This window comes from Trematomus bernacchii, unplaced genomic scaffold (genome assembly GCF_902827165.1).
Source record: "Trematomus bernacchii unplaced genomic scaffold, fTreBer1.1, whole genome shotgun sequence".
Taxonomy (NCBI): Eukaryota; Metazoa; Chordata; class Actinopteri; order Perciformes; family Nototheniidae; genus Trematomus; species Trematomus bernacchii.
The window spans coordinates 28,706-100,794 of record NW_022987586.1 but is presented as its reverse complement, the minus strand read 5'-3'; the positions used below and the strand labels follow the sequence as shown (position 1 = coordinate 100,794).

Below are 72,089 nucleotides of genomic sequence, written 5' to 3'. Positions count from 1 at the left end.
CTTACACAGCTCCTCCCCAGGGGTTCTCTAATTCGCTTGGGAGGAAAATGGGAAGCAGGAGTCGACAAATCTCCGCCCCAAAGACAGATATGAATACTGATGTTTTTGAGTGTAAAAATGCTTTTTTGGTTTGGTGAGTGGCAGGTCCTGATAACTGTGTCCGCATCGCATCACAAACCTGAAGTCCAACTTCTTTTTGGTTTGATGAGTGGTTTGATCCCGACGCATTTATCCGCATCGCATCACAAACCTGAAAGTCCGGAGTGCTCGAGTACTCTGTATAACTTGTATATGTGTTTGGTTTCCTACTAGAAGTAAACTCAGATAATTTGTTATAACTTTGATTCCGGTGTTTTCAATTCCTTTCTTAATTTAATAGAGATCCAGCCTCATCCAACGAACGGCGCGTAGCAGAGGTGTTCTGCTCCAACAGTGTGTAAAGTTTGTGAAGGCAGGAGGAAAAAAGCTTCCGCGATCACCGTCTCCTCTCCGTTCCTCCAAACCCCGCCCCCTCCCTGAAAATAATGAGTGACAGGCTGATATACCCCTTTCACACCAACGCAACTCCGGTTCAAGCTCCGTGCTAGAGCTTTTCAGGTTCGGAACCGGTACTTCGGTTTAGCTCCGGCTCTTTTCACACCGCTCAGAGACCGACTGGTGCTGCCGCTGCTGCGTCATGACGTCACAGTTTACGTCGCTGATTTTCTCCCCAACGGAGCTCACCTCACAACAACAACGGGCCGGGGACTGCGTTGCTTTTAATCATACGAAGCCAGATTAAATTAAATAACGACTTCTCCAACCTTATACTTTTCTCCAGAGTGCCGTGGTTCATTGTTTATTAATGTGTTTCAGCGGCATTTACCGACCGCTGCAGTGCTGGCCGGCTGCTCTTCAACGGGAGTGTATTCTCCCGTTAGCTCCGGGTTAGCTCACACGGCTCTAAAGTATTCACTGTCTGACTGTCACACAAGCAGCTGTTACATATCCCCAGTTCCCCTTAAGTGAATGTGTGTCAGTCTGAATTGACGCTGTTTGGCATCACAACGCTGTTATGAAAGTTTCTCTGGTATAACATGGGTGATGTTAGCATAGCAACCGAAGCTAAACTGACTACTTGCTAAGCCGTTTTATACAGGCACTTTTTACCGGCGTATTTTTCATTATGATTCTACTTGTGATAGTCGGACATGACAACCTGTGCAGCCCATGTATTGATTCCATCCGATAGCTGCTATAATAACAAACAAAACGTCTGCCTGCTCTCCACAATGATCAATAACAGCGAACGGATGGTCAAAGTAAGGTACAAATAAACAGAATCACACGAAGCCTGGTTAGTGTTGCCTGACTTTATAAAGCGTGTTTTTTTTTTACAAGTGTGTGGTTGCGTTCTAGTCACTTTGCTCAGCACTACTGCTGGTTACAACTTTTATTTGCTGTACTCGCCTTAACTGTTAGCTCAGGTTAATCTCGCCCCCCTCCAACGTAAGCGGTTCTTGCTTCTACACGGACAACCTTTTGGTGCTCGAAACGAACCGGATTCCGGAGCTTAGAGGCTGCTCCGCTGCGGTGTGAACAGGAAAACCCGGTGCTTTTCAAGCACCAGCACCGAACCGGCCCCGAAACACCGTTGGTGTGAATGGGGTAATAGTGACCCGATTTATTCACTTAATCACTGATTGAGATATAATGAAGCTAACTTAATCTCATACATTATGTAACAGTAAGACAGAGAATGTAAGTGTGCACCCACATGCAGTATTTTTGTTTGTATGTGCTATTGTAAATACTCCTGTTGTCTGCTGTGTTCAGACTCAAGTCCTGTGTGTGATGCCACATTCAGGACATTCATTGTCCTTTCTTTAACAGAAGACCGTTGCTAGAAGCTGCAGCTAGACTGCAGAAGCATTAGTTTTTTGTTTTTGAGGATGGAACAACTTCACACACAGATATAGGGAGGCTAGACATATACAATTAATTTATTTTGGTTTATAAATTAATGTCAAGACATTTATGTATTTATTTCTGAAGCACTTTCTAAATAATAAAAAGAGAGTTCATATGTATTTACTGCATGTATGCATTGATGAAAAATAAGCCATGTGCAGTAATATAGACAATTGAGGATGCAACGCATTGCAGAGGTGGGGACTCGAGTCACATGACTGGACTCGAGTCAGACTCGAGTCGCATATTTTTGGACTTGAGACTTGCTTGACTAACATTGATAAAAGACTTGACTTGACTTTGACTTGGTATTCATGACTTGAGACTTGACTTAAGCTTGAGACGGATGACTTGAAAGGACATGTCTGTTTAAAATTAAACGGGGGGGGGGTGCTAGTGAGTTATCCGACCGGCCCATCGGGATTCGTCCCGAACGTCCCGATGGCCAGTCTGCCCCTGCTTGACTCTCACCACAGTGACTTGGGACTTGCTTGATACTTGTGGGTCAAGACTTGAGACTTGCTCATGACTTGCACATGTAGGACTTACTCCCACCTCTGACGCATTGGTATGAATCGTGGATATCGAATTTAATCGAATCGTTGACAGGATAATCGTAATCGAATCGAATCGTGAGACCAGTGAAGATGCATAGCCCTACCGGACACTGTTCAAATCTGGATCAGTTTTTATCAGATCCATTGCAGCCCCTTTTTTAGAGATTTGGGTATGGAGGAAAATAGAGAGGGTTGTGTTTTCTGACACTTGGTGAGTTCCCTGGAACACCGGGGAAACATATTCATGTATACAAGATGTACAAAAGTGCATTTTGCATGATAGGTCCCCTTTAAGTCTTAAAGTGTTTGCATAAATTAGGGCGTGGTCACTTTGATGGACAGGTACGTGCCTCACTGTCAGCTAACAGCAACTTGTCCACTCTGATAGGCTAGAACGTTAGCTAGTTGTAGTTACTGTACTTGACCCTTTAGCCGTGTTCGTGGTGATTGTGCCTTTTAGGGAATGTTGTTACAAATACCAGACAATTAAAATGTCGTGCTGTGTGGTTGAATGTACTAACAGAACTTCCAAGAAGTCTACTCTCAGCTTTTTTGTTGAGTAAAATGATAATATTATACATGTTAGCAGGTGTTTGTGTGCTTGTTAGCTTAGCTTGTTATATAGGTTATTAGCCAGCTAAAGACGTAACCCTTTATACATGTATATATATATATATCAGCGACGTGCAGTCAGGGGACTGCAGAGCCTCACCTGTCATACTCCAATGTAACAGAAAAACAACTAAAGAAAAACTAAATAGTAATAATAATAAAATGTCTCCACTGATCTGTGTTGTAAGTGTGATTTCTGTATGATTCCAATCGCTTTTTATAGTAAAAATCAGCAAATTGGCCGAGCTCCGCTACAACTACATGGGAGCGATGAGGATTGAGGCAGGGACGAGCTCTGCCTCACGTAAGCCCACAGTAACTGGCTGGAGCGGGGGCCCCAGTGGCGGCTGGTGGAAAATATTTTAGGTGGGGCTGTGGAAATGGTGATCAAACAATACTAGGGGGGTCCGGGGGGATGTTCCCCCGGTAAACATTTTTGAGAAAAGACCCCTTAAATTATGACTTCTGGTGATGTTAGAGAGGGGGGGGGGGGGAGGCTTAAAAATATGAGAAGACTGATCAATACCTCCATAACTTCAGTGTGGTTAGCTATGAATCTTCCAAAACTTCCAAACACCCTGTCCTGGACATAGTTTCTACAGCATAAACTGTGCAACAGTACAGTAGGCCCACACAAACTGCAGAACACCGGGGCTTTGGGAACACTCAAAATTACCATAAATGATTTCATTCCCATTTAACCTGTTAAGGGGCTTTTTCCCCCATTTTTTTTCACGAAACTGTGTCTCAGGGCTTCTTAAAATGTAATAAACTATTCATGTGTCCTACTCAGAGGAAACGTATCTAACTGATGATATGAACCATGTTTACCGAAACAATACACAAGTCTCACAAGAAGCGTCTAAATGAGCCCTGAGCAAAAAAATGCTAACGCACTCTAGGTATAAATCAATCGATATACTTATCGGATATGCACAAACAAGCTTACAAGCTGAGATTCCACATATTCTAGAAATATAAGTATCATCACTGAGCGATCAGAACTCGCGACAGGGGAAGCAAATACAGACATCACACGACGTAGCTTTAGGTAGCAAAACACGGAGATATGCTCACCTTTTGCAGAATAACAATTCTGATCAAAAACGAGAAAAACGCAGCTGAAGGTCAATCCATAGGTTAATCCAATATGTCTGTCACTTTGAAAAATGATTGATGATCCATAATTCCATTTTTATGTCAAAAACTGAGTTTTCATTAGCTGCTAATGGTAGCTTCCAGAGTGTATGACAGCTTCCTGTTTTGTCTCCTTGGATACGAGTCCAAACAACTCACAGACTGCACCGGGCGCTCACGTAGGAGCCCTGTGACCATCAGATTTGACGACGCTGATTGGCTGAAATTATGTTTCGGCGGGATATTTTAAAGATAGCAACAGTTGGCTTCTGCTGCACTTGCTGCCCTCTCGTCTGGGCGCTGTGCATAGCGCCCAGACGAGAGGGAGTAATGATACACGGGCAAGGCCAGGCAGGAAACATGTGACTTATCAGTAACTTTAGACATCGTAACAAAATTTTAAACGAGATTTTATTGTAGATTATACATTTTACTGATACCAATTATATAATATTTACCTTGTTTATAAAAAATTAAAATTAAAATTAAAAATATATATATATTTTTTTTATGTGGGAAGAGGGGGGGCGGCGCCCCTAGCGCCCCTATGGGCCGGCCGCCACTGGCGGGCACTAATGTAGCGCGGGCACTTATTTTGTGAGCGCGCTCAAGCCAGGCTCATTTGCTTACTGTGGGGTGAGGTAAGGCACAGATGAGCTCTGCCTCACCTCAGAATGCGTCACCCCACAGAAACTGGCTGGAAAGCGGGCCCTAAGCGCATGCCTGTTACCATCTCACTGTATGTCACCAATGTAATGTTTGTAGATCCCTTTATTACATTTATCCTCGCCATCCATAGTCTCTAAATAACTTATTTCACGTATATATGATATTTAGGCCCGCTGGTCTCATCATACAACGGCAATGAAAAAAGCACCAGGAGAGGCAGCCATAACGTGAGCCCACAGATTCTTGTTGCTACTGTTATTCTACGCAGAGACGGTAAACGCAAACAACAAACTAGACTTTTGAAACTACAGGAAGATAAGGAGGACTTTTACAAAAAAGTAATGGAGATTGTTGTCCAGAAGGATAGCATGGACTTCATCTTCAAGTCAAGGTAAGACCACAATTGTAATGAACATGGGATCTTACTAAGAAAGAACAATCCAATATTTAGATTTTGGGTATCCTTTTGTTGAACGGTCTGTTTAAAATGAATCGAAGCATCAGACTAAAAAAGCTTTTGAAAATAACCGAATATTTCGATTAAGGTCAAAATATAATATTTGTAAATCTGACGCTGATTCAGCCTTGGGTAAGACTTTTACAGTCTATGGTTATGACGCCCATAATGTTAAACGGGAACAAATGTTAAAAGGGGACCCAATTATCCCAGTGGTGGCTGCCGGAGTCCGCCGGCCAGAGCTAACGGAGCCGCAGGGAGCTAGCTAGCCCCCGTTAGCTCCGTTAGCTCCGTTAGCTCCGGCGGCGGAGTCCGGCGTTATAACTGGAGATCAAGGAATGCAGCGAAACACGGACTTGGTTCGCCTGCAGCCCGCTGTAGTATTAGTTAAATAAATGATGTTGAACAAGGCTTATTAAGTGAGCATGAGCATGTGAGCATTTTAGCCTAGCTTGGCAGCTTCAGCTAGATCGGGAGCTTGGAGCCCCGCCTTGTGCTTCAGCAGCAGGTCCCGCCTCGGCTCCGCATCTTTGCCCTTTTTTGGATCAGGCTGGAGCAGGCGGGAGTTAGACTCTGACGTCACTGTCGAGCCGTTAGTGGCCGACTCCGCCTACTAAGGCTTCTCTGCAACTCTGCAGAATCATATGGGTGACGTCACGGAACCTACGTCCATTTATATATACAGTCCATAGAGTGGCGAAGTCACGCCCATCTACTTCCGCCCCATGGGACCTTATTTCGGAAAAATAATGTATTGAAGTCAATGGAGAGAGAAAACGTATCTTTCGATCCCGTTTGAATTGTGCCATGAATTACACATATGATGTTTGTCAATCTTAAAAAATAATTTCCATGTCAAAAAAGTCACAGTTTGTCGTAAAACTGTTGAAATATAAGACTATGAAAAATACGCAACTAGAAAGACTACAAATCCCAGAGTCGCGTAAGTGATGTCACAATTGTTTTCCTCCACTAAGAGATAGCTAAGATCAGCGCCATATAGATAGAATCTATCTATATGGCGCTGGCTAAGATAAGATAACTTTAACAAGATGCCTGTGTGCTTAGTACCAGGTTGTTATCATACCAGCAATGGGTCTTGCTCGTTCTTTCGCTTCCCGTCTGATGAAAGGACCAGGAGTGTCTGGATCAAGCTAGCTAGTAGCTAGCACGTTAGTTAGCATTACAGCCTTGTCATTTTTATTAGCCTTAACATGAAGTAACATTAAGTAACCCAAAATGTTAAACAGTAAGAGTAGTAGTCATATTTCGTGAACCCTTTGAAGAGTACTGTCACACCGGTGTGATCATTGTATAATACACAATTTAAGCCCGGGGGAGAAATGCTAACGCTAACGCTAGCGATCTTCTCTACTTCATGCTATCTGCACAAATGGTTGACATTAAACATTAAAAAGACCATTCAGTTCAGAGAGAATCAAAGGAAGGCAGGCAGGCAGCTTTGCATGATTTTCTTCAGGACGTGTTTCATTGTGGTGACAGTGAGGGTAGTCAATCGTTTTGTTGACAAGACAGTAGTGACGGCCATCTTGGTGACGTGTGTTGTTCTGTGAGACCAGAGATGTAGTTCATTGAGCGTTTCACACAAACAAATGTGTTACTTCACAGTTTTACGACACATTTTTTTTTTTTTGACTTGCAAAATTATCTTTTAAATTGACAAACATCATATGTGTAATTCGTGGCACAAATCAAACGGGATCGAAAGATAATCTTTCTCTCTCCATTGACTTCAATACATAATTTTTCCGAAATAAGGTCCCATGGAGGTCCACCGGAAGGGGAGGGACTTCGCCACTCCATGGGGCAGACCAGCCGTCCAGGCAACACTCAGGCCGTTTCTCAATCGCGAGGATATTGGCTTCCAAGCCAATATTTCAAGGATGCTACGTCATCGAGTGCCGCCGAAGGACTGTTCCAATCTCCAGCATACTTGGAATTCCACCGAGGCCGCGTCCTTGGTTTGGGGGAAATTTCGAGGCTGCACATGGGTAGACTTCGCATCCTTAAAATCCCCACAATGCTTTGCGCATGGACCAATTTCCCCAAATCTGTGGCGGAAGATGTAAGGCGGGGCCTCTCATATGACGCACACCTGCACACTTGCTAGCCTGTTCCACTCTTCGTTTTCCGAATAGCAGGAAGTATTCTTGCCTTGCTTCTGAAGCAAGATACTCGGCTCGGCTGTGCTACCAAGCCAGCATCCTCGCGATTGAGAAACGGCCTCAGTCAGGCAGTAGTGTAGCGGTGAAGCACAGTAGGGCAGGCAAGCCAGCTGTGCAAACAGACACAGCCGTGAGGGCAGACCAGCCAGGCAACACTCAGTCAGGCAGGCAAGACACTCATAGAAGTAGAGCAGTCGTGGATGCAACACAGACGTAGAGGCAAAACAGCAGTCCCTCTTTATCAAGCTTCCAGCGCAGAGCCTAGCAGACATTTAAAGGAGAGGTGTCATGCTTTTCCGGTTGTTACCCGTCCCCTTGTGTGTTATGAAGGTTTTTATGCATGTCAACGGTGTGCAGAGTCAAAACCCTCAAAGTACACCCTATAGCGAGTAAAACTCTAACACAGAAAATACCTCCCCAAAACGCCTCGTTGGAGATACGTCATTGTCGGAACTAAATGGACCAATCCGTGGAGCCGTTACATTACGTCCGCGGAGCCGTTACGTTAAGCCCCCGCTGATTGGTCCAAATTGACCAATCCACGGACTTCCTCACACACACATCTGTGTGCAGGGAGCAGGCAGCTCAGCTGATTTCTCCTCCCTGGCTGCAGGCTGATAACAGACAGTTGGGATTGCGGCGAAATTCTCTCTGCAGACCCATTCTCACAGCGTTTATCAACCTTTTTCTTACTCAATATCAAGCCACACTTATTGTTTTTACTTCGGATGTGAGTTTGTGTGTGCTCAGGATGAGTTTGGCTGTGTTTCGCTATGTATCCTAAACAAGGAAACAACACCTCCACGGAGCTCAGCGCGATTCACAACCTCCCGACCAATCAGAGCACACTGTGCTCACAGGGAGGGTGGGGGCTGGAGCTTTGGGAGCTACAACGAGCCGTTAAAGGCAGAGAGTGAAATTCAGTGAATACACGTAGTTTACAGAGATGCTGTATGAGAAACCAATGTGAGTTTGGAAAAATGCACAATATAAATCTATTTTAGTATACCTCAACAATGGAATTATGATCAGTGGAAATGGCCATGACACCTCTCCTTTAAGGTGATGTTACGATAATAATACTAGATTAAGATTATTCAGGAAGAATGAGACAAGCAGCAGGTTTACCTACCGATTAGGCCAAGTTCAGACAAACACACAGCAGAAGAGCTTCATTTACAGCGGCAGCAGACATGTGCTGCAGGATCCCTGCAAGGGTCTATATAGAGCTTTATTGGCCCCTATGGGAAATGTACAAGCTACCCTGCAGTATATAAAGGTAAACTTGCTTCCTATTTATCAGAGGCAACTTTTGAGCATTAATGGATTAAGATTTATGATTTTAAAGTATAACATACATTTTTCAGAATATTACGTTTTTCAGGTACTTTTACTTTTACAAATTTGACGACATAAGGACAACGTATTCAGCACTTTAACTTAAATAAAAATAGTAATACCACCATGTGTAGAAATGATCAACACAATACAAATAAATCCAGCATTTAAATGTGATAAACACATGAATGCATCAATGATTATAATCAAAACATATCATATATATTATTCTGAATGGGTCGATCTGCATATTGAGTACTTTTACTTTTGGAACTTTAACTATGTTTTGATGCCAATACTTTTGTACTTTTACTTCAGTGACATCTTGAATGCAAGACTTTTACTGTAACAGAGTATTCCTACACTCTGGTATTTCTACTTTTACTCAAGTAAAATATCTGAGTACTTCTACTTTTACTCAGGTACAAGATCTGAGTACTTCTACTTTTACTCAAGTACAAGATCTGAGTACTTCTACTTTTACTCAAGTACATTACATTACATGTTACTTGTTAGACGCTTTTATCCAAAGCGACTTATATACTCAATACTGTGGACAATCCCCACAGGAGCAATTTGGGGTGAAGTGTCTCAGGGACACAACGACATGCTGACTGCAGTGGGGTTTGAACCTGTGACCCCCTGATACGAACACCAACGCACAACACACAATATCTGAGTACTTCTACTTTTACTAAAGTACAAATCTGAGTACTTATTCCACCTCTGCAGCTTACAATAAGTGCAATCAACCACGAGGATGCAAACTCCGAACAGCACGAATCCTGCAAGAACATCAGCTTCAGATATGCCAAACATTTGTAATTGCTATACAGATATTTGATTTGTTTATTTATTTGACAATTGCCAGGGTTCTCACACGCACCAAGCCCTGGCAGCACATCACCCCTACTCTCTTCAACCTCCACTGGCTCCCGGTCAAGTCCCGCATCACTTACAAACTCCTGCTCCTCACCTACAAATCCCTCCATGCCCTCTCCCCTCAGTACCTCACAGATCTCCTCCACCCTTACATCCCGTCCCGCACCCTTCGATCCTCAGACTCCGGCCTGCTCTCCATTCCCCATTCACGCCTCCGCACCTTCGGGGACCGTGCCTTCAGTGTCGCTGCACCCACCCTCTGGAACTCCCTCCCTGCAGAAATCTGCAACGCCCCTTCTCTCAACCTCTTCATATCAACCCTTAAAACTCATCTGTTCAACATCGCCTTCCAACTATAACTCACTCCCCACCCCACTTACACTTCCATTTCTGCCCCCTGTTTTATGTTTATGTTTTTTTATGTTTTATGTCTTGTCCTTGTATGTTTCTTTGTAAAGCGACCTTGAGGTTGAAAGGCACTATATAAATTCAAATTATTATTATTATTATTATTACAATTACCTCAAAATGTACACAGAGGGTTCTAAGAACAAGGAAGAGTGTGTTGGAGTTGGTATATATCCCAGACTTTAAAATATCCATCTCAAAAAGAGCGTCTGATCAATTATCAGTGTACACAGCAGAAAGGCTGGCTGTAATAATAGGGTTACAGTGGGTTGAAGAGGTCAGACCAGATAGGGTGGTGATATATAGATTCATTGTCCATATTAAAAAGCATACAGTCAACAACAACTGTCAGAGAAGACATTCTCATAGAACTGAATCATAGCCTGTTAAGACTTCACAGAGGCGGTATAGATCTTCAGTTCTGCTGGGTGCCTGCACATGAGGGGGTGAAAGGGAACGAGTGTGCTGATAAATGAGCAAAAAGTGCACTTCAAAAGGAAATAACATTACCAGTTCAACTTGGAAAAGGAGAAGGAAAAGCAGTGATTAAGAAGAAAGGGATGGAGATCTGGCAGAAAAGGTGGGAGAAAGACCAGAAAGGCAAAGAGTATCATAAAGTTCAAAACACAATTACAATTAATATTTATAAAGAAAGAAACAGAAGGGAGGAAATCATGATAGCTAGACTCAGACTAAATCACACAGCATTGAATGGTACTCTGTATGTCATGGGGAAAAGTGACAGTGACAAGTGTGGGAGCTGTGGAGTTAAAGAACATGTGGAACATATCTTATTACATTGTGACATCTATAAAGCTGAAAGAGAAAAACTAAAGGGTAAAGTGATAGAGGCAGAGAGGGAATGGAGTGTGGTTGGTATTCTGGGAACAGAAGGAGAGGGAGGAAGAGCTACCAGAAAGACACTGTTTACCTTTCTTGAAGAAACACACTCCTCAATGTCAGTTTCAGTGTTTTAATGACAAAGATGACGACACCCTGAAACAGAGTAATACAGCGAGGTAAGCTGACAAAGTATTACATACACGCATGTCATCATTAACACAACACAAATATATGCTACGACACCACGTATATATACACCAACAATAGTGGGAACAGTCTTACATGTGTGAGTGGATGAACGTCTCGACACGAGGCGGAGTGAATGAACAATGTTTGAACTAAAATGGCTGCTCAGTACTACCGGGTCAGAGCACGGCATATCCTGTGCGACAGCAGTGACACGCTGCCCTGGCCGGCAATAAACTCTTCATTTCTGAGGGAAACTGGGGTAGGAAACATAATTTAACATTAGGTTAGAATAGATCATAGATGTTTGTTTTGTTTTATTCATTTATGTTTTTTGTTTATTTATTATTTTTGATTAGATCATAGATATACGTCCATGAGTTAAGAGATGGAATGATATGATGATTCACACTCATGTACAGTAGGTGGCGGTATGCACCTTAAAGTTGTTTGCAATCCGCCAAAAACTGAGAGAAGAAGAAGAAGGAGGAGGCGTCTTCACCGGAAGTGAAGTTCCCAGCTCTTTCTAACCTGGATCCATGTGGCGTCTCGTCGCTACGGTTCTCTCTCTCTCTGTGTGTTCCTGAGAAAGCGTTTGTGAGCTCCAGCACTACTGATCCATCATCTGTGTGTCTGGATAAACCTCCGAATAGACTCTGTGCTCTTTTTTCTGGAGCGTTTACCTCGGACTATAGGAGCTAGCTTAGCATGCTAGCTGGAAACACGTTAGCAACACTAGTCAGATTGAGAGTTTGGTGAAGAGAGAAACGGTGTGTTTAACGGAGTTTGCAGGAAAAGGTGATCTAGTAAACATGAGTAAAGTCCAAATGCTGCTGTCGTTGAAGAAGCAGCGACTCACTGCTGCTCCTGAAGATATATTTGCTCTGTTTGAAAAAACGATAGCAGAGCTCGAGGAGGAGCTTTCTCTTTCCAAAGAGGAGAACGAGAGACTCCAGAAACTACTGGACGCTGTTTTACAGCCTCAGCTTCGGATACACAGAGCAGGTCTGTTCCCTTTACTCTTCATTAACACTTTAAAGCAGAGGTTTCCAAACTACGGCCCGGGGGCCAAATGCGGCCCGCTGGCCATTTTGAATTGGCCCTCAGCTAATTCAAAAAGTATAATGAAATATGGCCCACAAATGAAACTTTTGCTTTTCTTATATTGTACTTCTTAAATATATATGTACAGATATATTACACAGTAGTATTCATGTGTTAATAAGCCCACTTTTAAAATAAATTCAGTCAATTCATGTTGATAACATTTTCTAACAAATCTTAGTTGATACAAAAAGCCTAATAACTTATTTTCATAACAAGCTTGAAATAGACCCTTCATATTTCATCTTATTATAATCACTCTGAGACTTCTGTTTTTAAGGGATGAGCTGCCAACAAGATAAATGAAACCCTACAGAGAGCTGTGATGTAGGCGGTTTTTTTTCTTAAAGCATATTCATGTATCGAGCCTAATTTACCTACATGTTGCTAACTTATAACTTAAAGTGGACCTATCATGCTATATTTAAATGATATATTGTTGGGCCATACCTATATAAGGTATATTTATACGTTTCTGTTTTCAAAATTCCAAACAGATCATGCATTTTAGCCATGCCTCATTTCACTCTATTTGCTGTTTGCTGTCTACGGGGCTGATTCTGTGAGCTGCAGCTGACCACGCTCCCCTGCAGGAGAGGGGAGCCGTGCTCTGAGGAAGTCAGAAGAGGGGGAGAAAAATAGATCTCCGTCCTCCATGTTATTATAGGCCTATAGAGTCGTTATTCATTTGTTTTAAAGCTCAATAAATAACAAAGAAGATTTAAACTTTAATGGACATCTTGACCGGCGAAAGAAAACCTAACTGAAACTCTGCCGCACGGTCCCCTCGTTCCTTGGAAGAGGCGGAGAGGTGGGTGTTTGTCATCTGCTGGTGGACTAACCGGAGAGAATTACAGTGCTTGCCTCGACGGGGAGGGATTGCATTGAATTAAAGCAGCGGGAGCAAACGCTTGCCTCGGGGAGGGAGAAAAAAAGCCACAGCGGAGAATAAACAGAAGGGTAACCATGGTTACCATATGCGCGGGACGTTTTCTTCGCTGCTTTTGTGGCAGACTACAGCGCCACTTACAGGCCTGGCATATGTACTACAGCGTCTCCAGCGCTTTCAAACTGCAATGGCCGGCCGTGGCCCAACCCCACATTCCCCTGATTGGTGGAGAGTTGGCCCAATAGCCGTAGCGCCACTTTACTGACGTCAGTGTAGTGTTCAAATCTGGATCAGTTTTTATCAGATCCGTTGCAGCCCCTTTTTTTAGAGATTTGGGTATGGAGGAAAATAGAGAGGGTTGTGTTTTCTGACACTTTGTGAGTTCCCTGGAACACCGGGGACACATATTCATGTATAAAAGACGTACAAAAGTGCATTTTGCATGATAGGTCCCCTTTAACTGATGAGGCAATATACCTCACCTTTATGAGTGCCCCAGCCCTTCGTATGTTTTTCTGTATGTGGCCCTCGGTGAAAAAGGTTTGGACAGCCCTGCTTTAAACTCTTTTGGTAACACGTTAAACAATTTGGTAACACTTCTGACTGTTTATTATTGCTGGGCAGCAATTAAACATTTTAATCATGATTAATCAAATTATTTTCTGCGATTAATTGCATTGTTATGCACTAGGGGTGTAACGGTTCACAAACATTTCGGTTCGGTACGTACCTCGGTTTTTAGGTCACGGTTCGGTACATTTTCGGTACAGCAGAAAAAATGATCACAAAACATAAAATATCTTTTTGGGGTTTTTAATTATTATTAAACTGTGAATAATGTATTCACTCAAATAAATACAAAATATGATAAAATAGACATTAAGGTGCAGCATTTCGATGAACTGAAATAATCTGTATTTGAACTGTACTGTACTAGTACCTAAGCAGCCAGCTTGACATTAGGACTTGCTTGCTTGTCATTGTATTTTCATGTTTTTTTAAAGAAAAATTATAACTTGTCCACATTGCTTGCCGAAAGGGCAGATCTGCTGGCACTAACAATGTCTCCTGCTGTGGAGAACACCCTCTCGCTAGGGACAGAGGTAGCAGATACAGCCAGGTAGCGCTTTGCTAACATGGCAACATAAGGATATTTGGCGTTTGTAATAGCTTTGGCTCGGTCTGAACTTTTTGCTCAACTTTATTTGCGTTCGCTATTTCGACAGTTCCTCAAATTACTGACTACATTTGAACGCATCCCTGTGACCAGCTCTCATAGTATGCCTCTCGTCCAATGATATGACTTGGTCGCTCTATGACGCGTTGAACCCATGGATGTATAATAAGAACTGGATACAGCGTGGGAGGCGGGGCCTCATTCATTCCTATGAGAGTTGCTCATTCGCGCATGATGATAAAATGGCCCAACTTTTGAGAGAGCGAAACGTCACAGATTACCCGGCATGCCTGAGAAGTACCCGTATGTGCGCTCATAGCGCATGCGCAACTTTAACCATGCCCCCCAAAATGCTCGTTCACATCAAGCACGTCAATTTGCGTACACGTAACAGCACCGCACGTTCATGACAGCATGGTAATGTTTGTTATGATAGATTTGATATTAACGAGGCGGCAGTTACCAGCTAGCGGTTAGCTAGTAATTATGCTAATTTACACATCAATCGTTATGTACTTTTATATTACGCTGTAACAGGATCTAGTGATATCCAAGCAACAGAGCTTCATTTAGCATGAAATAATTATTGCACTGTGTATATATATATATATATATATATACACACAGTGCAATAAGCTTCTTAGTGCAATAAGAAGCTACAGGGACGTTAATCTACGTCGGTAATATTAACTTTATTTAATACAACATTTACGGTACAAGATTTAATCATACAGCCCATGTAGTATAATATTTTACAAATGATGAATTACAGCAAACATGTGCAATATATCCATTATTACAGCTCCGTGGGCTGGCAGTAAGGCGATATGGGTCCGTTCTTATTGTGCATCCATGGGTAAAGATAAACGCATGTAGTGCTGAACACGTAACATGAACGTGCCGGGCGGCGCGGTCCCGTGGGTTAGATGCGCGTTCATAATGCAGAGGGAAATAACTCTCAGAATAACGTTATTAGCACATTTTACAACTTGAGGAACGAATGTTTTTAATAAGGGCTATACAAGTGTTCATACTGGGTAGTTTATTTAGTTTAAAAAAAATTATCCAACGATTTACAGACCACTCTTTCCCCATGTAAGTCAATGGGGAAAAAGTGTTTCCGGGCCTGGCAACCAAAAGGAAGTGTAGTACCGCCGTTTGGCCAGCACGAATATTTTCATCAGAGTCCGGCGCACTTCCTGGGGGCTTGGTTGAACCCAATGTGAGCAAATTACACTGAATGCTGCGTCACAGCACCTGAGATTACTTCCAAAAAGTTGTTCACGTTCTCAATTTTTTACGTTTAACGTCATATTCGCTCGGTACACTTTGGTACACACGTGTACCGAACCGAAGGGCCCATACAGAATAATTTCGGTACAAATACGTATACTGTTACACCCCTGTTATGCACACAATTCAATAATGAATTCAAAAGTAGTGTTTTGCTTACTTTTATTTTGACAAGTCTGCAGAAAAGACGGCAGGCGAAAAACACCGACACCTCCTCATCACTCCACCGCTACCATGTTTTTTTTTGTGTTGCCATAAGTTATTCTCTCTCCGTTGGTGCGCGGGGCTAATGCTAATGCACTTGTGCGTAAGTATATTTTCGCTCAGGGGTCAGTCTCAGTCTTATGAGACTTGTGTTTTTGTTTTGGTAAAAATGGTTCGTACTGTCAGTTAGCTGAGTTTATTCCCGTTAATCTGGTATGACACATTAATAGGTTTTGAAATATTAAAAACAGTTTTGTGAAAGAAAAAAAAACCTGCAGCCCCCTCTACCGGGGGCTCTCGGGCTAAACCGGTTAATGCGATTTCATTGCTGTCTTTCTAGCAAAAGTGGTATATTCTTTGATCCATCTGGCCCAAAACAAATTTGCTATGTACTGCACTTGAGTATGTATCTTACTGATGGAATAAGCCTGGGGGCAACGCAGGTTTGACCTTGAACTGTAGCAAATGGCTTGGTGTGAGAGGTTCCAAGTCATTTGGATCATTTGACACTGTAGTTATTGGTCGGCTGTTGAGAATTCCTTCAACTTCACACAGAACTGTTGAAAGGCTTTCGTCGTCAAGTGTTTTTTGTTTTGTGATGGATAGCAGAATTTTCTTTACAAGCCAGATTAGTCTTTCCCATACTCCGCCATGATGTGCTCTGTAAGGAGGATTGAAGGTCCATTTCACATCCTTTTGCCAGGGATGCAAACTTGTCACCTTTCGGCGAAATTCGCCGTTTTGAATCCAAAATAGGTCGTTTGTGTGATTCATGTAGATCTGCAATACAAATATTTTTGGGGTATGGGGGGGGTCTGGGACCCGGAGTAATCTGCGGCCGCGAGCTGTTATGTGCCATCATGACACGCATGGTGTTCTTTTTTTATATATTATAATGAAGCGCGAGCTGTGTGCTCGAGTCTTCCTGCCTGTCGGCTCTGCTCATGGATGTATAATAAGGCTCTGCTGCTCCGGGATGAGGGTCTAGCTTCAGCAGCTACATTACCTACGGTGCGTTCGTTAATATTAACTGTGCGGTCCGGACTCACTGTGGCACAGACTGGACCGCTGGTGAACAGCTGAACGGGCCGTTCAGGTGTTCAGAGCAGAGTTCCCTGTCGGAGCGGCAGAGCGTGATGTGCACTGAAAAGTTTTTCTGTCGCAATATTATTTAAGGAATCGTTGAGCTAGCTAACTGGCATACATTGTCACTATCTGCTAACGTTAGCTTTAGCCTTCGTTTTCAAATAGTTATTTTCATAGGCTATAAACGGAGGTGGTATAAGTATATATATCTTGTACTTGAGTAAAAGTAGAAGCACTCAGATCTTGTACTAGAGTAAAAGTAGAACTACTCAGGTCTTGTACTTGAGTAAAGGTAGAAGTACCAGAGTGTGGGAATACTCTGTTACAGTAAAAGTCCTGCATTCAAAATGTTCCTCAAGTAAAAGTAGAAAAGTATTCTCATCAAAACATAGTTAAAGTAGCGACAGTAAAAGTAGTCATTGTGCAGATTGGTCCATTTCAGAATAATATATATGATGTGTTTTATAATGATTGATCATGAAAGTGTTCTCAAAGCTGGTAAAGGTGCAGCTAGTTTGAATGACTTTGTATACTGCAGGGTAGCTTGTGAATTTACTCCAGGTGGAACTAAAGTCTGATTTAACACCTGATTATATTTCACATCATTCATCCACATCTGTAAAGTAACTAAAGGTATTAAATACATGTAGTGGAGGAATTAAGACAACAAAAATACACAATAGGTGGGACTAAAAGATAATATGAAAGTAAAAACAAAGGCATTAATTAGGGCTGCAAAATATCTCCCATTTTAATGGTGATCAGATTTTGAAATGCTAATACTTAACCGTTTTTTCTGACTGTGTGTTTCCTGTTACCTGCAGACGTCCAGCTACTGGTGGTGGTTAAAGAAGAGGTTCTCCCTGACCAGCAGGATTGGAGCACCAGTCTGGACCAGGAGGACCCAGAGCCCCCCCCACACATTAAGCAGGAACAGGAGGAACTCAGGATCAGTCAGGAGAGAGAGCAGCTTCAGGAGCTGGAGGAGGCTGATATCACCAAGTCCACTTTCACTCCTGACCCTGTGAAGAGTGAAGATGATGAAGAGAAACCTCAGTCCTCACAGCCTCATCAAAGACAAACTGAACACATGGAAACAGAAGCTGATGGAGATGACTGTCGAGGACCAGAACCAGCCAGGAACTCAGATCCAGAGAGCAGTTTACAACCAAAGACTGAGTACGCCACTGGAGACTCTTCTGAATCTGACACTGGAGACTCTTCTGAATCTGACACTGGAGACTCTTCTGAACCTGACACTGGAGACTCTTCTGAACCTGACACTGGAGACTCTTCTGAACCTGACACTGAAGACAGTGCTGATTGGAAGGAGACCAGAGAATCTGCTTCAGCCTCAAAATCACTGAAAAATAGACAAGAATCTCTCAGTGATTCAAGCCGTAGTGCTGTAAAGAAACAATTTGGCTGCTCTGTGTGTACGAAATCTTTTGCATTAAGTCAAACTTTAAAAAAACACATGAGAATCCACACAGGAGAGAAACCATACAGATGCTCAGTCTGTAAGAAATGTTTTTCACAGAGTGGAAGTGTAAAGGAACACATGAGAATCCACAAAGGAGAGAAACCCTTTAGCTGCTCATTTTGTACCAAATCTTTTGCAGTTAGTGACAGTTTAAAAAAAACACATGAGAATCCACACAGGAGAGAAACCATACAGATGCTCAGTCTGTAAGAAAGCTTTTTCACAGAATACACATTTAAAGGAACACATGACAATCCACACAGGAGAGAAACCCTTTAGCTGCTCGGTTTGTACCAAATCTTTTGCATTGAGTAAACGTTTAAAAAAACACATGAGAATCCACACAGGAGAGAAACCATACAGATGCTCAGTCTGTAAGCAAGCTTTTTCAGAACGTGGAAATTTAAAGAAACACATGAGAGTTCACACAGGAGAGAAACCACACAGCTGCTCAGTCTGTAAGAAAGCTTTTTCACAGAATATACATTTAAAGACACACATGAGAGTCCACACAGGAGAGTAAATATACAGCTGCAATGTTTGTGACAAAAGATTTAAATGGCATGGTTATTTCTAAAGACACAAGTGTGTTGGTCATCAGTCCTCACAGCTTAATGAAATTCAAACTGAGGATAACAGAGAGGCAGAGCCTCCAATCAGCTGAACACATGGAAACAGAAGCTGATGGAGAGGACAATGAATAAGTCTTAAAGGGCCCATGTCATGGCCATTTCCACTGATCATAATTCCATTGTTGAGGTATACTAAAATAGATTTATACTGTGCAATTTTCCAAACTCACATTGGTTTCGCATACAGCATCTCTGTAAAGTATGTGTATTCACCGGTATTCACTCTCTGCCCTAAACGGCTTGTTTGAGCTCCTGCCCCCCCCCCTCCCTGTGAGCCCAGTGTGCTCCGATTGGTCAGCTCGGCCACTCTGTTCTGATTAGTCAACCACCAGAGAGGCTCCGCCCATGTCTAACACAGTGTTTTTTCGGCTCTGAGCGGAGAATCAGTTTTTGTATAAGCTAACCTATGTTTGCTAGTTTTTCAGTGTAATATGCCAACCTACTGTGAACAAAAGCTAGTGGTTCATATTAGGCTAGCAATAACGTGTTTACAATTGCAATCTTATACGGTAGTCTGCTACGTGTCGGTCATTCTTTTTAGCTTGCATAAAAACAATGTTTTGGCTGAACGTAGCCTCTTGTTAGCTTACTGCTACTATTAGACACTGCGCCCTGCCCACTCTGTTGCCAGATTTGAGAGAAATAAGCAACCAGGTCTTTGAAAACAAGCCCAAAAGAAGCAACACATACATGATGTTGTGTAATTTTAAACCAAAACTAAGGCCTCAGGATGACTTTAAGACGTGAACATTGTCATTTTTGTTTTGTAACATTAAATAAAATAATACAAATATTTTCTAATAAAAAAAAAAAAATTCCCGATCTCCGATTTTTTTCTCCCGATTCCGATCTTTTGAAAATCACGTGATCGGCTCCGATCCCCGATCACGTGATCGGATCGGGACATCTCTATCCCGGAGTATACTGTATATGAGTATTTCGTGTGTGAAGGCAGACATTCTCCTGCTATGAGAAACATTGCTGACATTGTAGTTGATATATGTAAACGCTAGCAACTTCGTTAGCCCAGTTAGCACTGTGTCAATGGCTTGTTCTGTGTAATAAAACCACTATGAACAAAAGTTAGTGGTTCATATTAGGCTAGGAAGAACGTGTTTACAATTGAAATCTTATACGGGTAGTCTGCTACATTCGGTCATTCATTGTAGCTGGCATGAAAACAATGTTTTCGCCTAGCATGTCTACCTCTCGGTAGCGTCGTTGTTTTTCTCGGTAGCATACACGCTATGAATGGTAGCTCGGTTAGGAACGCCAACTATATTGTACTGACCGTAAGGTAAATCACCCGGAGTATACTGTCGATGAGTATTTTGTGTGTGAAGGCAGACATTCTCCTGCTATGAGAAACATGTAAGGCCATCTGCTGACATTGTAGTTGATATATGTAAATGCTAGCAACTTCGTTAGCCCAGTTAGCACTGTTTTGAACTGAACCTGAGATTCCAACAGTGTATATGCTTGGCTGGCAGAGGGTGCGTCATAGCTCTGGGCGTGGCTACTGGGTATCCAGACGTCACGATGCCCAGGAAGAACATGAGAGATCTCCAACGAGGCGTTTTGGGGAGGTCTTTTCTGTGTTAGAGTTTTACTCCCTACAGGGTGTACTTTGAGGGTTTTTGAGTCTGCAGACCGTTTACATGCATAAAAACCTTCATAACACACAAGGGGATGGGTAATAACCGGAAAAGCATGACATGGGCCCTTTAAGACAGTTCACACATGAGAAAAATCTATCTGACTGGATTAACATTGTCGCACAACATTCATAAAATACTTAAATGAACTCCATCTTTATCAACATAAGTGGACAATATGTTTAATGTTTTTGTCATACTGATTTTCTGATTCATACATTAACCACTGACTGTTGATGAACCATTTTATTTTGGATTGAGGGCTCCAAGTTTCCATATAGAGATATAGGATGATTTGATGTATTGTTCTTTATTTCTAAATGTTTGGTATCATTGCTATCCTGTTAATGAGCCCTGTTTTACATAAATGTACCTGTTATCTGATTGTTTTTGCCTCTGTAACTGTAAGGGAAGTAGGGCTGCACGATATATCGTGTCGTGAGGATAATCACGTTATGCGCATGCAGGACGATTTTTATTTAATTTAATTTATTTTTTAGGACGTGCAATAATAAGTCGGCAAATTAACTCAAACACGTCATATTACAATTATTTTGCTGCTTGTTACAAAAGGAAAACTCGCGCGGCTCTCATGTCAGGGGTACTTGAGTGAGTGACATGCAGGCTCTGCATGCACAGCAAACCACCAATCACAATCTAGCTCAGCTTGTTGCTCTAATAACTTAAGATCCAGAAGTCTGTGACTAAAATCCTTCATCCGGTGAAATATCGTTAAAAAAAGACCAATTGTATAGCATGAAAGTTCAAGAAAGGATAGCTTGCGGACAAAAAAAACCTGTCTTTTCTTCAATTTCTGTATTTTTTCATATAACAATATATATCGCAGAGGAAAAAAATATTGCAATGTCAGTTTTTTCCAATATCGTGCAGCCCTAAAGGGAATACATTTGCCTATTTTGTATCCTGATGACCTAATGCCGTTACATGTAATACGTTACTCTCTAAGCCTGATTTCACCCACCTGCAACCGATTCGCTAATAATCACAAATGTTCATTTCTTTGACCCCTTGACTCGACTATTTCTTGTTTAATAATCGTTACGTGTCCTCAGGACCAAGTTCCCGTTTCCTGCCTTTCACCTGCTGATCACCCACTGCTCATTTAAGGTGGACTGACCTTTACAATGGACCAGCTAGTCTTATTAGCTAGCATTTCCACCACACGGTCGGCCTCGGCCTCGCTCAATACTGCTAGGCCGCGTTGGGCCTTGTTAGGGCCGGCTCACTTCATGCTGCGCTTCCATTACAGTTTAGGAACTGGGGTAGTTACTATAGTAACGCAGTGTAGGCGGAGCCGTGACGTCATCTTCAATGAGAACCCCAGAAAAACAACACAGCCGTTAGCTGTTAGCACTCAAGCTCACAGCTCCTCATAACGGTTCAGAAACTAGACAAAAGTTAAACAAGTACAAACCACAGACTGTCTGTCATGGCGAATACAGTCGCTGGTTTATTTATGTCTGTATAGGCCGTTGTTGTGAGTGGACGGTCGGAGCATATATTGCATTAGCTTAGCCAATCTCCATTTAGAAAAAACGTCTGCAGACTTGTCAAAGCATTAATTCATGGTTTTTACTAACCGGTATCAGTATGTTGTTACTTCGGCATCATTTTGAAACGTGCATTATAATTAAATCACGGTCAAATATGTTCATCTTGTTGTAGCCCCCTTGCCAGCGATTCTCTCTCTAGTTTAGCAAACTCAGCCCGACTCAGCCCTGTTTGTTGGCCCCGATAGAACCACGATTTTGTCGGGCCAGAAAAGAGGTGAAAAAGTACCCCCGGGCCGGAACTAGGCCAAGTGGAAGCGCAACCAAAAACGGGCCCGGCACGACAGGGCACGCTTAAACCGCGCTCCGCGCCATGGTGGAAATGCATTACGGCCCGTCCACACAGCAGCGTTAAAAAATCTTGGAACGCTTCTGCCCATTCACTTTGAATGGGGTGACGTCACTTTGCCTCACTTTTCGCCGAACTGCATTGTGGGCAGCAGAGCGGAGATTTTCAGGATTTTCAGGATTCAAAGTTGAGCAATGTTCAACTTTTGAAGCTGAGGTGGAAGCGTCAGCCAATCAAATCCCGTGTATGCAAATCTGACAGTTCAAGCGCTAGCCAATCAAACCGCGTGTTATGACCAGTCCCTATTTACCTACCGGGATATAAACCGGAGGAGCCAGGCATGGAGGGAGGTGGCAGAGACAGTGGTAGGTTTTCGCCTGTTTGGGGAGTTTATATCCAGTTTACTTCGGGCTTTTTTGCTTCGTATGTCGGGGGCGGGAGATTCATGTGATTGGTTGTTGGTGCCTTGCTCGCAAAAAATCCCCAAGCTTCAGATACGCCCACCTCCAAGATTTTTTTAACGCTGCTGTGTGAACGGGCCGTTAGTGTCTTAATGCAAACGTTTTGTAAAGTGATGCTAGACCAAAAACGTGCTGTTGGGTTGTGTGCTCTCTGCAGGACAGTGTCTGTACTCAAAGATTGTTTATGAAATGAAAGCTTTACTCTGTTTTTGTTGTCCAAACGACGCCAACAGAACGATACGTCTTCTTTCCAGCAGATGGCATAAATGTTACATCATCCAGTTCAACTGTCATCCACATATTAATAATTCAAAACAGAAATGTGTAAGATATGGCTAGTAATTGACTATTTCAACTAGGGCTGTCAAGTTAACACGTTAATAACCCCACAAATTATTTTAACGTGCGATTAACGCATGTATATTTGTCCTCAGCCCGCCCCGTAGTTTCAGAGCCCAAAGGCTTGACGTTGTTGTTGTTAGTTGGATGGTGGGAGATTCTAGCGAGAGATATGGATAAAAAAAGGTGTTTTAAACAGTAAGCCAAGCCCGCAGCTGATGCTGACAGCCAGGCGCCCCGGATTCACTTTAGAAGTGGGGTGGGGGGCAAAAAAGTGCGTGTGCATGGCCCAATCCCAAACCACGCCCTACACACTCCCCCTCCGTGACGGAGTGAACTCCGTGGAGTGACACATGAGGCTCCCTCCTGTCAGATGGAGGGAGTAAATACAGCGGCAAGCTTTGGGACAAACTCCCCTCTCTCCGGCAGAAACAGGAAATGCCGTAACTGTATGTAACAACGGTTTCAAATCAGCATCTCTTTGACAAAAAATGTAAATTACTAACTCAAATAAAACTCCAAACATCTTTAATTGTGTTACTTTTTTGTAAAGCTCTTTTAGTTTTAAACCTGATGTTTATAAGCTTCTTAGTTTTTGCAACAGTCTGTAAATATCAGAGGTGGGAGTAAGTCCTACATGTGCAAGTCATGAGCAAGTCTCAAGTCTTGACCTACAAGTATCAAGCAAGTCCCAAGTCACTGTGGTGAGAGTCAAGCAAGTCAAGTCAAGTCATTGCTCAGGTCAAGTCAAGTCAAGTCAAGTCATACGAAATTCTGATGAATAAGCCCAGTTTCCGCATTTAAATCAGTTAAAAGACAGTGGTTATGAAAATGGATTTAACCCACACTATGATCTTCATTACATACACAGTTAATCATTTGAAATCTAATTTAGACCGATGACAATCATATTAGATTCATATTAACCCGAGAACTGCAGACAATATAGCTAGGACTCAATCAAAAAGTCTGTTCAAAAAGGCAGAATTCCAGGTAAGAAAATCATATATGGCATTTGCCATTACACATATTTAATTTAAATGTCTGTTGACACTAGAACCGCCAACAGCGTCAGCACCTACATAGATATCATTTTCAAATCATTTAATTTGTTCCTCTTCATAATTTCCTTATAAACTAAGTAGGACGATTTAAAACTCAGTTAATTGGGTTAATTTTGAAATGGCTTCAGTTTATCATCATAACAGATCAAAAAGTTCAGATTCATTTTACAATAAATCAAAGAATGATGCACTTCTACAAACAAAAACAACATAATTAAAACATTTAAACAAACTACTAAAAGTAGATGAACTACATTATTCAACAGTTTACAGTAACTTCTGATAATAACACAGGGGAAATAAACGAGGCATCTCTTTTCCTCTCTCTCTCTCCCTCTCCTGACAGCCCGTCAGTATCAGGGTTAGTCAAAATGAATCCCTTGGCGGTTCTAGTGTTAATTTACCGTTTTGTCTTCTCTTTGCAATGCTTAATCGATTTGAAACCAAGTCTGACAGTCAGCTTAAACTTAACGTTAGCTTTCTAGCTAACACAACACATTCACGCACCTTTCTCTGTGGGTTTTTTTGTAGTGACGAATGAAGTTGGATGTTGTGGTGGTCGTGTCACTGATCTTTATGCTGCAGACCCTGCATACCGCTGTTCTCTTCTTATTAGCATCATCGACAACATAATCCTTGAATCCAAACTTCACTATTTTTGGAGTAACGCCAGCCGCTGCCATGTTAACTGACGCTCCTGCCGTCTAGTGGGTTGCCAGGTTTGCGCGCACGGCGCTATAATCACCCAATCACGTTTTTTCGAAAAAACTAAACGTAATATCTCACTACAAAAACAAACGCAAATATTTAATTTTAAACAGTCAAGTCCTTTCAAGTCATCTGTCTCAAGCTTAAGTCAAGTCTCAAGTCATGAATACCAAGTCAAAGTCAAGTCAAGTCTTTTATCAATGTTAGTCAAGCAAGTCTCTAGTCAAAGAATATGCGACTCGAGTCAAGTCATGTGACTCGAGTCCCCACCTCTGGTAAATATACACAACTTTATAATAAAATGCACACATTTACCTTTTTCTAGACTAAACACAGGTAGCCTATGATCCTAAGTTAAAAACATATGAGGTTATCAGTGACGTGCGGTGAGGTCAATGCCTGGGGAGGCACGGACAGTATATTACACTTTTTTTTTTTACTAACTACCGCTATTCATACATTCAACACAAAGGAAAATATTAAATGGCCAGGCCCTTACCTTTACTTGTAAATGAAGTCCATTCGCCTATGCTTCTGGACAAAGATATCCGTGACTTTGTTGTAGAAGTCCTCTTTATTGTGTTTCAGTTTTGAAAGTCTCTCTGTTTCTATAGAGATGATCGCCAGGGATGAAAGTCGTCTTTGGTCAGTCCGATTCCGACTGTATGTTTTGAGTCGTTTCAAAGCGGAGAATGACCTTTCGACAGACGCTGTTGTAGCAGGTATTGTGAGTACCAGCTGGAGTAACTTTGTCGCCTCAGGAACCGTCTGCATCAGATCATTCTGGTCCAAAAAGCGTAGGAGTTGTCCGGGTGATTTGCATTCTTTCCTCACCGTTTGTGAGCTATACAGTCCGGTAAGATCAGTCTTCAGTCTAACAAAGTCAAAGTGCCTTGCATATTTTGATAGGCTCTGCAGTTTGGTGTCATCAAAATGTTGTGACATTTCATTGAATTTTGTGCAATCGACCAAACCAAGGAAAGCTAGCTCACCGAAATGATCAAACCTAGCTTTCAGTTGAACACTGATATTTTCCAGAATGCAATGAAACATTCTTTTCCTCTCATCTCTGATCGGATGTTTACTTCGGACATTGTCTGTCAGGCCAAGTGTGATGCATTTCTGCTCGAACCCATCATAGAAACTGTCAAACTCTTTTCTCTGACGTTCCACAACTCCCATTGTGTCGCGGATTCGCGCACAGCAGAATCCAATGTCCATGACTTTATTCTGCAGCACACGAAAGAGTGCATCGGTTTCACAGAAAATGCCCTCATATGCCATTATGAAGAAGCAGGTTGATGCTTTTGACAGCCAGAGATCATATCCAGCAGCCATCATCAGGGTGTCATTGTCCCAAACATCGGGATTTTCGCTCATGATCCGGAACACAGCACGCAGATCCGATTGGTACATGCTGATAGTGTGCACTAGTCTGGAATTTGAGCTCCATCTCGTCTGCGCTGCTCTTGGCAAACGTCGCTTCACAACTTCATCCAGTAGGTGGGTGCGCTTGGTCGATTTGTTGAAAAACGCCGCAAGTCCCTCAACTGTTTTAAAAAACGTCCTGCACTCAGGCATACATTTTGCTGAATGCGAGAGGACGAGGTTCAATTTGTGTGCATAACAATGGGTGAACATGGCCTCAGGCACCTTTTCTCTGATCTTAGCCTGCACCCCGTTAAGAGCTGATGCCATCACAGCAGCTCCGTCATACGTTTGAGCTACCAGCTTTTCAACGCAATTGTATTTCCCCAGCACCCCCAAAACATAATCAGCAATAGCCGGTGCTCGCCTGTCATCACTCACATCATCAAATCCCAAGAACGCCTCCTTCACATCACTTGTGTCCACATAACGCAGAATGACAGAGACCTGGGCTTTGTTTGTGACATCCGTTGTCTCATCTACTTCCACTCCAACAAATGGGGCTGCATTAATCTCATGCCTGATATCATTTTTAATGACATCACTGACTGCTTCTATGAGATCATTCTGTATCCTATTTGAAAGGCCAGAAAATACTGTGGATGTTTCCAAATGCCTTGCTAATTTCTCATCTTTTCCAGCGAAGGCATGTAACAGCTCGACATAGTTGCCGCAATTCGAAGATGTTGCACTCTCATCATTCCCCCGAAATGCCAACTCCTTTGATTGACTGATGCGCCGGTGAAGATGGCCGCATCGTCTTTGTGCTCCTCTCCAACTTTGCCCATTTTCGTATTTTGTACATATTTCTTTTACTTTTGCCGTTTTACTTTTAACATGGTTCGCAACATGCTAGCCGACCGCACCTACTCTGCCATACAATATAGCAGAGAGGAACTTTTCCAATTGCGAAACTTCGTGGACAATATTAACCCTCCGACAGACAATGGAGATTCACCATGGCTACCTGTTGCTGTTCTACCTGAGAGACGCAAGAAGAAGACAAAGCGGGGATGCCGGGCCGGGTTGCTGGTCAGACTGAGAAAACGTGAGAATCGGCCCCCTCTTCCGAGTATTCTTCTGGCTAATGTTCAATCCATTGAAAATAAGCTAGATGAACTCAGAAGCCGGATTGCTTTTCAACAGGACATTAAGAACTGTAACGTGTTAATTCTCACTGAGACTTGGCTCAACCCCGCTATCCCGGACTCCGCTATTGTCCCTGACGGATTCTCTATTTTTCGTCAGGACCGGACTGCAAACTCGGGGAAAAGTAAGTGAGGCGGTGTGTGTGTAATGACTAACAACAACTGGTGCTCAGATGTGAAGATTATTTCATCGGACTGTTCCGCACAGCTAGAGCACCTCATGATCTCATGTCGGGCCTTCCATCTGCCGAGGGAATTCACATCTGTTGTGATAACAGCAGTGTATATCCCGCCGCAGCCACTCGCCGACAACAACACGGCACTCGATCAGCTGTTTGGGTTTATTGATAAAACCGAGACTTCACGGCCAGATGCGGCGTTCGTTGTGGCCGGAGATTTCAACACCGCCAACATGAAGAAGGTTTTGCCAAAATATTACCAACACATCAAGTTCCCGACGCGCGGGGGAAACATACTGGACCATGTTTATTCCCCTTTCCGGAATGGATATAAGGCTCTCCCTCGCCCTCCCTTCGGCAAATCAGACCATATCTCACTACTGTTGTTGCCTGCTTACAAGCAGAAACTTAAAAGGGACAGACCGATAACAAGGACAGTACAACGATGGAGCGAGGAGTCAGATTCAGCACTGCAGGATTGCTTTGCATCCACGGATTGGAGTGTGTTTGAGGACAATAACATCAACACACACACGGACACTGTCATCTGCTACATTGGGAAATGCATCGATGACGTGGTACCGAAGGTTTCTGTACGGACATTCCCAAATCAAAAGCCCTGGGTAAACGGTGAGGTGCGCGGCAAACTGAAAGCGCGCACTCTCGCGCACACAGCGGGAGATTTGGAGGAGTACAGGAAGTCTAGGTATGATCTCCGGAGAGCAATAAAAAATGCAAAGAGACAGTACAAAGAGAAGGTGGAATCTGACTTCAAAGGCTGTAACACTAGGAATATGTGGGCGGGACTAAGGACAATGACTGACTACAAAGGAGCAACGGGGGGTGCTGCGGGAGTGTCTGCGTGCGCATCTCTCCCAGATGAGCTAAACAGTTTTTTTGCACGCTTTGAGAGCGGCCAGGCTGTGGAGGTACAGAGGAACCAGGAGCTACACTGCCCTTTTGTTTTAAATAGGGCAGATGTGTGTAAATCCTTTAAAAGGGTTAACCCACACAAGGCTCCTGGACCTGATGGCATCCCTGGCCGTGTTCTCAGGGTGTGTGCAGTTCAGCTGGCAGAGGTGTTCACAGACATCTTCAACAGGTCTCTGCTGCAGTCTGTAGTCCCCACATGTCTTAAACACTCCACCATCATTCCTGTCCCCAAAAAGACAATCATCACCTGCCCCAACGACTACCGCCCAGTAGCACTCACCTCCATCATAATGAAGTGCTTTGAGCGGTTAGTCAAATTATTCATCACCTCCTCCCTCCCTGACTCTCTGGACCCCCTGCAGTTTGCCTACAGAGCAAACAGGTCCACAGACGACGCCATAGCCCTCACCCTCCACACTGCCCTCTCACACCTGGACCCGAAGAACAGGAACACATATGTGAGAATGCTGTTCATTGACTACAGTTCAGCATTCAACACCATTGTGCCCTCCAAGCTGGCCATCAAGCTCAGAGACCTCGGGCTCAACAGCGCCCTCTGCGACTGGATCCTGAACTTCCTGACGGGCAGACCCCAGGCAGTGCGGGTGGGAAATATCACATCCTCCACCCTGATTCTCAACACCGGTGCCCCTCAAGGCTGCGTGCTCAGCCCTCTCCTCTACTCCCTGTTCACCCACGACTGCGTGGCCACACACAGCTCCAACACCATCGTGAAGTTTGCTGATGACACGACCGTCATCGGCCAGATCACAGACGATGACGAGACGGCATACAGAGAGGAGGTCGAAAACCTGACATCTTGGTGCCAGGAGAACAACCTCCATCTCAACATCAGCAAAACAAAGGAGCTGATTGTGGACTACAGGAAGCAGCAGGGAGAGGGACACGCCCCCATCGCCATCAATGGGACTACGGTGGAGAGAGTCAAAAGCTTCAGGTTCCTTGGGGTCCACATCACTGAGGACCTGACATGGTCTCTTCACACCACCACCATCACCAAGAAAGCTCGACAGCGGCTCTTCTTCCTCCGCGGGTTGAGGAGGTTCAAAATGGATTCCAGGATACTCTGCAACTTCTACAGGTGCACGATAGAGAGTATCCTCACTGGCAGCATGACGGCCTGGTACGGCAGCTGCACCGACCTCGATCGTAAGGCTTTACAGAGGGTGGTGAAAACTGCACAGAACATCACCAGGACGGAGCTGCCATCCATGGAGGACCTTTACTCCCAGCGGCTCAGGAAGAAATCACTACGGATTATCAAAGACCCCCATCACCCGAGCCACAAACTGTTCTTTCTGTTGCCGTCTGGCAGACGTTACCGCAGCATCCGGGCAAGGACAAGAAGATTCGGAGACAGTTTCTTCCCGCGGGCAGTGAGACTGTTAAACAATTGAACTGTTGAAACAACTTCAAACATTCAACTGCTACTCAGTAGTATGTATCTAATACCTAATATATATATATATCATTCCAATAACTTGTATATAGACTCGTACTGCACTATTCCACATCATAACTTTATTTCATTTTTATAACTATTATTATTTTTGTATTGCTCATGCTCTTATTGTTATTATGTTATGTTATTATGTTGCATTGTTGGAGAAGCCTGTGACATAAGATTTTCAACTGCATAATTACTCTGTAGCTATGTCAGATTGACAATAAAGAACCTTGAACCTTCCTGTTTAGCTAGGAAGCAGACAGCATTAATAAGGTCTTTTAAGATCTCACGATTCTCCTTTACCTTGGCATTGTGGATGCTGACATTTAATCTCTGCTGGTCATTGAGGGCCAGATCTATCCGAGAAGTGCCGAAAGTTTTTAATGCGATTTGGCTTTGAATGTGAGTGATCCATCTCTCATGTTTGTTGAGGCTCCTTGGTAGATTTTTCAAGTCACCAAATCCAATGTTAGTCCAAACGTTGACGCTAGTGGAGAACAAAAGGCAGGGAAAGCAGTAAAGTCGATTCTTCGTAGCACAGCCACACAGCCAGTCTTTTCTTTGGTACCACTCAGTTTGAAACGAACGTGTTATTTTCTGTCCGTTAGTTTGAAGAAGGTCCTTAAGCTCAGGCATCGGTCTTCCATTGTTTATCACTGCTTGTTTTGATTGAAAGTCCAACTTTGAGAAATGTTTAAGGGTAGATATAAGGTTTTCCATTTTTGAAGTCCATTTGGTGGGAGTAAATCCGTGAATGAAACAACAGTTCATGTTTTTTAAGTGGAGCTGTAACCGAAGTGCATTTTTCAATGTTTTGATTTTTTTTGATAGAGCTAGCTCTCAAGATCGCCCCCTTCAGTGCGGCAGAGGTTATGGCTGCCTCCCCTGGCGCTTTCTCAGTGCCGTTGAGACCAGCCTAAATATCATATATAAGTGAAATAAGTTAATATTTAGAGACTATGGATGGCGAGGATAAATGTAATAAAGGGATCTACAAACATTACATTGGTGACCTACAGTGAGATGGTAACAGGCATGCGTTTAGGGCCCGCTTTCCAGCCAGTTTCTGTGGGGTGACGCATTCTGAGGTGAGGCAGATCTCATCGGTGCCTCACCTTGCTATACAGTAACTGGCTTGAGCGCGCTCACAAAATAAGTGCTCGCGCTAAATTAGTGCCCGCGTTCCAGCAAGTTGATGTGGGGTGACGAGAGGCAGAGCTCGTCCCTGCCTCAATTCTCAATCTCATCGCTCCCCGTAGTTGTAGCGGAGCTCGGCAAATTAGCCGATTTTTACTATAAAAAGCGATTGGAATCATACAGAAATCACATTTACAACACAGATCAGTGGACACATTTTATTATTATAATTATTTGTATTATTATTCTTTTTTTCCGTTACATTGGAGAATGACAGGTGAGGCTCTGCCTCCCCTGCCTCCCCTGACTGCACGTCGCTGGAGGTTATCATGAGGTTGTTAACATCGCAGTTTATCAGTGGGTTATTGATTCTGCGTCAGTCTTAGGACAGTCATACATTCCTATGAAGTCTTCATGGACAACATAATCAGCAGAGACAACTGTTCATGGAGGCTTGGGCACTTTTTCCAGTTATTAACTCCGGTATTAACAAAGCTATCATCTCCACATTTTGAGAAAGTTACAAGCCGTTTGACAGCAGCAAATCTGCATATTTCACAGAAGGCCCGTTTAGTGGTTTTGCAAATAATTAACCACTCTCTGTTTTTGTACCATTCTGCGTTGAAGTACCTTTCTCTTTGCCCAGACGATCTAGCGGTCTCCTTTTTTTCGACAGTTAGCTGTACAGCTTTACCCGCCTCAATGTCCCGACAACAAACCTCCATGCAATCGGAACCAGCCTGTTTCGGTTCAACGATGGCGGTGGGGGGTGGCGGCGGTGGGGGTGGCTTTGACAGTCTCTGCGGCCGCAGAGCTGCTGCTTTTGGGTTTATCTGGCTTCGCTGGTTCTTCTATGATTGATGAAGGTCCAGGCTCCGGAGAAGTGGATGTCAGGGATGTGACCTTCCAGTTGTTAAATGTAAGTTTAGAATGACTGTATTTAGTTTTCTTCTGCGCTGGTTCTTCTGACTTGTTTGCAAGTGTATCTATTCTTTCTATCTGGTTAACGGCTGAAACACACAGAACAACGTAACAAATAAACTAAACAACGTAACAAATAAACAAATCTAAGCTTTTTTATTGGTTGTAATTTACATGGATACATTTGAATGGTGTGACAATGTCCTATTTGATTGGGTTAAAATGTACATATTCTTCCTGTTATGTCTGCCTGCTTTATTTTACCTAATGCAAAGTGACCTGCTCCATCGAAAACACATTTTGAGTTGTATACACTGTTGGAAAGAAGAGATTCCTAGCTTTCTAATGATATCAGGATTGTTTTTGTACTCCAAATATTAAGCAAAATATGTCACATTATATAATGACTGTCACCGAGTCATCATTTTGAGAAAAAGGCCTTTAAAGTTTCCTCTTCTCTGGAAGCGGAGCAAATGATCAAAGTAGTAATGGAGGGAAGATATTTTCGTTTGGATTACTGGTCTGGGGGAAGCCCACGAGTGTGTTTGTGTATTTTTGCGTTTGTGTGTGTATTGTGTTTGTTTCCCGGGGAAAACACTCACGAGAAACACCGGCTGTTGTTATGCCTGCTGTGACGTTACGTTACTCCGGTCTCCGCTTGTAATTATGCCGTTACAAGCTTTCAAAGTTGTATTTATCATCTGAATTTGCCGAAACAAGTTTAATATTCTGAAAGCCAAGACTTTGTTTATTTGAAATCAGATACAAACAAACTGTAACGGACCCTGCCGTGTTATATGATTACTATACGCCTTACATTCATAATTTCAGCAGAGGGAGGGGAAGCGGCTGTGGAACAGCAGAGTGGCGAGTGAGAGCTGTCATCTTCCCTTTACAAGCTTCAAAAATGCCTGTAGCTAATGAGATTGAATATAACAATAAAAAATAACAAAAAATACACAGCTGGATCAGATCGCGTTTTAAATGCAACTTTAGAGTAGAGGGGAATTATTGAAACGGGATTTGTACAGTGTTCCGCGGCATTCCGCGCCCTTGCTGACAGCACCGCTCCTGCCGCTTGCTTGCGGCAGACCACGCTTGAAAGTTTGTCGGGGAGACGCATGGACACTTCTACGAGCAGCAAGCTTTTAACAGCGATAGCTAAATAGGTGGCTACAGCTTAACATTGTGGATGACGAGGGGCTGCGTTAGATAATTCGGATCGCATCCAACGTGTCGACTGCACATCACAGCGCATTATTTTGACCCACAGTGCAAAAGTCTCATGCTTTAACTGAAGATGAAGACAGAGGAGCGGCATTTCGCCGACAACTGTAAACAGGCTTGTCTGTTTGAGCAACTGGCAGAGTGCAGAGAAGTAGACAGGGTTGGGTTCCAGGTGGTTGTATTGAAAATATTCAGGAGAACATTTGTCATTGTTCCAATGATAATAAACAAACATTTGCATAAAGCATATTTGTCCACTCATATGTTGATAAGAGTATTAAAAACTTGAAAAATATCCCTCTAAGGTACATTTAGAACAGATACAAAATGTGCGATTAATCGCGATTAACAACCAAATGTGAAGAGGTTACAGTTTTCAGGCCATGTCCAATATGTTTATGTTTTGTTTGATTAAATCTACTGAAATTGGCATTCAATACAAATGTATTGCACAATAGCTGTGCTTTATTTTAACTGAGCTATGCCTGTGGCAAGCTATTAACAGGCATTACACTGTGCCTTGTCTTTCTCTTTTTTAGTGTAGTGGAGCCTCACTTAGAGCGTTTACAGCGATCCATCTTTGGTGTTATGAAGTGACTGAGCACGTGAACTGTCTACGGGAGGGCGGGGAGAGCCCCGCTGCGGGGCAACTGTGGACCTCTGTCGCCTGTCAGCGCAACTTACATGATGCCGTTTAAAAAAATGAAGGGCGGTGCCGTCAACGGCCCGCTGACGACCGGCCGTTCTGTGATTTTCCAGAACACACTGATGGCCAGTCCGCCGCTGAATTCCACCGGGTCGCCGCGGCGCAGACGGACCCGGTGGAATACAGGGTCTACCGCGTTTAGGAACCGTTAAGCAGAATCAAAATTGTGTATTTTGTATGGTTACCCGGTACCCGGCATTTTCTTATCGGTTCTCATCTGGAACCGAGTTTCGGTTCCCAACCCTAATCGCTACTTTGTTCAAGTAGTTCTCCGTTACCTATTTGCTTTTTCCTGCGTACCGGACCCTATCCTGCTAGCCCGTTTGCTACCAGCCTCCAGCTGTTGGCCGTCAACAATCTCGCCAACTCCCTGCCGTCAGCTGGCCACTAACATTGGACACCCTCGTCTCTGCACAACACAGCTACGGTGGGAAAAAATGTTTTTTTCACGAACAGTTTCTTAGCTGTCTCCCTACTGGCTGACACCATCCCTGACTCCACCGTCACCCAGAATGTTTCCCCTACTGACCTGGTCAACACCTACAACAATGCTCTCTCCTCCTGTCTCAACCAACTCGCTCCAATAAAACCAAGTATGTCTCTTTCACTCACTCGGCCCCCTGGTACACCAATCATCTCCGTTGCCTCAAAAGGAAAGGTTGCCAGCTCGAAAGACATGCTAAATGAACTGGTCTCACTATCCACAAAGACATTTATAGACTGCACCAACAGCAGTACAAAGATGCCCTCAACAGTGCACGCTCCTTCCACTACTCCTCTGTAATACAATCTGGCAGCAATAACCCAAAGTCCCTTTTTTCAACTATTAACAAGCTCCTCAACCCCATGGATAATATCTCCAACTCCTTCACCACCTCAAAGTGTGAATCCTTCCTCTCATTCCTCCAAAGCAAAATTGAAATAATACACAGCAACACAGCCAACTCCTCCGTCTCGTCCACCACCCATGCTTTTCCGGAACCTGCCTACCCTACTCCTTCCAGGCACCCTTTTACAGCCTTCAGACAAATTACCTCACTGGACATAGTTGCCCAAGTCACCGGCATGAATACCTCAACTTCCATCCTGGACCCCATGCCCTCCACCCTTGTCAAGGCCTGCCTCCCCCAACTCACTCATCTTATCACCACAGTCATTAACTCCTCTCTGTCCACTGGACTTGTCCCCCTTGCTCTGAAACTAGCTGCTGTCACTCCCATACTCAAAAAACATGGTCTCAACCCTGATTCTCTCAATAACTACCGGCCCATCTCTAACCTCCCATTCCTGTCAACAATTCTGGAGCAAACTGTTGCCTCCCAACTAAAATCCCATCTGGACTGCAATAACCTTCATGAACCTTTTCAATCTGGTTTCTGTACTCGCCACAGCACAGAATCTGCCCTACTCAAGGTGACCAAGGACATTCTCCTCTCTGCTGACTCTGGTTCCCGCTCAATTCTCATTCTCCTTGACCTAACAGCCACATTTGACACGATCAGCCATTCCATCCTCATCAACCGCCTCCAGTCTTCCATTGGCATTACCGGTACTGCCCTCTCCTGGTTTAAATCCTATCTCTCTGACAGACATCAATTCATCTCCATTAACAACTCCAAATCCCCCACAGCCCCCGTCAATCATGGCGTCCCTCAGGGTTCTGTACTTGGTTCCCTTCTGTTCATCATCTACATCCTCCCAATTGGACAAATCCTCCGTCAACACCAACTCCAGTTCCACTGTTATGCTGATGACACACAGCTCTACCTCTCAACAAAATCAATTTCTCCAACCACACACTCCCAGCTCAGCACCTGCCTCACTGACATTAAAATTTGGATCCAAAACAATTTTCTAAAACTTAACTGTGACAAATCGGAACTTATAATCATTGGCCCAAACTCACTTACCCGCTCAACCCAAGATTTCTATCTTACCATCGATGGCTCCATTGTCAACCCCTCCACTCACATCCGTAACCTTGGCATCATCCTCGACCCCATCCTCGACCCCACCCTCGACCCCACCCTCGACCCCACCCTCACTTTCCAACCAGGTCACAAAAAACGCTTTCTTCCATTTAAAGAACATCGCCCGCATCAGACCCATCCATGCCTTTATAACATCCCGACTGGATTACTGCAACAGCATACTTTTTGGATCACCTGCATTCATACTAAAAAAACTTCAATATGTCCAAAACTCAGCTGCCCGCTTGCTCACCTCCACCCGACGCTCCGACCACATCACCCCTATCCTCCATGACCTCCACTGGCTCCCCATCAAACACCGCATTGACTTTAAAATATTACTTTTCACTTTCAAAGCCCTCAACACCAGGAAAAGCGCTTTATAAATGTAATGTATTATTAGGGTCTGAGACCTAGGTCGGCGAAGACCCTATTGAAATCGGTCGCGCAGCGACCGATAAACCTTTGACCCCCGCAACATTTGTGAAAACTCACCAAATTTTGCACGCGCGTCAGAAGTGGTGCAACTTGCGATATGTAATTGGTTCCGGAACCTTGCATAAAAAATTGCGTAGGCCACGCCCACTTCCGTTTTTAACGTAAACTCCCCCCACTTTAACTTTCACGTAAACGAACGAAACTCGCGACGCATATCTAGGGTGCGGAGACAAACAAAAAAGCCTCTTGGAGGGGTATAAAATAACGTACAGGAAGTCGGACATTTTGAATTTGTCGTCGGAAAAACGCGATTTATCACGAAAATCTATCTTCTCCCAGGGACTTTATCCGTACGACTCGAAATTCGTCAGATAGCGTCTCGAGACATCGGCAATTCAAAGTTATCACAGAAAGTTTTTTTCTTTCGCACGGCGTAGCCGTGATTTGGCGCCAAAGTTCGCGTTCGCTTGATGCTAGGCGATCCCTCGCCATGGAACATGATGATGTCATAACACCAACTGACATACTCAGAACGCCACCAAACTTCACATGATGGTTAACACTGCGGCCCTGAACAGCTCTACGTCAAATTTGATGTTACTTAATATGGCGTTACCATGGCAACGCATCCCTCGCCATAAAACACGGTGTCGCTGTAACTCCAATGAACACGGTCCCATCGTCCCCCAATCTTCACTTTTATATCACCGGTCCATGCCTCAACAGCTCTACGTGAAATCTGAGATCTCACCGTATGCCGTTTCCATGGCAACGCATCCCTCGCCATAAAACACAATGTTGTCTTAAGTCAATGGAAAATGGTCCAAACTGCACCACACTTCAGATGATGGCTAATGGTCCGGCCCTCAACAGCTCTATGCCAATTATGGGATGTCATCATATGCCGTTTCCATGGCAACGCATCCCTCGCCATAAAACACAATGTTGTCTTAACTCAATGGAAAAGGTTCCAAACTGCACCAGACTTCAGATGATGGCTAATGGTCTGGCCCTCAACAGCTCTACGTGAAATCCGAGATCTCACCGTATGCCGTTTCCATGGCAACGCATCCCTCGCCATAAAACACAATGTTGTCTTAAGTCAATGGAAAATGATCCAAACTGCACCAGACTTCATATGATGGCTAATGGTCCGGCCCTCAACAGCTCTACACCAATTATGGGATGTCATCATATGCCGTAGCCATGGCGACAGATCCCTCGCCATGAAACACTGTGTTGTCCTAACTCACTGGAAAAACGTCCAAACGGCACCAGACATCAGATGATGGCTAATGGTCCGGCCCTCAACAGCTCTACGCCAATTATGGGATGTCATTATATGCCGTTTCCATGGCAACGCATCCCTCGCCAAAAAACACAATGTTGTCTTAAGTCAATGGAAAAGGATCCAAACTGCACCAGACTTCAGATGATGGCAACTAGTCCGGCCCTCAACACCTCAATATGACAATAGTGAGTTTTCCTCTAAAGCTGTTGCCATGGCAACGCATCCCTCGCCGTTCATTTAATTTCATTTAATTTCATTTAATTTAATTTCAAACCTTTATTTATCCAGGTTGTATCCCATTGAGATCATTGATCTCTTTTTCAAGGGAGACCTGCTCAAGTAGGTTCCACATGAAACATTAAAAACATAACAGAGCAACAAAAGGACATCATACATTAGCATTACAGGGATTACAATTTACATAACTATCCACATGCACAGGTACCAACAGCTTCCGATTGAGTAGCATCCAACCGAGCTTTAAAAACATTGAGTGGCACCAGATTGCTCAGTTTCCATTTTAATTGCAGACTATTCCAGGACAGTGGAGCTGCGCATCTAAATGCTATCTTCCCTAAGACAGTCCTAGCAGTTGGCACATTTAATAAAACCACAGCATGCGATCTCAGGCAGTAGCCACTTACAATTCACCGTGAGATCAGGGAGCAGATGTAGGATGGAAGTTTCCCTAACATGGCTTTATATATAAAAATGTACCAGTGACTGAGCCTCCGTGCAGTTAGTGAAGGCAGACCAGCCCTTGCATACAGGGTACAGTGATAGGTTAATGCTTTACAGTTTGTCACAAATCTCAGTGCACTGTGATACGCAGCATCTAACTTGACCAGGCAATTGGCAGGTGCATTCATATAAATCAAATCACCATAGTCCAGCACAGGTAAAAAGGTCACAGTGACTAGCCTTTTTCTGGCCTCGAGCGAGAAACAGGACTTGTTCCTGTAGAAGAAACCTAGCCTAACCCTCAGTTTTTTAAGCAGGTTATTGACATGACATTTAAAAGTGAGACAATCATCAAGCCAGATACCAAGGTATTTGTAACAGGCAACCACTTCAAGTTTTATTCCTTGCGTAGTTAAAATATCTAAAACAGGCTCTGGTGTCTTTTTAGCTTTTGAAAAGAGCATTACCTTGGTTTTATCAACATTTAAAAGAAGCTTAAGCGCTGAGAGCTGAGTCTGAATAATGTTAAAAGCAGCTTGCAATTCAACAACAGCCTCCTTAATGGAGGGACGTGCACAGTACATAACGGTATCGTCCGCATAAAAATGTAAGGTTGCTCCATCGACATTTTCACCTAAACTATTGATGTAGATGGAGAATAAAAGTGGACCTAAAACAGAACCTTGAGGAACACCATTAGTAATGTTTAACCACTCAGAAGACAGCCCATCAAAATGAACACATTGGGACCTTTCAGAGAGGTAGTTCACAAACCACCCCACTGCATGGCTGGATAAGCCAATACTGAGTAGCCTCTGCTTTAAGATGCGATGATCGACGGTATCAAACGCTTTGGAAAGGTCAATAAATAGAGCTGCACAGCTCTGCTTATTATCTAAAATACTCGCCACATCATTCACCACTTTCATTGTGGCAGTGATGGTGCTATGTTGCTTTCTGAAGCCTGACTGATGTTTAGACAGGATGTCATTTGTACATAAAAACTCCTTTACCTGCTCACTCACTAGGCGTTCAAGAACCTTAGCCAGAACTGATAATTTCGAGATGGGCCTATAATTATTTAAAACAGTTGCCTCCCCTCCTTTCAGCAAAGGCAGGACATACGCTGACTTCCACAATTTTGGAATTGTGTTTGTGCTGAGGGAGAGGTTAAAAAGAGTAGTGAGAGGTGGAGCAATAAAATCTGCAGCTATCTTTAAAAAGAAAGGTTCCACGTTGTCCGGGCCAGCCGGTTTCTTAGGATCTAACTTGGTTAAAGCTTCACGAACAACATCAACAGCCGTTAAGCACGATATTGCTATAACTCCTGTGTAAATGGTAAAAAAGTGTTCAAACTTTACATGTGTGCTAACGGTACAGCCCTAAAGACATATATGTGTCAGTTTTGAGATTTCGTCAAATGCCATTGCCATGGTAACAAAATGGTCGCCGTGAAACACGGTTTTCTCATAACTCCAGTTAACATGCTCCAAACGGCCCAGAACTTCACAGGTTTGATAACGATGCAGCCCTCAACACATCTAGGCGTGTTATGGGGTGTCATCAAATGCCGTTCCCATGGCGACAGATCACTCGCCATCAAACACAATGTTTATGATACTGCTGTAAATCCCATGTACGTTGTCCGATCGGCCTGAAACTTCCCACGTTTGTCAACGGCCGAGTCCTCGAGACACCTAGACACACACCTCGACGTGCGGACAACAGCCTGCGGAGCGTCGAAGACCTGCTTGCAGCTTTAATTATTATTATTATTATTTAGACGCTTCTTGTGAGACTTGTGTTTTGTTTCGGTAAAAATGGTTCGTATCGTCAGTTAGCTGAGTTTCTTCCCGTTAGGTGGGTATGACACATTCATAGGTTTTTAAATGTTAAGAAGCCCTGAGACACAGTTTCGCGGGCGGGGGCTCTCGGGCTTAACAGGTTAACAGATTAAGGAAATCACATTCCTTACAAAGTACTTCATATTCTACCAGATGTAAAGTTTTGTTGTCAAAAATTTGTTTTTTAAGAAACCATCTAAGAATACCCCTTTAAACCATATATTATCACAAGAACAAAGGGTCAATACAATATTATAACCCTCCTATACAACTTCAAAAGGCATCCTTAAATGTCATAAAACCATATTATATCGCAAGAACAAAGGGTCTATAAAGTATTATTACCTACATATACAACTTCAAAAGACATCCTTAAATGTCAGAAAAACATATATTACCACAAAGGGTCAATAAAGTATTATCAGCCCCCCACTAGACAACTTTAGAAAATGACATCCTTAAATGTCATATAACCATATTATATCGCAAGAACAAAGGGTCTATAAAGTCTTATGACCCCCCTATTTAAGAACTATACTTTATAGGGGGCAATACAACAACAATAGGTGAGCAAATAAGTCCTAAAACAAATATTGACAACAATGGTTTACTAGGGGGGACACTACAACAGGTTCACAGACAAACGGTCAATAAAGTCTTATGACCCCCCTATTTAAGAACAATACTTTATAGGGGCCAATAAAACAATAAACAGCTAAACAAACAAGTCATAACAAGAATGAAGACAATGGTTTATTAGGGGGGCACTACAACAGGTGCACTGACACCTGTCACATCAAAGGGATTTAGGTTTTATGGGGGGTCATAAAAATCACTCAACATGTCATAAATACCAAAGTGACACATACCCTGTTCTTTCAACTACTAATTTCTTCCATTAACTGGGGGTTCCCTCCCGTTAACTGGGGGTATTTCTGGTCACGTTAGCACACATGCAGCGTTCAGTGGGGCGATGCAGGGTTTGGTGAAGCCGTCAGCGAAGCCCCCGCCCTCCACCAGCTCCGGCCTGCGGTTGCACATGGGGCAGAGCTTGTTGCGCTCCTGCGACGCTCGAATCCAGACGATGAGGTTCCAGCGCCGGCCCGAGGAGATGGGCAGGGCCCCGTGCATCTGCTGGCCCCGGTGCAGGAGACCCTCGCTCACCCTGTGCTCCACCTCCCAACACTGCATCTCACTTAGAGCTACCTGCAGAGACATAAACACCAATAACCAGCATCAGTGGTGAAGAGCAATGTTCCCAAATACCACTGTTCCCAGTTTCTGTCCCACTAACCAGTCCTTAAAGACTACAGAGCCCAAACTGTGTTCCCGTTAGTGTTTACTTCCTGTTTACCTTCTCCTACTGTTCCCGTTAGTGTTTACTTCCTGTCTGTTTTCTTCGGCTGTTCCCTTTAGTGTTTACTTCCGGTCTGTCTTCTTCTGCTGTTCCCTTAAGTGTTAACTTCCTGTCTGTCTTCTTCTACTGTTCCCTTTAGTGTTTATTTCCTGTCTGTTATATAAAAATACTCATAGCAGAAATGTCACTGTCCTACACATCATTTGTTTACAATGGCCGCGATATAATACAATTGGCCAATGGTAAACAAAATTAAAACACAGCATATAAAGTAGATATTAGGTTAAGTGAAGGTTAAAGGATTTTAATATTTGAAGGTTTACACTGACTTTTGCTTCTATTCTTTTTGGGACAGAGTTAAAACAAAAAATGGTCCTGGAGTTTTAAAACCCAGAATGTGAATTAGCACTTAAATCTGCTACATAGTTTAATTTTGAAAGACAAATTTAGTAAATGCACATGCTGTTAGATAATATATTGGCACAAGGCATTCAAAACATTCAATGTTTTCTTAAAGTCTGTGTCACTTTAAGGTACGATGCCAAAGGTGATTTCAAAACACGTTACCAATCATTTTTGAAATTCTACTCTGCAACGTCAAAATTGTAATGGCAATTCTCATGTCTTACCATTTTTCATGACTAATTATACCAATTAAGGCCTCATTTTAAGATGCCTTTTAAGGAAACCCTGAGTATAACCCGGGGGTGTAGGTGTGGGTAGTATTACAAGTATATATATTCACCTGTCTCATATCCCCAAAATAAAGGTTTCCCTCTGTGAAGTCCTTTCCGAGGGAAACGTTCAGCGTGACCTCTGCGTTGTCGTAGTGGTAGCTCAGGTCCCGGTCTTCGTCCATGTCGTATTTCACCACGAAGGCCTTGTGGCTGTCCAGGCTGCCCCCCCCACAGTCGGGGTAGAGCAGGGAGGTGAGCGGCTGCAGGTAACGCTGGCGGAGCGGCGTGATGAAGCCCTCGTCGAAGCCCAGTTCATTCAGCAGGATCTGGAGGACATTCATGAATAACACACTTTCAGACTAGAGGTAAGAAAGCAGCTAAAACGCAGGAGTTTATTTGACTAACTTTGTCTGTTTGGGTCTGTAGATTTCTCCTGAATTCACCAACAGTTAGGATCACATGAAGCCTAATTTGCATATTTAGACATGAAACGTCAGAAAACTTGTAAAATCTTGATTTGAATATGCAAACAAAATAAAACAATACTTTTTAACATGGATTTACCAAATGTTCACAATTCTGTTCTGGAATACTCCGTAAATAAAACATATTTGATAAGAAAATGCCTAATTTACACATATAAACATAATATTTCATAAAGGTTGTAATACAAAAAGTGAGAAAGTTTTATAGTGATATCTATTAGTTAAATATTTGACCCTATTCACATGTAGTGTTCCTGTCATGACCCTTATATTTATATAAAAGTCCTCGCACGAAACCTCTGATATTTCATCGAGCTTCTCATATTTCCTGACTGAGGGACTACAGGAGGTCAAAGATCAAAATGTCATGGCACCATAAGTATTAAATGTGAATGTGCAGTGAATAAATAGTGTTTTGGAGGTTGAATTACCCCGTAGTGGTTCATGGTGTTGGGTCTTCCTTTGGGGGCGGAGGACTGCTCAAAGTGCTCCAGCTCCTCCACCAGCTGCTCACAGAAGCTTCTCTCAAACACCGGGAAGCGATAAACTCGGGCAGCTTCAACAGAAACATGGGAATCAATGGTTATAAAGGGGGGAAACATGAGGTGCAGGGGTGACTGTTTTGTATTTAGTTTTGTTCATTATTAGGCCACTAGAGAAGAGGGTTTCTGTTCCTTTAATAAGTAATTAAAATGTTATCCGCCTTTATTTATATCCTGCTTTAAAAATACTGTTTGCTGAATCCTTTTAATTTGAGATCGTCATTAAAACAACTTCAATTTTACCAACTCCATCATCCTAAAAGGGAACATTTTTACAAATGTTTTTGTATGAGAGCTAATACTTCCCATGTTTTTGCTTTTTGAATACATTTAAAAATGGATTTTAAGACATTTGTATGCCCTGTATAACCAGGCCTTATGTGATAGTATCTGTACACTTGGGATTCAACCACATTTTTTTAACTAAGACGTGCATAACAGTATGTATACTCTTTAAAGTCAACAGAGAAAAATGGGAATTATTCATTTGTGTTGCGTCAGCTTCACCTTTCAACGTCTTTGTAATGTTTATAACTCACTACAGGAAAGGGAACACCCTAAAAAACATAATAGGGCCCTTTTAATATTTGGTTTAACTGTTAATTTCACTGTCTTTGTAACATATTTAAAATGTATTTCAGGACTTTTTTATATCCTGTATAACCGGGACTTGCATGGCACATGGCGTAATCTTCAGTCAACCAAAAAATAAAATGAAATCTACTGTAATTGACATTAAAAGTGCACATTATTCACGAAGAGGAGGTCAAAGGTGAACCTCTCACCTGCCTCCTCCTGCAGCAAGTCTCCGAGAGCCCCCCCCCTGACGGCGCTGACTCTGCAGAAATCCACTATCTGCTTGAACTTTGGAGCGAGGTAGGACTCCTGAGGAGAGAGTGGGGGGGGGGGGTTGCAGGTGTGTTTCAGCGATGTGTTACTGTATGCTGAGTTGTATACTCGATTCTGATTGTTCATTTTGGACTTTCCAGAGGTTGTCAATTTTAGCTAGCAGACCGTTACTAAGGAGAACAGACCGTTGCTAAGGAGAACTCGCTGCTAATAATCCCTGCCTTAACCTGTTAACCTGTTTTTCAGGTCTCAGGCTCGAAAATGACATTCCCAGAACAAATGACTATATCTTCACTTCTAAAAGGGGTAAATGAATAATCTTTTTTCTCAAAGAAATGATAAACCTGTGAGTTGGATTTAGAAGAGTCAGAATCAATATAAAATTGTTTTATTTTAAATTCAGATTGAACATATTAAAACATGTAAATGATAGTGTCCGTCCAAAAAAAACATTACTTATAGTGAAAACCACCCTTGAATGGTGGGATAGTAGACTAAAAGCTTTAGGAATCCAAACTATAACATATACTAAGTACCCTGTATCAAGATTGATGCAAAACAAGTGACATTTAACCTTTTTAGAGAGGTTTAGAAGAAAGAAAACACTTCTGGGGTCATTTGGGTGCATTTGCCATATCTCTGGCCCCCTTCGGTCGATTTTGATGATTGACATCTCTTTTGAACCGTTAGAGCCAATAGAATCAAGGGGAAGTTCCTAAAATCCATCTAAACATTACCCATTGGTGAATGAGTGATGCGTAGCCAGAATGCCCAAAACCGGAAGCTGCCATACACTCTGGTAGCTATGATAGCAGCTATATGAAAACTCCGTTATTGACATAAATATGGTGATGGATTATCAGTAATCATTTCAAAGTGACACAGACACATTGGATTAACCTTCAGCCGCGTTTTTCTCATTTTAATGCCATTGAACACAACTTTTGATCAGAAACAGCAAAAGGTAAGACATATTTGCCGTATTTGCTCCGTAAAGCTACGTCGTGTGATGTCTGGGTTTGCTTCCCATTCCACGATCACTCAGGGCTCATTTAGACGCTTCTTGTGAGACTTGTGTTTTGTTTCGGTAAAAATGGTTCGTATCGTCAGTTCGCTGAGTTTCTTACCGTTAGGTGGGTATGACACATTCATAGTTTGTTAAAGGTTAAAGGTAGGGTAGGTAAGTTTGAGAAACCGACTCGAGATACACTTGTTATATTCCATGGAATGCTCTTAACATCCCGATAGCAATGAATATCTGAAGTGCTTTGACAAAAAATCCATACAAAAATGTCATCTGTGGAAGCCGTAGTACTGTAAAAAGCACGACCAATCATTTGAGCCGGCCCGGCTAAAATAACTGGATGGCCTACCTGCCTGTCAGCCTTCCATCTGTGCACAAACTTATCTCGTGCCCTCATTGGTCATGTGCGCGTTCGTGTGTGTTGGAGGAGGGCCTCTATAAGGAAGTGGCAGATTTTCTCCGGTTGTGTATTTTCAAATTCTAGCGATCCCGAGCCGGTTTCTCAAACTTACCTACCCTACCTTTAAGAAGCCCTGAGACACAGTTTCGTGAAAAAAAGCAATTTTTAGGCACATATTATAGCTCTCAGATATATACAAATATATAAAAAACATGTCTATGAAGTGTTTTGCTCAAAATACCAAACAGATCATGCATTCTAGCCTCAAATCCCTCTATTTCAGCCCTGTTACTAAAGTGCTGATTCTGGGTCCGTAGCTTAATACTCAGCTAAATTCTCAGCGAAGTTTCTGATAGGGCCGTGGATCTAAAGCCCGCCCACATTTCAGATATTACGTCATAACGGCAGAAAATCTGGATCAGCTCCGTTGTTAGCTCGTTTTTAGAGATTTAGGTACGGTGGAAACGACAGAGGGTTTTCACTTTGTGAGTCTCCTGACACACCGGGGACAAATATGTATGTATAAAAGACATGAAAAAGTGCATTTTGCACGACAGGAGACCTTTAATAACGATGAGGTGTTATATACCTGCAGGTGGTAGACGTGCGGATGCAGAGGCCGGTACGTGTCTTTGATAGCAGCAGCTCTCTCTGCACACGTCACACTAAGACGCCTTCGCCGGTCCACTTCCTGTGAAATCTAAACAGGAAAAGTCGTGATGAGTTTGAGTACTTTTACTTTTACTCAAGTACAAGATCTGAGTACTTCTACTTTTACACTGTATATCAGTATGTAGTGTCTCTACTTTAAAGAGTCCTCTCCTGCTGATGTTCAGGTGTATATCAGTATGTAGTGTCTCTACTTTAAAGAGTCCTCTCCTGCTGATGTTCAGGTGTATATCAGTATGTAGTGTCTCTACTTTAAAGAGTCCTCTCCTGCTGATGTTCAGGTGTATATCAGTATGTAGTGTCTCTACTTTAAAGAGTCCTCTCCTGCTGATGTTCAGGTGTATATCAGTATGTAGTGTCTCTACTTTAAAGAGTCCTCTCCTGCTGATGTTCAGGTGTATATCAGTATGTAGTGTCTCTACTTTAAAGAGTCCTCTCCTGCTGATGTTCAGGTGTATATCAGTATGTAGTGTCTCTACTTTAAAGAGTCCTCTCCTGCTGATGTTCAGGTGTATATCAGTATGTAGTGTCTCTACTTTAAAGAGTCCTCTCCTGCTGATGTTCAGGTGTATATCAGTATGTTGTGTCTCAATTGTCTGCTTTCATATTGTTTGTCTGTTCATTATTGTAACAAAAACTAAAAACAATAAAAACAATAAAAACATATATATATATATATATACATACATATACATACATGATACATGTTGATTGTCTGTTCAGGTGAGCGAGCGCCTGAGTGACAGGTGGAGCATCGTGCAGGCGGTGTCTCCTCTGGATCTGCCTCAGCTCAACCCTCTGCACGACGGCAGCTTCTCGCAGCTGAAGGAGGCCGTGGAGCAGATGGTGGCGGAGAAGCAGAGCCAATGGGACGACTTCCTGGACCCGGTGCTGTTTCTGTTCAGAACGTCCAGCAACCCCACCACCAAGTTCAGCCCCTACTCCCTCATGTTCAGCAGGAAGCCTGACCTGCCCAACCAGGTGGGCAGAGAAAAGATAAGAAGTCAAAGTCAACTTTATTGTCAATCTCAAAATATGTTTGTAAGAAGTACTTTATTGATCCCAATGTGGGAAATGTTTGTGTTGCAGCAGCATAAAAAGACATGGCATTGTACAGTAAAAATTAAAAGACTAGAAATAAACACGAAAGTAGAAAATATCCATGTTGAATTTACAAATTGACAATAACAAGATATAAAGCAAGTTATTATATTTACATAAGTATGTGACGGATGGAATATTACATATTAAATATCCGTTGGGAATCCATTGTTCAGAGAAGAGAAACATAGTTGAATCAGAATCAGAATATTACCAGGTACGAGGAATTTGACTTGATGTCATAATAATAATAATAAAGCTTTATTTATAGCACTTTTCATACAACACATGCAGCTCAGAGGGGATGTGGCTGAGGTAATGTGAACTCGGAAATGTTGAGAACCCCAAAGTTTTATGTTATAAATGTACGGGTCCCCAGAACATAGAAAACTGCATATGTTGGTGAATTTGCATGATTAGCACAAGTTGCATTTATTAGCATTATAGCTAAATAAAAATAAAAACAACACAGTAGGGATAACACATTTTATTTTGTGCTCTCTATATCCATTTCAGGACCCAAAATGGCAGTTTAAACCAGAACGTGGCCATGTTTGTACTCTCTGTGGGACCACCATGAGTAGTGTTGCAACCATTGGATACAGAGAGCACCAGATCAACATTATTACCTCTACTGTGGACAATTTATTTTCAAACATATAAGCAATCTGTCCAACCCAAACGATCCAGCATCCACTAAATCCTCAAAATCAACCCAAAATTCATTGAAATCAGCCCACAGAAGACAAATATGGTAATTTCTGGTTTAAACTGCCATTTATGATCCTGAAAATGTTAGACATAGATTCAACATCTTCAATAACCCCCCAAACCACTCCTAAACTGTCCAAATCGGCCAAGCCATCTTTTAACTAATGCTAATTAATGCAACTTGTACTAATTGTGCAAATTGCCCAGCATATGCAAGTTTATATCTGGCAGTTTCTATGTGCTGGGGACCCCTAGTATACATTTCTGTCATAAAACTGTGCGGTAATCAACAGGGTTATGAGTAGACAACTACTATCTGGTACGTTTCCTCGCTCTAATTGAACGTGGTTCCTCTAGACGACGTTGAGCCTGCTGAGTTACCATGACCAGGAGCAGGATGAGTTCTCCACGACGGAGAAGGCCTCCTCGTTTCTGAGCGCGATGCAGGAGCAGCAGAACTCTGTGAAGCAGCTGGTGAGTTATTTTGCACTATTTGTTTTAACCATTGTCTTTATTAAAGGTCACCTATTGTGCAAAATCCACTTCTTCATGTCTCCTCTACATCAACATGTGTCCCCTCTTCTTCATGTCTCTTCTACATCAACATGTGTCTCCTCTTCTTCATGTCTCTTCTACATCAACATGTGTCCCCTCTTCTTCATGTCTCTTCTTCATCAACATGTGAATAAAATATGGCCCTGTAGTGAAGGGCAAGGTGACACAAAGGCACATTGACATCAAGAGGCAATGCAGACAACGCAGGCCAAGAGCAACACCCGCCAGGCAGTAATGTAGCGGTGAAGCACAGTAGGGCAGGCAAGCCAGCTGTGCAGACAGACACAGCCGTGAGGGCAGACCAAGCGGCAAACTCTGGGGCAGAGCCGGGACGCCAATAAGGAAGTGCCACAAACCGCAGTTCATCTATTGGCCGATAGGCAATGACTGCAGAAAGGAGGAATTTCCATAGACCCCCATGTTAAAATGCCCAACTTTACAGCAGAAATAAACATGTTTCTACCCCTGGATGCAATACAAATTATTCGGGATATAGTTAGATTCCACCTTAATGATTATTAATTGTTGAGTGAATTGTTTTATAACGCGACCCTTTTATTTATATTAAAGTGGACCTATCATGCTATATTTGAATAATATAGTGTAGGACAGACCTGGGCATCGTACGGCCCCCGGGCCACATACGGCCCTTTGGTTGACTCTGACCGGCCCGTGTAAGGCTAATTGGAAATGACAAAATAAACATATTTTCTAACTTTACCTCATGCATGGACTAAAGCTGCATTGCTTTTATTTTGAAGTTGTTTTTTATTCACGTGCATAATGACGCAATACGTATATCAAGACGTACACATTATTGGATCCTTGTCACAAGACGACTTTAGCCCTCAAAAAAATGTCCGCTAAAAAAAGAAAGGTAGATGCTGAATGCAGGGTTTTCAACAAAAATTGGACTGCTAAGTATTTATTTACTGAAGTCGGAGGTAAAACCGTGTGTTTAGTTTGCGGGGAGCAGATCGCCGTGTTTAAGGAGTACAATGTGAGTCGACATTACGAGACGAAACACGCGGAGAAATATAAAAACTTGACTGACGCTGAAAGGGCGCGGACATCGGAAGCTTTGCTAGCTAAGCTGCAAAAGCAGCAAGGCTTTTTTACCAAGCTTCACACATCCAGTGATGCAGCAACCATGACCAGCTTTGTGATATCCCACAAAATTGCTAAAAACAGTAAGCCGTTCTCGGAGGGGGAGTTTGTCAAAGAGTGCTTGGTGGACTCTGCAGCACTAATATGCCCTGAAAAAAAAGCCGCATTTGAGCAAGTCCCGCTGTCCAGGCGAACCGTGACTAGAAGGATCGAGGACATTGCGGGGAATCTGGAGCTTCAGCTGCAACGTGATGTGGCAAGTTACGACTTTTTCTCCTTGGCTTTGGACGAGAGCTGTGATGTCCGCGACACAGCCCAGTTACTCGTATTCGTCCGCGGGATAACACCGGACTTCAAGATTACGGAGGAGCTGGCAGCAATGCGGTCGATGAAAGGGACGACGACAGGGAGCGATCTGTTCACGGAGGTAAACGAGTGCATGGACACGCATACATATGTGAACAAACATTTTCAATTATGAAGTTTACGAAATCCAGGTATAGATCCTCTCTCACTGATGATCATCTGTCAGCTGTGCTTCGCATCTCCACCTCAGACATTCAACCTGACTTTGATGCACTCGTTAAAGCCCAGCAGAGACTAGATTTCTCTCACTGAACAAGAAAAGAGAACTTAAAAACACCAAATGAGGTGGTTAGACTACAAATGTTGGCATGTAAAGGCACCAACTAGCAGTGAACTGGGACACTTTCTTTGGAAGCCTTTTTCTCAAAATCACAGTTCAGTGATGTTTAGTGACAGTTCAATATGATGTATCTTGCTTAATATTTGGAGTACAAAGACAATATTGTGATGTCTTTAGAATGCTAAGAACCTCTTTCCAACAGTAAATGAAACTCAAAATGTGTTTGAGTGAATGTGACTGAAAATGTTCACTAATATGAGTCACAAATGGTGAAAAACGTTCATTTTGTTTACCATTGTTTTGGGAAATTTGATTTAATAAATGACATTTTTTTGTAAGGCAACCTCACTTTTTCATTGCTTAACTATAACATATACTCTTTACCAGCTTGTCAAAACAATGCTATTTACTGCTTTTTATAAAGAAATACAATTAATATTATGCAGAATTGAGTTCAGCCTTTTGGCCCGGCCCTCCACAATATTTTCAGTTTCTCATGTGGCCCCATGGAAAAAATAATTGCCCACCCCTGGTGTAGGACCATACCTATATAAGGCATATTTATACTTTTTTTTTTTTCAAAATACCAAACAGATCATGCATTTTAGCCATGCCTCATTTTGCTCAATTTGACAATTTCTAGCTCTGGGCAGATTCAGTGAGAACAGCACCATCTACTGGCCTGGCATATGTACTATGGCGTCTCCAGCGCTTTCGAACGGCAATGGCCGTGGCTGTCTGCTCCTGATTGGTGGAGTTGGCCCAATAGCCGTAGCGCCACCGTCCTGACGTCCGGACAGTAGGGGTGTTGAAAATAATCGTTTCTACGATGCATTGCGATGCGGACGTGGACGATTCGGTCTCGATGCAGTGACGGAAGATAACCGATTATAGCGTAGTAACGTTGCTTCCTGATTTTCCGGCCGCTGCTTTACTATAATGTTTTTTTTTCTGTCACTTTAATATCAAATCGGTCTGTGACGCAGAGATCAGGGAACAGACTGACAGCGGCACAGCGGCACCAAACACGGAGCAGTCTGCTTTATCCACCAACACAAGAACACCAGTCCAGAACCAACAGCAGAAGGACCCGCTCTGAATCACTCCGTGTCGCTGCGGCTCAGAGACACAAGGATTTATGTTTTTCAAAAATAATCGCGTTACAATCATGTCAGGTGGATTTAATTAAGTCTTGGATTGCAGAGTATGAATGTCCTCTAGCAATTTTCAGACGATATTATTATATACGTGTGTAAAGTTTGTGAAGGCAGGAGGAAAAAAGCTTCCGCGATCACCGTCTCCTCTCCGTTCCTCCAAACCCCGCCCCCTCCCTGAAAATAATGAGTGACAGGCTGATAGTGACCCGATAGAAACTTTATTATTCACTTAATCACTGATTGAGATATAATGAAGCTAACTTAATCTCATACATTATGTAACAGTAAGACAGAGAATGTAAGTGTGCACCCACATGCAGTATTTTTGTTTGTATATGCTGTTGTAAATACTCCTGTTGTCTGCTGTGTTCAGACTCAAGTCCTGTGTGTGATGCCACATTCAGGACATTCAGTGTCCTTTCTTTAACAGAAGACCGTTGCTAGAAGCTGCAGCTAGACTGCAGAAGCATTAGTTTTTTGTTTTTGAGGATGGAACAACTTCACACACAGATATAGGGAGGCTAGACATATACAATTAATTTATTTTGGTTTATAAATTAATGTCAAGACATTTATGTTCTTGATTTCTGAAGCACTTTCTAAATAATAAAAAGAGAGTTCATATGTATTTACTGCATGTATGCATTGATGAAAAATAAGCCATGTGCAGTAATATAGAAAATTGAGGATGCACTAACATTGATAAAAGACTTGACTTGACTTTGACTTGGTATTCATGACTTGAGACTTGACTTAAGCTTGAGACGGATGACTTGAAAGGACTTGTCTGTTTAAAATTAAATATTTGCGTTTGTTTTTGTAGTGAGATATTACGCTTAGTTTTTTCGAAAAACGTGATTGGGTGATTATAGCGCCATGCGCGCAAACCTGGCAACCCACTAGACGGCAGGAGTGTCAGTTAACATGGCAGCGGCTAGCGTTACTCCAAAAATAGTGAAGTTTGGATTCAAGGATTATGTTGTCGATGACGCTAATAAGAAGAGAACAGCGGTATGCAGGGTCTGCAGCATAAAGATCAGTGACACGACCACCACAACATCCAACTTCATTCGTCACTACAACAAAACCCACAGAGAAAGGTGCGTGAATGTGTTGTGTTAGCTAGAAAGCTAACGTTAAGTTTAAGCTACGTTAGACTTGGTTTCAAATCGATTAAGCATTGCAAAGAGAAGACAAAACGGTAAATGAACACTAGAACCACCAAGGGATTCATTTTGACTAACCCTGATACTGACGGGCTGTCAGGAGAGAGAGAGAGAGAGAGAGAGAGAGAGAGAGAGAGAGAGAGAGAGAGAGAGAGAGAGGAGAGGAGAGAGAGAGAGAGAGAGAGAGAGAGAGAGAGAGAGAGAGAGAGAGAGATGAGAGAGAGGAGAGAGAGGAGAGAGATAGAGATAGAGATAGAGAGAGAGAGAGAGGAAAAGAGATGCCTCGTTTATTTCCCCTGTGTTATTATCAGAAGTTACTGTAAACTGTTGAATAATGTAGTTCATCTACTTTTAGTAGTTTGTTTAAATGTTTTAATTATGTTGTTTTTGTTTGTAGAAGTGCATCATTCTTTGATTTATTGTAAAATGAATCTGAACTTTTTGATCTGTTATGATGATAAACTGAAGCCATTTCTAAATTAACCCAATTAAGTGAGTTTTAAATCGTCCTACTTAGTTTATAAGGAAATTATGAAGAGGAACAAATTAAATGATTTGAAAATGATATCTATGTAGGTGCTGACGCTGTTGACGGTTCTAGTGTTAACAGACATTTAAATTAAATATGTGTAATGGCAAATGCCATATATGATTTTCTTACCTGGAATTCTGCCTTTTTGAACAGACTTTTTGATTGAGTCCTAGCTATATTGTCTGCAGTTCTAGGGTTAATATAAATCTAATATGATTGTCATCGGTCTAAATTAGATTTCAAATGATTAACTGTGTATGTAATGAAGATCATAGTGTGGGTTAAATCCATTTTCATAACCACTGTCTTTTAACTGATTTAAATGGGGAAACTGGGCTTATTCATCAGAATTTCGTATGACTTGACTTGACTTGACTTGACCTGAGCAATGACTTGACTTGACTTGCTTGACTCTCACCACAGTGACTTGGGACTTGCTTGATACTTGTAGGTCAAGACTTGAGACTTGCTCATGACTTGCACATGTAGGACTTACTCCCACCTCTGACGCATTGGTATGAATCGTGATGCATCGTGATGCATCGGGATATCGAATTGAATCGAATCGTTGACAGGATAATCGTAATCGAATCGAATCGTGAGACCAGTGAAGATGCACAGCCCTACCGGACAGTGTTCAAATCTGGATCAGTTTTTATCAGATCCATTGCAGCCCCTTTTGTAGAGATTTGGGTATGGAGGAAAATAGAGAGGGTTGTGTTTTCTGACACTTGGTGAGTTCCCTGGAACACCGGGGACACATATTCATGTATACAAGACGTACAAAAGTGCATTTTGCATGATAGGTCCCCTTTAAGTCTTAAAGTGTTTGCATAAATTAAGGCGTGGTCACTTTGATGGACAGGTACGTGCCTCACTGTCAGCTAACAGCAACCTGTCCACTCTGATAGGCTAGAACGTTAGCTTGTTGTAGTTACTGTACTTGACCCTTTAGCCGTGTTCGTGGTGATTGTGCCTTTTAGGGAATGTTGTTACAAATACCAGACAATTAAAATGTCGTGCTGTGTGGTTGAATGTACTAACAGAACTTCCAAGAAGTCTACTCTCAGCTTTTTTGTTGAGTAAAATGATAATATTATACATGTTAGCAGGTGTTTGTGTGCTTGTTAGCTTAGCTTGTTATATAGCTTATTAGCCAGCTAAAGACGTAACCCTTTATACATGTATATATATATATCAGCGACGTGCAGTCAGGGGAGGCAGGGGAGGCAGAGCCTCACCTGTCATACTCCAATGTAACAGAAAAACAACTAAAGAAAAACTAAATAGTAATAATAATAAAATGTCTCCACTGATCTGTGTTGTAAGTGTGATTTCTGTATGATTCCAATCGCTTTTTATAGTCAAAATCAGCAAATTGGCCGAGCTCCGCTACAACTACATGGGAGCGATGAGGATTGAGGCAGGGACGAGCTCTGCCTCGCGTAAGCCCACAGTAACTGGCTGGAGCGGGGGCACCAGTGGCGGCTGGTGGAAAATATTTTAGGTGGGGCTGTGGAAATGGTGATCAAACAATACTAGGGGGGTCCGGGGGGATGTTCCCCCGGTAAACATTTTTGAGAAAAGACCCCTTAAATTATGACTTCTGGTGATGTTAGAGAGGGGGGGGGGGGGACAATTTGAGGCTTAAAAATATGAGAAGACTGATCAATACCTCCATAACTTCAGTGTGGTTAGCTATGAATCTTCCAAAACTTCCAAACACCTTGTCCTGGACATAGTTTCTACAGCATAAACTGTGCAACAGTACAGTAGGCCCACACAAACTGCAGAACACCGGGGCTTTGGGAACACTCAAAATTACTTAAAATTATTTAATTCCCATTTAACCTGTTAAGGGGCTTTTTCCCCCGTTTTTTTTCTCACGAAACTGTGTCTCAGGGCTTCTTAAAATGTAATAAACTATTCATGTGTCCTACTCAGAGGAAACGCATCTAACTGATGATATGAACCATGTTTACCGAAACAATACACAAGTCTCACAAGAAGCGTCTAAATGAGCCCTGAGTGAAAAAATGCTAACGCACTCTAGGTATAAATCAATCGATATACTTATCGGATATGCACAAACAAGCTTACAAGCTGAGATTCCACATATTCTAGAAATATAAGTATCATCACTGAGCGATCAGAACTCGCGACAGGGGAAGCAAATACAGACATCACACGACGTAGCTTTAGGTAGCAAAACACGGAGATATGCTCACCTTTTGCAGAATAACAATTCTGATCAAAAACGAGAAAAACGCAGTTGAAGGTTAATCCATAGGTTAATCCAATGTGTCTGTCACTTTGAAAAATGATTGATGATCCATAATTCTATTTTTATTTCAAAAACTGAGTTTTCATTAGCTGCTAATGGTAGCTTCCAGAGTGTATGACAGCTTCCTGTTTTGTCTCCTTGGATACGAGTCCAAACAATTCACAGACTGCACTGGGCGCTGACGTAGGAGCCCTGTGACCATCAGATTTGACGACGCTGATTGGCTGAAATGATGTTTCGGCGGCATAGTTTAAAGATAGCAACAGTTGGCTTCTGCTGCACTTGCTGCCCTCTCGTCTGGGCGCTGTGCATAGCGCCCAGACGAGAGGGAGTAATGATACACGGTCAAGGCCAGGCAGGAAACATGTGACTTATCAGTAACTTTAGACATCGTAACACAATTTTAAACGAGATTTTATTGTAGATTATACATTTTACTGATACCAATTATATAATATTTACCTTGTTTATAAAAAATAAAAATAAAAATAAAAAATATATTTTTTTATTTTTTTTATTTTTTATGTGGGAAGAGGGGGGGCGGCGCCCCTAGCGCCCCTATGGGCCGGCCGCCACTGGCGGGCACTAATGTAGCGCGGGCACTTATTTTGTGAGCGCGCTCAAGCCAGGCTCATTTGCTTACTGTGGGGTGAGGTAAGGCACAGATGAGCTCTGCCTCACCTCAGAATGCGTCACCCCACAGAAACTGGCTGGAAAGCGGGCCCGAAGCGCATGCCTGTTACCATCTCACTGTATGTCACCAATGTAATGTTTGTAGATCCCTTTATTACATTTATCCTCACCATCCATAGTCTCTAAATAACTTATTTCACGTATATATGATATTTAGGCCCGCTGGTCTCATCATACAACGGCAATGAAAAAAGCACCAGGAGAGGCAGCCATAACGTGAGCCCACAGATTCTTGTTGCTACTGTTATTCTACGCAGAAATGGTAGACGCAAACAACAAACTAGACTTTTGAAACTACAGGAAGATAAGGAGGACTTTTACAAAAAAGTAATGGAGATTGTTGTCCAGAAGGATAGCATGGACTTCATCTTCAAGTCAAGGTAAGACCACAATTGTAATGAACATGGGATCTTACTAAGAAAGAACAATCCAATATTTAGATTTTGGGTATCCTTTTGTTGAACGGTCTGTTTAAAATGAATCGAAGCATCAGACTAAAAAAGCTTTTGAAAATAACCGAATATTTCGATTAAGGTCAAAATATAATATTTGTAAATCTGACTCTGAAAGAGTCAGTGCCTCACCAGCCATGAACCTCACCGCACGTCACTGATATATATATATACAGTTTAGTTTATGATTCAGCCTTGGGTAAGACTTTTACAGTCTATGGTTATGACGCCCATAATGTTAAACGGGAACAAATGTTAAAAGGGGACCCAATTATCCCAGTGGTGGCTGCCGGAGTCCGCCGGCCAGAGCTAACGGAGCCGCAGGGAGCTAGCTAGCCCCCGTTAGCTCCGTTAGCTCCGTTAGCTCTGTTAGCTCCGGCGGCGGAGTCCGGCGTTATAACTGGAGATCAAGGAATGCAGCGAAACACGGACTTGGTTCGCCTGCAGCCCGCTGTAGTATTAGCTAAATAAATGATGTTGAACAAGGCTTATTAAATGAGCATGAGCATGTGAGCATTTTAGCCTAGCTTGGCAGCTTCAGCTAGATCGGGAGCTTGGAGCCCCGCCTTGTGCTTCAGCAGCAGGTCCCGCCTCGGCTCCGCATCTTTGCCCTTTTTTGGATCAGGCTGGAGCAGGCGGGAGTTAGACTCTGACGTCACTGTCGAGCCGTTAGTGGCCGACTCCGCCTACTAAGGCTTCTCTGCAACTCTGCAGAATCCTATGGGTGACGTCACGGAACCTACGTCCATTTATATATACAGTCCATAGAGTGGCGAAGTCACGCCCATCTACTTCCGCCCCATGGGACCTTATTTCGGAAAAATAATGTATTGAAGTCAATGGAGAGAGAAAACTTATCTTTCGATCCCGTTTGAATTGTGCCATGAATTACACATATGATGTTTGTCAATCTTAAAAAATCATTTCCATGTCAAAAAAGTCACAGTTTGTCGTAAAACTGTTGAAATATAAGACTATGAAAAATACGCAACTAGAAAGACTACAAATCCCAAAGTCGCGTAAGTGATGTCACAATTGTTTTCCTCCACTAAGAGATAGCTAAGATCAGCGCCATATAGATAGAATCTATCTATATGGCGCTGGCTAAGATAAGATAACTTTAACAAGATGCCTGTGTGCTTAGTACCAGGTTGTTATCATACCAGCAATGGGTCTTGCTCGTTCTTTCGCTTCCCGTTTGATGAAAGGACCAGGAGTGTCTGGATCAAGCTAGCTAGTAGCTAGCACGTTAGTTAGCATTACAGCCTTGTCATTTGTATTAGCCTTAACATGAAGTAACATTAAAGCTCCCATGTCATGCTTTTCCGGTTATTACCCGTCCCCTTGTGTGTTATGAAGGTTTTTATGCATGTAAACGGTGTGCAGAGTCAAAACCCTCAAAGTACACCCTGTAGCGAGTAAAACTCTAACACAGAAAATACCTCCCCAAAACGCCTCGTTGGAGATACGTCACTGCCCATTTGAGTCTTCCATTTAGTTCCGGGTACCGCCTGATGTCATGCGGTACCCGGAACGAAATGGACCAATCCCGAAGAGCTATGGCCACACCAGCAGCGGCGTGTTCCTCCTCCAGAGGTTCGAAGAACCGGCATTTCACAGACGAAAGCTTCCAAAACATTGCCCAGTTTGAGGCCGGATATGCACAGCTTGTTTGGACCGTTTGGAGCAGGGGAAGATCTGGGTATACAACCTGTAAATTTGCATTGTTATTTGTGTATTTATCAAACAAGACTGTTTAAATGTGTAAACTGTGTTGGACTGCTAAGCCATTGACACAGTGCTAACTGTGCTAACTAAGTTCCTAGAGTTTCCATATATCAACTCTAATATCAGCAGATGGCCTTGCATACATGTATCTCATAGCAGGAGAATGTCTGCATTCACACACAAAATACCTATTGACAGTATACTCCGGGTGATTTGCCGGTCAGTCGCGAAACGTAATTACATTATAGCTGGCGTAGCGATCTAACACACGGAGCTAGAGCTAGTTTTGGTCAGAAAAACATTTTTGTGATGCTACGTTGCTAGCGTTTAAATATATCAACTACAATGTCAGCAGATGGCCTTACATGTTTGTCATGGCAGGAGAATGTCTGCAGTCACACACACGGAATACTCATACAGTATACTGTACTGTGATTTACCGTACATTGTGACCGTACATATACTGCATGTAGCTAACGAGGCTAGCTGTATGCTAGCGCAAAACAATGTATTCATGCAAGTTACATTGTATGACCGAACGTAGCAGAATACCCGTATACGATTGCAATTATAAACACGTTATTGCTAGCCTAATATGAACCACTAGCTTTTGTTCATAGTAGTTTTATTACACTGCATTATAGTTGCCTTTCCTCCAAGCTAACGTTCATATCGTGTTAGCTACCAAGGTAAACAAAGCTAGGTTAGCATATTAGCAGGCAAGCTGTTCATTACACAACTACTACTAACGAGTCTAAAACAACTAAGTTTCTCTACTATTTTGTGATTTGCATTTGATTTCGTCCAGCCAGATCCTGGCGGACAATCCATGACGGGGAAGGGATTCTACTACTACTGAGGGTGCTAAAAGGCACCGCACCGACTGTGCGCAGGCAAGATGCGAGGAGGAGGAATGGATGATATACCGTGTATATATGTATATTTATGTTCATTTTGTACATTTCTAAAAATAAAGTTTAATGGAAATACTTAGTAGGCCTATCCTTTCTTCCCTGAATTCATATATAGCAAACCATGATTTGATTTCTCATCAAACAGTAGTAGTTTATAACGGGTAAAAATAACTTACTCTTTGTTATGAGAGTAGCTCGTAGGCCACAACGGAAAGACAAGGAGACATACACGAGTTTACAAAACCACGGCACATTTATTGTGGTAAATGCAGAGAGAGGTGGTTGAGAGGATCGCAGAGTTAGTCTTCCTGCAGCCGCTTTGTATGGGCTCAGAACAGTCTCATAATACACACATGCACACAGAAGGATTCACACTTGTATTTCATGATCCGCAAAAGGATTCACACTTGTATTTCCAGATCCACACTTGTGTTTTTCAATGCACACACAAATGTGTTCCGTTTCATATTCATGTAAATAAAATCCAAATACAGAAAAAAGTTTTACATATGTATTTTTGATCCTCACATATTTGTTTTCCGTTTAAAACCGCTGCACCTGCAAACACAAACCGCTTTCTGTGCATGGATCGCTCTGCATTCGTGTGTGGGTTTTTTGAGACTCCCCTGACGGTGACCCGATTCGTACTTGTAATTTTTTCTATCTATAGCCAATCAGATGTCTCCTCAATTCTAAGCCAATCACATGAGCGCGCCCCCACAAGGGTAGATTTCTTGCGTTCATGACGTAGCGCTTCATGTACGCATTTTGCGCTGTCCGGAGCTGACAGGTCCATGGAGCCTGCCTGCAGGCGCTAATCTCAGGACACCTCCACTCTCAGTACATTACCACTTTCCGATCAGGAAATGCACGCAAATACAAGCCTTTATATTATTAAGGTACAGTGCCACTTTCCGAACCATTAATGAATGCTTGTGTACACAAAAACGGCAGGCAAAACTGTTTTAAATGTGTGTTTCCTGTATGGCGATCAGCTGCTTTATTTATGTCTGTATGAAGTTGTTGTGAGTGTGGAGGGAGCAGCTACAGGTTAGCTTAGCCTAATCGATCAGTGCACTACGAAGCCAGTGCTAGACAGTGAACTGTCAACGGGGGGAGCCCCGCCGGTCATTATCGGCCGATATTCACTCTTAATAGTTTGATCGGTGCTCTCTATAAAGGCCGATCAGGAGAGCTGGATCTGATCGATATGGACATAAACGCGAGTGAAGTTTTAGCGAGCTGCATGAGAAACTGACGGGCTGTCAGGAGAGAGGGAGGGAGAGAGGAAAAGAGATGATCCTTACTCCCGTGTTATTATCCGGTCATAGTCCGGTAATTACCTAACGGAAACGCTGCTACACAATTCTTATTATTATTATTATTGAAACATGACCGGTAAGTTTCAAATTTGTCCGGTAAAATTAAATTCTGTCCGCGGAAACCCTGCTCCGGACTACGCAAAATGCGTATATGAAGTGACATGAACGCAAGAAATCTACCCTCGTGGGGGCGCGCTCATGTGATTGGCTTAGAATTGAGGAGACATCTGATTGGCTATAGATAGAAAAAATTACAAGTACGAATCGGGTGACCGTCAGGGGAGTCTCAAAAAACCCACACACGAATGCAGAGCAATCCATGCACAGAAAGCGGTTTGTGTTTGCAGGTTCAGGGGATTTAAACGGAAAACAAATATGTGAGGATCAAAAATACATATGTAAAACTTTTTTCTGTATTTGGATTTTATTTACATGTATATGAAACGGAACACATTTGTGTGTGCATTGAAAAACACAAGTGTGGATCCGGAAATACAAGTGTGAATCCTTTTGTGGATCATGAAATACAAGTGTGAATCCTTCTGTGTGCATGTGTGTATTATGAGACTGTTCTGAGCCCATAGCTTTGGAGAGAGACTGTGTCCGGAGGTGTCCGTGATCGTGCTGATTAGCCTCTTCAGCTCCACCCCATCGTAAGACAAAGGCCCTGGGGCCGTCACACTCTTCTATAACAACAGTTAAAAATATATATGTATATAAAATATACCGCTGTACCGACGCCATGATAAGACTGATGTTACGCTGAGAGCAGCCGGGAAAAGCACTGACATGGGCGCAGCCTCTCTGGTGGTTGACTAATCAGAACGAGTGGCCGAGCTGACCAATCGGAGCACACTAGGCTCACAGGGAGGGGGGGGGGCAAGAGCTCCAACGAGTCGTTTAGTGGAGAAAGTGAATACTGCTGAATACACATGCTTGACAGAGATGCTGTATGCGAAACCAATGTGAGTTTGGAAAATTGCACAGTATAAATCTATTTTAGTATACCTCAACAATGTAATTATGATCAGTGGAAATGGCCATGACATGGGCCCTTTAAGTAACCCAAAATGTTAAACAGTAAGAGTAGTAGTCATATTTCGTGAACCCTTTGAAGAGTACTGTCACACCGGTGTGATCATTGTATAATACACAATTTAAGCCCGGGGGAGAAATGCTAACGCTAACGCTAGCGATCTTCTCTACTTCATGCTATCTGCACAAATGGTTGACATTAAACATTAAAAAGACCATTCAGTTCAGAGAGAATCAAAGGAAGGCAGGCAGGCAGCTTTGCATGACTTTCTTCAGGACGTGTTTCATTGTGGTGATAGTGAGGGTAGTCAATCGTTTTGTTGACAAGACAGTAGTGACGGCCATCTTGGTGACGTGTGTTGTTGACCAGAGATGTAGTTCATTGAGCGTTTCACACAAACAAATGTGTTACTTCACAGTTTTACGACACATTTTTTTTTTTTTGACTTGCAAAATTATCTTTTAAATTGACAAACATCATATGTGTAATTCGTGGCACAAATCAAACGGGATCGAAAGATAATCTTTCTCTCTCCATTGACTTCAATACATAATTTTTCCGAAATAAGGTCCCATGGAGGTCCACCGGAAGGGGAGGGACTTCGCCACTCCATGGGGCAGACCAGCCGTCCAGGCAACACTCAGGCCGTTTCTCAATCGCGAGGATATTGGCTTCCAAGCCAATATTTCAAGGATGCTACGTCATCGAGTGCCGCCGAAGGACTGTTCCAATCTCCAGCATACTTGGAATTCCACCGAGGCCGCGTCCTTGGTTTGGGGGAAATTTCGAGGCTGCACATGGGTAGACTTCGCGTCCTTAAAATCCCCACAATGCTTTGCGCATGGACCAATTTCCCCAAATCTGTGGCGGAAGATGTAAGATGCTAGCCTGTTCCACTCTTCGTTTTCCGAATAGCAGGAAGTATTCTTGCCTTGCTTCTGAAGCAAGATGCTCGGCTCGGCTGTCCTACCAAGCCAGCATCCTCGCGATTGAGAAACGGCCTCAGTCAGGCAGTAGTGTAGCGGTGAAGCACAGTAGGGCAGGCAAGCCAGCTGTGCAGACAGACACAGCCGTGAGGGCAGACCAGCCAGGCAACACTCAGTCAGGCAGGCAAGACACTCGTAGAAGTAGAGCAGTCGTGGATGCAACACAGACGTAGAGGCAAAACAGCAGTCCCTCTTTATCAAGCTTCCAGCGCAGAGCCTAGCAGACATTTAAAGGAGAGGTGTCATGCTTTTCCGGTTATTACCCGTCCCCTTGTGTGTTATGAAGGTTTTTATGCATGTAAACGGTGTGCAGAGTCAAAACCCTCAAAGTACACCCTGTAGCGAGTAAAACTCTAACACAGAAAATACCTCCCCAAAACGCCTCGTTGGAGATACGTCATTGTCGGAACTAAATGGACCAATCCGTGGAGCCGTTACATTATGTCCGCGGAGCCGTTACGTTAAGCCCCCGCTGATTGGTCCAAATTGACCAATCCACGGACTTCCTCACACACACATCTGTGTGCAGGGAGCAGGCAGCTCAGCTGATGTCTCCTCCCTGGCTGCAGGCTGATAACAGACAGTTGGGATCGCGGCGAAATTCTCTCGGCAGACCCATTCTCACAGCGTTTATCAACCTTTTTCTTACTCAATATCAAGCCACACTTATTGTTTTTACTTCGGCTGTGACTTTGTGTGTGCTCAGCATGAGTTTGACTGTGTTTCGCTATGTATCCTAAACAGAGATGGGGTCGTTACTAAAAAAAAGTAATATATTACATATTACATATTACTTTAAAAAAAAGTAATATATTACACTACCTCGTTTCTCTCTACATAAAGTAACTCGTTACTTTACTCGTTACTTTACTCGTTACTTTACTCGCAGGGCCGGCCAGCCCCTCCCTGCAGGCAGATCACGCAGACTGCTAAAGTTTCAAAAGTTCTCTTTAGGTCAGTTTCCATTGTCGCATAAGACTGATCCAGATAGCTCTGACTATGGCTGTCCTCTGTCTCCTGCTATCTGTATTTCGCGCAGTATATCTCTGAACGATGCGATGGTGATTCCACTGTGCAAATGGGCAACATTACCTCTACTATGAAGGATGCTACAAGCCTGTCCATCTCTGCTTTGGTTACCGGTCCTCCAAATTCTAATTTGTGCTGCTTCGGAATCGGCGGCGGCGACTCACAACATCCTCACTCTGGGTTCGGGGGTCCTTAGCTATTAGCTTCACCTTAGCATGTGTTCTTTGCAGGTGCTTGTTGAGGTTTGACGTGGTGTTTGCAGCAGTGGATAACAGCTTCTGGCCTGGACACAGTTTGCACCTCACCGTTACATTCCTGTCTATTCTTCGGACGAACTCAAAATAATGGGCATACCTCCACCCCTCGAAAGTTATCGCTGACTCAGCCATGTTTATGGAGCACTGCACGCGGAGATGTGGACGTGAAAGTCGCGCAGATTACGTACATATAAACCTGCGGCGGAAACCCCTCTTGTCTGTCAGTGTGATTATGACTGATTTTATAAAAGTAACGAAGTAACGCGTGTCGGGCAATGTTAGTAACTGTAGTGTGATTACTGAATTATAAAAGTAACGCGTTACACTGCTCCGTTACCGACAAAAGTAATATTATTACAGTAACGCGTTACTTTGTAACTTTGTTACTTTGTAACGCGTTACACCCAACTCTGATCCTAAACAAGGAAACAACACCTCCACGGAGCTCAGCGCGATTCACAACGTCCCGACCAATCAGAGCACACTGTGCTCACAGGGAGGGTGGGGGCTGGAGCTTTGGGAGCTACAACGAGCCGTTAAAGGCAGAGAGTGAAATTCAGTGAATACACGTAGTTTACAGAGATGCTGTATGAGAAACCAATGTGAGTTTGGAAAAATGCACAGTATAAATCTATTTTAGTATACCTCAACAATGGAATTATGATCAGTGGAAATGGCCATGACACCTCTCCTTTAAAGTGATGTTACGATAATAATACTAGATTAAGATTATTCAGGAAGAATGAGACAAGCAGCAGGTTTACCTACCGATTAGGCCAAGTTCAGACAAACACACAGCAGAAGAGCTTCATTTACAGCGGCAGCAGACATGTGCTGCAGGATCCCTGCAAGGGTCTATATAGAGCTTTATTGGCCCCTATGGGAAATGTACAAGCTACCCTGCAGTATATACAGGTAAACTTGCTTCCTATTTATCAGAGGCAACTTTTGAGCATTAATGGATTAAGATTTATGATTTTAAAGTATAACATACATTTTTCAGAATATTACGTTTTTCAGGTACTTTTACTTTTACAAATTTGACGACTTAAGGACAACGTATTCAGCACTTTAACTTAAATAAAAATAGTAATACCACCGTGTGTAGAAATGATCAACACAATACAAATAAATCCAGCATTTAAATGTGATAAACACATGAATGCATCAATGATTATAATCAAAACATATCATATATATTATTCTGAATGGGTCGATCTGCATATTGAGTACTTTTACTTTTGGAACTTTAACTATGTTTTGATGCCAATACTTTTGTACTTTTACTTCAGTGACATCTTGAATGCAGGACTTTTACTGTAACAGAGTATTCCTACACTCTGGTATTTCTACTTTTACTCAAGTAAAATATCTGAGTACTTCTACTTTTACTCAGGTACAAGCTCTGAGTACTTCTACTTTTATTCAAGTACAAGATCTGAGTACTTCTACTTTTACTCAAGCACAAGATCTGAGTACTTCTACTTTTACTAAAGTACAAGGTCTGAGTACTTCTACTTTTACTCAGGTACAAGGTCTGAGTACTTATTCCACCTCTGCAGCTTACAATAAGTGCAATCAACCACGAGGATGCAAACTCCGAACAGCACGAATCCTGCAAGAACATTAGCTTCAGATATGCCAAACATTTGTAATTGCTATACAGATATTTGATTTGTTTATTTATTTGACAATTGCCAGGGTTCTCACACGCACCAAGCCCTGGCAGCACATCACCCCTACTCTCTTCAACCTCCACTGGCTCCCGGTCAAGTCCCGCATCACTTACAAACTCCTGCTCCTCACCTACAAATCCCTCCATGCCCTCTCCCCTCAGTACCTCACAGATCTCCTCCACCCTTACATCCCGTCCCGCACCCTTCGATCCTCAGACTCCGGCCTGCTCTCCATTCCCCATTCACGCCTCCGCACCTTCGGGGACCGTGCCTTCAGTGTCGCTGCCCCCACCCTCTGGAACTCCCTCCCTGCAGAAATCTGCAACGCCCCTTCTCTCAACATCTTCATATCAACCCTTAAAACTCATCTGTTCAACATCGCCTTCCAACTATAACTCACTCCCCCCCCACTTACACTTCCATTTCTGCCCCCTGTTTTATGTTTATGTTTTTTTATGTTTTATGTCTTGTCCTTGTATGTTTCTTTGTAAAGCGACCTTGAGGTTGAAAGGCACTATATAAATTCAAATTATTATTATTATTATTACAATTACCTCAAAATGTACACAGAGGGTTCTAAGAACAAGGAAGAGTGTGTTGGAGTTGGTATATATCCCAGATTTTAAAATATCCATCTCAAAAAGAGCGTCTGATCAATTATCAGTGTGCACAGCAGAAAGGCTGGCAGTAATAATAGGATTACAGTGGGTTGAAGAGGTCAGACCAGATAGGGTGGTGATATATAGATTCATTGTCCATATTAAAAAGCATACAGTCAACAACAACTGTCAGAGAAGACATTCTCATAGAACTGAATCATAGCCTGTTAAGACTTCACAGAGGCGGTATAGATCTGCAGTTCTGTTGGCTGCCTGCACATGAGGGGGTGAAAGGGAACGAGTGTGCTGATAAATGAGCAAAAAGTGCACTACAAAAGGAAATAACATTACCAGTTCAACTTGGAAAAGGAGAAGGAAAAGCAGTGATTAAGAAGAAAGGGATGGAGATCTGGCAGAAAAGGTGGGAGAAAGACCAGAAAGGCAAAGAGTATCATAAAGTTCAAAACACAATTACAATGAATATTTATAAAGAAAGAAACAGAAGGGAGGAAATCATGATAGCTAGACTCAGACTAAATCACACAGCATTGAATGGTACTCTGTATGTCATGGGGAAAAGTGACAGTGACAAGTGTGGGAGCTGTGGAGTTAAAGAACATGTGGAACATATCTTATTACATTGTGACATCTATAAAGCTGAAAGAGAAAAACTAAAGGATAAAGTGATAGAGGCAGAGAGGGAATGGAGTGTGGTTGGTATTCTGGGAACAGAAGGAGAGGGAGGAAGAGCTACCAGAAAGGCACTGTTTACCTTTCTGAGGGAAACTGGGGTAGGACAAATAATGTAACATTAGGTTAGAATAGATCATGGATGATTGTTTTGTTTTGTTTTATTTATTCTATGGTTTCTTATTTTATTTTTCGTTATTTTGTTTTGTTAGAGATGGAATGACATGATAATACACACTCATGTACAGTAGGTGGCGGTATGCACCCTAAAGTTGTTTGCAATCCGCCATGAGAAGAAGAAGCTCTTTCTAACCTGGATCCATGTGGCGTCTCGTCGCTACGGTTCTCTCTCTCTCTCTCTGTGTTCCTGAGAAAGCGTTTGTGAGCTCCAGCACTACTGATCCATCATCTGTGTGTCTGGATAAACCTCCGAATAGACTCTGTGCTCTTTTTTCTGGAGCGTTTACCTCGGACTATAGGAGTTAGCTTAGCATGCTAGCTGGAAACACGTTAGCAACACTAGTCAGATTGAGAGTTTGGTGAAGAGAGAAACGGTGTGTTTAACGGAGTTTGCAGGAAAAGGTGATCGAGTAAACATGAGTAAAGTCCAAATGCTGCTGTCGTTGAAGAAGCAGCGACTCACTGCTGCTGCTGAAGAGATATTTGCTCTGTTTGAAAAAACGATAGCAGAGCTCGAGGAGAAGCTGTCTCTTTCCAAAGAGGAGAACGAGAGACTCCAGAAACTACTGGACGCTGTTTTACAGCCTCAGCTTCGGATACACAGAGCAGGTCTGTTCCCTTTACTCTTCATTAACACTTTAAAGCAGAGGTGTCCAAATTACGGCCCGCTGGCCATTTTGAATTGGCCCTCAGCTAATTCAAAAAGTATAATGAAATATGGCCCACAAATGAAACTTTTGCTTTTCTTATATTGTACTTCTTAAATATATATGTACAGATTACTATTACACAGTAGTATTCATGTGTTAATAAGCCCACTTTTAAAATAAATTCAGTCAATTCATGTTGATAACATTTTCTAACAAATCTTAGTTGATACAAAAAGCCTAATAACTTATTTACATAACAAGCTTGAAATAGACCCTTCATATTTCATCTTATTATAATCACTCTGAGACTTCTGTTTTTAAGGGATGAGCTGCCAACAAGATAAATGAAACCCTATAGAGAGCTGTGATGTAGGCGGTTTTTTTCTTAAAGCATATTCATGTATCGAGCCTAATTTACCTACATGTTGCTAACTTATAACTTAAAGTGGACCTATCATAATATATTTAAATGATATATTGTTGGGCCATACCTATATAAGGTATATTTATACGTTTCCGTTTTCAAAATTCCAAACAGATCATGCATTTTAGCCATGCCTCATTTCGCTCTATTTGCTGTTTGCTGTCTACGGGGCTGATTCTGTGAGCTGCAGCTGACCACGCCCCCCTGCAGGAGAGGGGAGCCGTGCTCTGATGAAGTCAGAAGAGGGGGAGAAAAATAGATCTCCGTCCTCCATGTTATTATAGGCCTATAGAGTCGTTATTCATTTGTTTTAAAGCTCAATAAATAACAAAGAAGACCTTTGACCGGAAGATTTAAACTTTAACGGACATCTTGACCGGCGAAAGAAAACCTAACTGAAACTCTGCCGCACGGTCCCCTCGTTCCTTGGAAGAGACGGAGAGGTGGGTGTTTGTCATCTGCTGGTGGACTAACCGGAGAGAACTAGAAAATGCATTTCCTGCAGAAAATGCGTGCGAATGCTGTAAACTGTGAACATTTGTAGCTGCTTTTAGCTACAAAAATGCAGAAAAAGCTTAATATTTAAAAGAAAAGGTTTAAAAAAAAAGGTATAAACAACATGTATAGCCTTGATGTCCTGAAATAGTTGAATAATGTAATAGTTCAATGGTTTCTGCAGCTGAAAATAGGCTGAAGGAGTTAAATATCAGATGTAAGTAGTAGTGAATGAATTTGTATTAAGATGAGAAAAGAAAGTAAAAAGGCTTGGGAAAGCAGCAGAATATTAGTACTACAAACTTTTGAACTAACTTGATGGTGAATTATCTGTCGCCATGGCAACGGCATTTGATGACACCCCATAATACGCTTAGATGTGTTGATGGCTGCATCGTTACCAAACCTGTGAAGTTTTGGGCCATTTCGAGCATTTTCACTGAAGTTATGAGAAAACCAGAGTTTCATGGTGAGCATTGTGCATTGTGTTGCCATGGCAATGGCATTTGAAGAAATCTCAAAACTGTCCCGTAGATGTCTTCACGTCTGGACTGTTAGCACACATTTGAAGTTTGAGCACTTTTTGAACATTTTCATAGGAGTTATACATTACATTAGGAGGTTACATTACTCTCTCTCTTCTCTTGATCGCCCTCTCTCTCTTCTCTTGATCGCCCTCTCTCTCTGGTCGTTCACATATGTGAATGGTGGTAGGTCTGGTATAATTCTGTCTGTTGGCAGATCTGAAATGTTTTGTTCTCCTGCATTTCCATGCATGCGTCTGCACACGGTGGGTGTTTCTCAATGTAGAGGACGCTTCCTTGGTAGAACAAGTCCCTCCGAGTCAGTTCCTTCTGAAGCGAGGCAAACATCCTTCCTAGCCTCGGAAAACGAAGAATGGTGGAACAGGCTAACAGGTGTGCAGGTGTGCGTCATATGCGAGGCCCGCCTTAAATGGAGCGCAATTTCCGCCAAAGATTTTGGAAATTGGTCCGTCCGCAAACTAAGCATTGTGGGGATTTTAAGACCGCAGAGGCTACACATGTGCAGCCTCGAAATTTCCCTCAACGAAGGACGCCGGCCTCGGTAGAATTCCAAGTATCCTGGACATTGGAACAGTCCTTCGGCGGCACTCGATGACGTAGTATCCTTGGATAGCTCTGGAGCAGCTTTCCTCGACATTGAGATACACCCAGTACATTCAGATATAATTTTTCTGGCTAATGCATTGGCACATGGTATCCAGTATTTTTGTCTTAACCTGGATAACATGATTCCTTCCACTGTGACCAACTTGTTGATGAATATCTCGAAGTATAGTTTTAGAGACATGGTGGTGTTTTCCAAGAATGGTTGGGTGCTTTGCTTCCTCAGGCATTGCCATTTTATTTAGCCTTCCTCCAACCTTTACCAGTTCATTCTCGTACACTGGATCCAATTTATACAGTGCACTACTTCCTTTGATAGGTTTTCCCCTTTTCAAAGTGTCCACTTCCTCTGGAAAAGACACAAAAGAACACAACACTGCTGCTTCAGCCTTATCCAAGTTATCCTTGGAGATTGTGAGACCTCTCATAGAGTCATTAAACACTCTCATCTCCTTCTCAATCAGCTTTATTTGATTTGGTTCTTGTGCTTGAGTAGAAGTAAGTACTTCCCTCCTCTTCTTACTCGTTTCATTCACAATGTATCTCAGAACAGATGTACTGTCAGTCCAGAAGACAGATTTGCATAATGGGATTTGCAGCTCGGTTCTGATCATCTTGTCAATGCGTACTGCCAGTACTGCTGCTGTGAGCTCCAATCTTGAGGCACGACACGTGACTTTCCTGACATGAAGGATATGTGAACGTCTTCATCTTCATTTGTCATCTTAAGGTAGGTGACAACTAGGGATGGGAATTTGAAAGCAAATGTATATTCGACCCCAATAAAACGGTTAACCGATTAACCGAAATGTACATATCTATACAAAAAAATGTGCGAATATTTATTTTTATTTTTAATAAATACATGTTCAAATAAGTATCGAAACCAAGTCGAATTTGTCAAATGTATTGAACTGGTGATCACAGTTTGAACAGTTGACAGCTATAGGCCTACAGCTTTCATGCTTAAAACATAACTTGGTTTTTAAATTAAAGAGGGATCATACACGAACAACATAACGGGTTAGGGTCTATGATTTATGATGATGTGAAAAAGTTCAGCTAATGTTGAAGGCCTTAAACATTAGCTGAACGTAACCCTATTACAACAGAGATCAACAACCTATAACAGGGCCTATGCACAGAATGCAGCTATTCAATACTCATTCTTGTTTAAGAATATGAGCATGTCTACATGCTCAGCGGAGAGGCGGGTGCGGAGGCGATTCACAATCAGGCCAGCTATAGAGAAGACCCTCTCAGCTGGAATTTGGGCATAAGATGAGGTTTGAGTCTGCGTGATCTGCGTGTAGGGAGGGGCAGCAGCCATATCATTAGCTAAAACTAGCTAGATCTGATGGATTTGGACATAAACGCGAGTGAAGTATAACCGGACGCGAGAAAGAGAGAGAGAGATCAGCACCTGCAGCGGTTTTAGTAAGAGCATAGGTTGCACAACTTGCTGATGAAGTGGCACCAAATAGATGTACTGTCATCCTGTACTCAGCGAGAGGTAAACTGACATCTCCTCCTGGCCACCAAAGAAAGCGAAGATAATCTTGATCGGCAGGAGCCACCTTGACCTGATGATACATCCCCACGAAATCAGCCATGAAAGCTATTTGTTCTTGTCTGAATCGAATGAGCACACCAAGTAGCGTGTTGGTAAGATTGGGACCCTGAATAAGCTTTTCATTGAATGAACATCCTTGATAAGATGCAGAACAATCGATCACTACACAAATCTTGCCCTTCTTTGGGTGATGAACCCCATGATGTGGTATGCACCACATATTTCCACTCTCAGGTTTGAGCTGCTCTTGGGGCAGTAGCTGAGCGTGACCTTTTGCTATCACAGCCTCCAAGAATGTTTTATATTCATCATGGAAAACTTTGTTCCTTTTGAATTTCCTTTTTGAATGATTCTGCTCTCTGCTCTGCAAGTTTGCGATTGTTTGGCATCATGATATTCTTCTGTTTAAATGGAAGTTCAAGCT

At 42.7% G+C, this 72,089-nt stretch overlaps 2 protein-coding genes and 1 pseudogene across 2 annotated transcripts; 2 read left to right on the top strand and 1 right to left on the bottom strand.

Moving 5' to 3' along the window:
- Positions 1–11,382: 11,382 nt before the first annotated feature.
- LOC117480929 lies at positions 11,383–19,133 on the top strand (annotated as a pseudogene).
- Positions 19,134–41,144: 22,011 nt separating this feature from the next.
- Positions 41,145–47,260, bottom strand: LOC117480928 (2-oxoglutarate and iron-dependent oxygenase domain-containing protein 2-like). Its single transcript, XM_034128351.1, has 6 exons — positions 47,252–47,260; positions 46,475–46,585; positions 44,398–44,497; positions 43,502–43,626; positions 42,654–42,911; positions 41,145–41,757 (listed from the first exon to the last, which is right to left on the bottom strand). The coding sequence occupies exons 1-6, from the start codon at positions 47,258–47,260 to the stop codon at positions 41,491–41,493; spliced, it is 870 nt and encodes a 289-aa protein (XP_033984242.1). The 3' UTR covers positions 41,145–41,490.
- Positions 47,261–47,271: 11 nt separating this feature from the next.
- On the top strand, positions 47,272–66,301 carry LOC117480927 (the record flags this gene model as incomplete). Its single annotated transcript, XM_034128350.1, has 3 exons — positions 47,272–47,535; positions 48,724–48,840; positions 65,951–66,301. Coding segments are annotated over 3 exons (732 nt in total), but the record flags the coding sequence as incomplete, so codon positions are not given.
- Between the last annotated feature and the right edge of the window lie 5,788 nt (positions 66,302–72,089).

Coding starts and splice junctions, on each gene's coding strand:
- LOC117480928 (XM_034128351.1), bottom strand. Junction 43,627..44,397: donor CTTGCTGCAGGAGGAGGCAG/GTGAGAGGTTCA, acceptor TTTCTGTTGAAG/CTGCCCGAGTTTATCGCTTC. Junction 41,758..42,653: donor ATTTTGGGGATATGAGACAG/GTGAATATATAT, acceptor ATGTCTCTGCAG/GTAGCTCTAAGTGAGATGCA.